This window comes from Pseudopipra pipra, chromosome 8 (genome assembly GCF_036250125.1).
Source record: "Pseudopipra pipra isolate bDixPip1 chromosome 8, bDixPip1.hap1, whole genome shotgun sequence".
Lineage (NCBI taxonomy): Eukaryota > Metazoa > Chordata > Aves > Passeriformes > Pipridae > Pseudopipra > Pseudopipra pipra.
Window position 1 is genome coordinate 21,414,932 of NC_087556.1, and position 63,656 is coordinate 21,478,587.

The 63,656-nt window shown below is 38.7% G+C and overlaps 1 protein-coding gene and 2 long non-coding RNA genes across 3 annotated transcripts; 1 reads left to right on the plus strand and 2 right to left on the minus strand.

Moving 5' to 3' along the window:
• Positions 1-291: 291 nt before the first annotated feature.
• On the minus strand, positions 292-12,310 carry LOC135418080 (uncharacterized). The gene is made up of 3 exons (XR_010432306.1): positions 11,812-12,310; positions 7,358-8,445; positions 292-4,735 (listed from the first exon to the last, which is right to left on the minus strand). It is a non-coding gene; the product is annotated as an uncharacterized LOC135418080 (long non-coding RNA).
• Positions 9,009-13,476, plus strand: LOC135418081 (uncharacterized). Its single transcript, XR_010432307.1, has 2 exons — positions 9,009-9,742; positions 9,838-13,476. It is a non-coding gene; the product is annotated as an uncharacterized LOC135418081 (long non-coding RNA).
• BTAF1 (B-TFIID TATA-box binding protein associated factor 1) lies at positions 12,850-56,004 on the minus strand. Its single transcript, XM_064662963.1, has 38 exons — positions 55,703-56,004; positions 47,237-47,360; positions 46,066-46,180; positions 43,111-43,257; positions 40,580-40,743; positions 40,166-40,302; positions 39,426-39,537; positions 38,090-38,158; positions 35,808-35,897; positions 33,638-33,733; positions 33,183-33,359; positions 32,511-32,651; positions 32,249-32,373; positions 31,284-31,404; positions 31,105-31,209; positions 30,721-30,870; positions 29,999-30,141; positions 29,652-29,826; positions 28,969-29,172; positions 27,662-28,088; positions 26,433-26,623; positions 25,373-25,526; positions 25,174-25,283; positions 23,096-23,297; positions 22,548-22,696; positions 20,553-20,705; positions 19,924-20,045; positions 19,561-19,728; positions 19,301-19,378; positions 19,090-19,219; positions 18,320-18,461; positions 18,026-18,156; positions 17,465-17,584; positions 16,544-16,696; positions 15,752-15,963; positions 15,442-15,601; positions 14,685-14,855; positions 12,850-14,445 (listed from the first exon to the last, which is right to left on the minus strand). The coding sequence occupies exons 1-38, from the start codon at positions 55,714-55,716 to the stop codon at positions 14,299-14,301; spliced, it is 5,529 nt and encodes a 1,842-aa protein (XP_064519033.1). The 5' UTR covers positions 55,717-56,004; the 3' UTR covers positions 12,850-14,298.
• Between the last annotated feature and the right edge of the window lie 7,652 nt (positions 56,005-63,656).

The window sequence follows — 63,656 nt, forward strand, 5'->3', positions numbered from 1 at the left end:
TCGTATAGGTTATGGTGCAGTAAAGTGAAGGATCCATTTTTTTAAAAAAATCAGGATAAAGAATAGCAGTTTTAAATACATTTCCCTTACCTACAAATGTCCCAAACACTCCTTCCTCTCCCTCAAGATGAATCTGCTATATCTTCTCCACACATCCCTGAACAATATTTATCTCATGTATAGCATGGAGCTGATGTAGCTTCATGTTCTAGTTCAAAGAAGCTTACACATTTCTTTCCCAAACCTGCTGCAAAAGCAATTCCATTTCTAATATATCTTTTGGTTCTTTTTAGGCTCTGCAAAACTTCTGAACTTCGTGGAACAAGCACCCAACTATGTAAAAGTTTGTGTAAAATTTTTGCCAGTTGGGTAGGTTGAGCTTTTATGCAACCAAGCTAACAAGTCCCAGCTGTAGGAATGCATATTACTTGGCCTCTCAGAGTAAACCATCGCGTGTTTATTCCCATCAAGTTATCTGTCCAATGCATAAATGATAGACCTTCTCAGGATGGTAGTTAAAGCAGATTTGCTGTCTGTGCTGACAGAGCAAAGCAGGCTACCACTTTTCTACCACAAGAGAGTAAAGCAGAAAGGTTAAATTTGGAGGAAGACTCCTGGGAGCCAACATCCGAACAGCTATAGGAGCCAGAAATTCCCCAGTCAGCAATGCACTTCTAAACACAAGCCTGACTGACTGGAATAACTTATGTGCTTAAAATTACATGCACACTGAAGTAATTGCCAAACTGGGGCCAGCAGCTATATCTGACATGGTGAGCCGAAACATTCCCGACCCCAGTATGTACCAGTGTTTCTGCTGATGAACCTGCACAAAGACCTGTGCCATTAATATGTAACTGAAGCCCTTGACTGAAAGGCTATGAAGGACCTACTGCTAAACATTAAACTAGACATTTGTTCACCTGGACAAAGATCATATGGGTGCATGTGCAGCACATCAAAGCCTGATGTAGCCGGTAAAGACAAATGAGCTGGCTGGCAGTCCTTTCAGATTTTCTGGACAGCTGTGTGTGTGCTTTCAGAACATACTCTCATGACACCCAGGACAAGCAGATTCCAAATTCAACTCCTGAATGAGGACATGAACCTCAGACTGAAGGGAATTCCTCTGGTTTGTTATCTGTTGAGCTTTTCATCTGCGTTTGCTTCCAGCTGATGTAACGACACCTCATCAAAATGATTTCTAAGAATATCATAGCATTGCTCAGAGTGCCTGCCACATAATTCAGGGCTAAGCACCACAGCAAGGGGATTAGCCCTTCGTTTCCATTCATGGCCCTTGGAAGAAAGAGTTCATTTCAGAATAAAATCTAATATCTGCCCCTTTTCAAATCCAGTGGGTAGCTGAAAATTCAGGGCTGGCAAATCAAGCAGACAGACTGCAGGCAGAGAGATTGCACACAGAGTCAGGATGTTCCCTGGCATGATCCTATTTATGAACAGCAAACATGAATTCCTCCTTCTGTCAGCAGAGGAGAAATACATGAAACAGGGACAATGTCCGAGGTCACAGCTGCAAATGCCTTTGAAGGTGAAATTGTTGGTGTGGAAAACCTTTACTACTGCCTTAATCAAATTTCACTGTAGGGCCAAACTAAAAAAATAAAAAAGGATGCAATTAAAAATTAAAGTCCAAAACTGTTCCTGAAAACTCCTACTCAGCTGCTCCATAACCTTGAAGCTGTCTGAACTATCTGGCTCACTAAGTTGCCTAAAGCTGCCTTTGCACAGACTCAGAACTGCCTGTCCTGGCAAAGCAGAGCAGGTCACTGAAATAGTGTCTGCCTGAACAGCACCAAAATCCAAAGAGCAAGTGCCCTTGTAGGCCTGTGTTGCACACTTTCATTTCACACCAGCAAGCCTCCATCTTTTCTCATGGTTCATAAGAACTTCAGTTACACTGACATGTTAATAAAGAAAGAAAAAAATAGTTAGATGACTGCAAGGACACACAGGTGTGAATTTCAAGTGACATTCCCACATGCTAAAGAAGGACAAGATCTCAGGACTGCTGCTGTCCACGCCATTTCCTCTGAGCTACTCCTGGTGAAGTTGCATTGCCAAGTATGAAAGCATTAACTGCACTTAACACTGAGCAGGTTCAGAATTCCCCAGTCACCTAACAGGTATCCAGGAGCCTATAAAGATGCACCTGATTACTGGATTTATGAGATATTACCTGCACTTATATGCACTGTAGGCACGTGAATGATGAGCTGGCCTGGAGGATGAGGAGGTCTAGTGACCTCGTGCTTTTTCTCAAAAAATTGCCGTTACTGGGAATGCGTTTTAGTGAACTAGAAGGTGAATTAGAATCATCCACCTTGATGATATCAACAGACTATCTAAACCTGGACCACTACCATGAGAGAAATATTTTCTTTGGTTCTGAAAGACAGTCACAAATCTTCTGAGGGCAAACACACAGACCACAACTTCTGTGTTTCGTTTGTGGAATAATTAGTGATACCACCTCTGTTAAAAGCTCCTTGTAAAGGAGAAGTGGGGTGAAGCAAACTGTATATACTACTGCAATACTTAAATGTGCCCTTCTATGATTACATCAGTCAGTCTATTTGTTAAAATAATTTTATTGGGACTTTCTTTAGCTTTTAAAACAAAAAAAAATTAAAGGCCAGAGTAACTGCAACAGTGACTGTCTTTCCAGGTGCTCCTCATCACAGCCTGGCACCAAATCAGCCAGAAGAAGTTTCTTACTGCACTTATTTTCCATGCCTGTGCCATCAGGGCTGACTTAATCTAATCAGTGCAAGTTCACTTGCTGTGTCTTCTGCTGCTGATCATGGTTGAGAGGTTTTTACTCTCCGGACACTTAATCCTATGTCTCTGTCAGAGTTCCACCTATCTCAGCTCTTCATCTATCTAATTATTACAGAATGCAGTCTGACTGTGTAAAAGAGCCAAGTTGGAAAAAAAAAAATTAATGAAGTAGATCAACTGGTAGAACTGACATGACAAGAACTTCTGGAGAAAAAAAGGTTATAAAATGTAGTTAGACCAAGCATCTCTTAAGCAACTTAATTTAGCCCCTCTCACTGTGCCCCAAGACCAACTGCTCTTTGGAGGAACAACAGCCTTTTTGTGGCAGGGTTTGTATGTTGCCTGGCCCTTTATGCTGACAGGAGTCTCAGGTGATAAAAAATAATTTTAAAAAAAATGAAAGAAGGTATGCAAAATCTTCATAATTCTTCAAAGCCTATTTTCATTTGTTTGTTTTACAGCCTGAATATTACCACACTGTCAAGCTCGTCTCCCTCAAGACACTTGATGGTGAAATTTTGCAACTAATCATGAGTGTCTACTTAGGAAAAGGAGTTTTTTTAATTTTTACTAAACCTCTCCTGGGCTTTAGGTGCTATTGAGGCATACAGGTATCAATAAAGCTAATTTGATTTTCAGCCAAATGCAATTTAACCACTCATAATCCAGTTCTTTCAGAGTCCGCCACAACAGTGTAAGCATCTATAATGTTTGCAAAAATTTCCAGTCTTCTTTTTTCCAAGAGAATACTGATCAGCAGATAGGAAAGAACAGTAAAAATTGCCCCTTCTCAGGCCATGCTATGACTTCCCATTCAAAGCCAGTGTCACTTATTGTCTTTGAAAGTATTTATATTTCATCACTCTCTAAAGCCTCAAAGCAAAGCAGAGCTTTGTTAGGCCTGGCATTACATAAGGCAGAGGGAGAGAGAGCTTTTGTCCTGAAGTGTTTTCAGTCTAAGTAGGAAAAACAAAAAGAGCATGTAAAAGGAACAGAAGGAAATAAATGACTTGTCTGAGATCATACAGCCAGTCAGGAATGCAGTGGTCTTGCCTGTAATACTCAATAAAGTCAGTCCTTTTTTCAAAAGAAAAATATAATTAATGTGATAACCTGTTTCTGTCCCATCTCCACTGTAGAAAACCTATATTGCTGTCATATAATTTCAGCGCTTGACAACTACAAGGATTTAAGGAGCTTTAATTGCTGGTTCTTTCCCACTGTGCAAAAACTGAAGTTGAAAGTCTGATCCCTGTTTGGGGGGATACCCTGTTGGGTAGAGAGGCTATGATCATTTTACATTTAACTGGCTCCCTACCCCCAGCACTGGATTTTATTAGGTCAGTGTTTCAAAGACATGGCTATGATGTCCAGTAGGGATATGGCAGCGTTCAAACAAACCTTGTACTCAGAAGAGCACAATACAAGAGGCTTCTTCTCAGAAATATCCCATTACATACACTCATTTTCAACTGAGACTGAATTAGTCAAAGCCTATTCAATGTACTTACATTAACGCTACAAACTCCTTTGGATTGCAAATCAGATTGGCAGAAGCAGGAAGAAAAGGTTTGTTCAGACATTAGGAACAATTCAAGCATCCAAGCTCACAACAGTTATGACTCAATCAGGCTTGATTTCTGGCAGATTAAAATGTGTTGTTTGTACCTAATAAAGCATTAATAATAGCATTGCCTTTGTCTGCCTCTTGCACCCCACCGCTGCTGAAGCTGTAGGAGACAATCCCCCCCACCCCTGACACTCACAGAGACTTCACCTTCAGCTTGCTGCTCATGGGAGATTTTCTGGAGGGGCAAGGCTGGGCTCAGTGATGCAGAAGACTCTTCAGGGAGCTCCCAGCTTGCCAAGTCCCAGGGTCAGCATGGTGAGACAGTTTCTATTCTTCAAGTTGTTCTGATCCAACCACTCTTCTCTAGAAATGATAACAAAATGGTGTTCTCATTAATGCATTTGATGAATCACATTATAAAGGGTGCAACTCTGACCCTTGCATTAACCTTTTTGTTTTGCTTTATTCTTGGAAGAAGAGCTAACAAGGCTGATTTCCTCACACTGTAAGAATGCATTATCATTCCTTTGGCCCACTGAGTAGGATGCTGTCATCTTTTTGAAACAACAGTGAAAAGAAGCGTAATGGAAGTTTGTGTGATGTGATGTAATTTGGGGGAAACAAACTCCCTTCTCTTTGTTTTGTTTCTGCATCCACTACACAGTCAAGAGAATGTTTTTCAAGCAACTGTAGGTAAGTAGCAATTACAGTACCGTGACTTTTTATGCACTTTAGCCAAAGGAAGTTTTGCTTTAACATGCATAAAATGAGTGATGCAGAGACACAATTATAGTCCCTTCCATTGAGAAGCACACAAAATGCCAGACTACAGTGAGTAGCCTGATATCCTTGCACACTCTCCCACTCTTTGCTCCCTATGATACTTCAATTTGTGTTGCTTTGTGGCAACTGGTGTTCTCACCACTGGAGAGACCTGCCCTCCATTCCCCAGCAATACAGGGAGCTGACTTTTGTACCATCTATCACTGCATAAAACTACATCACCTTACCACAACTCCTCCTGGGACATAAAGCATTAGACTTTGTAGCTTCTAAAGTTTTACTTTAACAGTATCCACCTACTTCATCTTTTTTCCCCCTACTTACAATTCAGAAACTCAGGCGGCCAGAACGCCCCATTTACGCAATGCAGAATGTCTCCAGCAGTAACACAGCACAAATGGACTCCTTTGGAAAACATAATTGCTGGGTTGGAGTTTTCAATACATTTCTGAAAACATAATCTCTTATAATTTGAGTCCTGACTATGCTACCACCTACTAACACATAGAAAGACTCGCTGTAGTGGAACTGCTCTTTAGTCTCACCGTGATTAACACCTGACACAGGAGATGTAAATTCCCTAGCAGCTGTGAGCTAGGATTAGAACAACGTTGAGGTTTTTGTGAGTTTGAGTTGGATTTTTTCTTCCAGTGATGAGGAAAACCAAAAAGCCATAAGAAACATGGGAGGCAATATTTTTTCCTGTTTTCTCTTTCTCTCTTCCCATTTCTCAAACACAAGAGATTTTTTTTTTTTTCCTTTCAGAATTTCCTTTGGAAATTTTAAATGCTGATGGGGAAATTTGTGCAATGAGTTTCGGAGAAATCTCCTTTCCCGTGCTTCGTGTACTCTGCCAAATTTATACTTCCTTAACTACCTACATCACTAGGTATTTCCTAAAATACAAGTCACAGATCATGAAACATTGGCTGTAGGTCTGGCTGATTATGTGATCCTGAAACCTTTTTGCAACTTAGTAACTAACCTGGATAAATATGTGAAAATACCTTCTTTCTTGACATTATATTTCCAAGCAGGCAATGGCAATTCCACAAGAGTTTTTATCAATCGTATGTGGGAAGCAAGGAGGTAGGACTCAGCATTACCAGCTCCCAAATATTTAGGAGAATGTTTCTTGCTCCTCTCTCCTTGTCCCCAGTAGAATCAACAAGTTTACATGAGATCATTGAATTTCCTGCTATAATTCTAGCCCTCATATGGCCATATAAAAGTTGGAAATCATTATACCTACATTTCTGTTATTTTGTGAACTGCTTTAGTTTAAAACTAATGTCTGATTCTGGTGGAGGTATGGGATGAGGTACCTGGAAATAGCAAAACATTTTGTCTGTGCTGTAAAAAACCTTGTATAGACTACAAAACATTATTCTAGGGGAAATCCTAAGGTATTGAGTTGTTCTAGACACAGACAGATCTTGATGATTCAGATGCTTTGAATTTCTATGAGTGCTGATATACAAAAGTTAATGAAATACAAATCAAGTATGCATCTGAAGTCTTTCAGTATGCAGGAGGTTTGCCATTCTGTCCTCAGCTTCAAAAACTCCTTATTAGCAGCTGGTCCAATCTTTTAATGAGTCTGTAACATCATTTAACTCTGAAGCCACATGCTGTTCAGATTGCTTTTCCTATTTTAATGTGAATTAAATTAGGGTTTAACTTTTACTCATCTCCCAACTTTCTCAGCTGTGAATAATCCTCACAGCTCAGTGACTTGCCTGGTATTTGTTACCTGGGACATGCTGCTAAATTGCTACTACCTGTCCTAACAAGCCCTCTGACTGGGCCAGCTGACAAATGTCTAAAAACAAAATGAAAGGGGAAACAAATTCTCCTAAGCTTAATTGGGTGGTGTGAAAAACGGGTTACCTCATCAGCCTTTGTAATTTTCAGGGATTAATTAAAGGATAATGTTTGCTGCAGAGGAGTTTATGAGGCAATAAATAGCTTTTGCGGCTGATTAAATGCCAAAGCAAAGCTGATAAAGGCATCTAATAATTGCAAAAGTCATTTAGTACTTTGAATACATCTCTGCCACGGGTGCAAGCCTTACTCTGTGACAGATCAGCAGCAGACTGACGAAATGCAGAGGAACCCCCCTTGCCTCTGGACACCCTGAATGGGTAAACAGATAAATCTGCAAAGTGTGCAACTCAGCCCCAAATCCAGGCTGATCCTCACCTGGCAGGAATCCAACAAGATGCAGATGACTCTGGTGATTTTGCTGCTCTGCAAACACTCCAGCAGCACAAAGCTGCCTCCCCGGGCCCGGCATCCCCGTCTCGGCTCCACAGCCCTCAGGCCTCGCCCGCCTTGTGCTGGGCTCTGAGGTGTGGGGCAGTTTTGGGGCTGGCAAACCCGGGTGGGGGGTGAAAAGGGGAGAGGGAAGTTTCGAGGCTGGGTCACACAGGGTGCTGGTGACCATCGGGGGGACCTCAGAGGCGGTGGGGACTGTGATGGATCCCACACCATGGCCACCCCTGGGAGCTGGCGCGGTTGCTGGTACAGCCTCACAGGCACTGAGGGTCTGTCCGTCCGTCCCTGCCCCCTGTGTGAGTGAAGTGGGGACAGAGTGAGTGTGAACCCCCAGTCCTGAGGAGCAGGGAGGGACTCGTGGCTCTGAGGCCTTTTCTTCTATTAATTTTAATTTTTTTTTATTATGAGTGTGAGGGATGGCGAGGGCATGAAGGCAGGGAAGGGTTATGCTGGATATTTGGAAGAGGTTCTTTGCACAGAGGGTGGTTGGGCACTGGAACAGGCTCCCCAGGGAAGCAGTCAAACCTGACAGAGTTCCTTCTTGAACTCTGTTTGGACAATGCTCTCAGGCACATGTTGGGATTCTTGGGCTGTCCTGTGCAGGCCAGGAGTTGGACTTCAATGATCCATATCGGTCCCTTCCAACTCAGGATATTCCATGGTTTTATGGTTCTATGAAGGCAGCACTGGCTGCTGCATCCTCACAGCCAGAGTTGGGCCTTGGAGCTCTTGTGTAAGGGTTGTAGTTTCTCTCTAGGTTTCTGTGCAGGTGCAACAAGCTGTTCGTAGGGTGTTTGTAGCCATCTGCCACTTCAGCTTATTTGGACCTCGATACCGGCTGGCTTGTTTTCTCCTTCGGGGTGGCACAGCAGGCTCCTGTGTTGGTGGTTGGAGCTACTTTACCTGCTCGAGTGGGAAGAGGAGCAGCACACAAGAGGCTCCCAGGGGTCAGGCTTTCTAATCTCTTCCACAGCAGTACTGTGGTGGCTTCGGCAGCTGCGACCACATCTATACTGGAGGCAAAAATACTGCACAGTGGGAAACCAGGAGAAATAAACCAAACTGAGCCAGGGAAAATGGGCTGATGGCAAGTGCATTCCATGTCCCTCCCTCCTCCTTCATTTTCCCTGGCCCTACACAGCCCATGTAAACTATCATGGGGTTTTGTGTTTTTTCACTCTTCTTGCTTTGTTTGCTGCCTTGCTCTTCAGCTGATAAATAATAGGCACAGCCAACGGGTGATGCAACTTGTAACTGCGAGAACACACAGTTCTGCATTTTATAAACAATAATTAACTACTGCTGACTGCGCCGGCCGTGAGAAGCCTGAAATGCTGATCACATCTTGCAGCTCTCACCAGGGCAGCAAAGAAAGCAGAAGTGTCAACTTTGAATTCTGCCAGGTTGTCCTTTCCAGCTTGCAAATGAACTGATAATTTAACTGATACGATGCCTAAGTGAGTGAGCATTAAATTAGTTGTAAACAAAGACAAACTCTGGTGGGCCAGCACTGACTGTTGGTTTTGTTAGTGAGCATGATTCCTTCCTCTGCCACCTCTTGAAAACACATTCTCTTGAATATGAGTATGGGCTATATTTTGACTTTATGCCCAGAAATTAACTTTGCCCATGTTTATATAGGTATCCAAAGCATCCAAATGAACAGGAAATAGCACCTCAGTACTTTTAGTTTAGTTGATGATACTGTTGTGGTTTGTGAGTGATGATATTTGCAAAATAGAAGCATGAAGATTGAACAGTTGCAAATGTCCCAGAAGTGTTTTATAATTGGGACTGTGTGGACACGTGGGCAGCGTGGAGAAATGGATCAGCATACAGTGCAGCATTTTCCTAAAGCCACACTTGTGTTGGTAGCGCAGAGTCAAAAGTCAATTTTGCTCCTAAGTGAGGTGGCTCTGATTCAGAAGAAAGGCAGGAATCAGCGTGTCATCTTCTGGTAGTAGATGTCTTTTTAATGTCTTCCTTCTCTGGCTACAGCAGAGATCGTGACAAATTGAACTGACTTTTTTCAAGTCCTGTTCTTGCAAAGCAATTAGATTTTAACATCTGCATTAGCTCTTCCCTTGGCTTACCGTTCCAGATTTCTACTTGAAGTCTTTATTTCTCAGATACTAGGCTGTGATTGATAATTAAATCGTTGCGAGTGCAGTATGAGTCATGTGAAACAGGGTCAGAATACATAAATTGTATCTGGAGAGCACAACATTTACTCAAAGAGAACTAACACAGAAACAGCAGCAAAAAGCCCATTGCAGTTAACCACACAATTCACTTGCTCCCAGTATACTGGTAAGTATTCCTGGTTTCTCAATGGAGTACCTCAGCATCCAGCCTGCATAAACTGTGAAATGTAATTACCCTGACATATGGGAAATCTCCGGCAGGCACAGACTTGGCATGGACAGCACAGCATCACCCCGCAAAGGCCCCTGGAACTGGAGTGTATTGGAGACACGGCCAGCATTGTTCCAAAAGCTCAGCTATTTCTGAGCCTCTGACTGAACAGCAGAGTAGTTCAATTTGCTGTGTCCCTGGAACAGCCTTTTGGCAGGATGCAGTGTATCCTTCCTTTCTCCCCATTCCTGCAGCTTTTGCACCTGAGTCAGAATTTATGGGTTTGAAGTTTCTGCTCTCTGGACTGACTCCTTTTCCTCATCTGAAAAGGGAAATTGAGCAGTAAATGTTTTCCTTTAGTTTGTGGAATTTTCCTCTTATAACCTGGCAAATCCTGGTTTGAATTTTATGTTAAAGGAAAATACTGCAGGTCATCATCTGTAACTGTTTCTTGATTACTTGGTAAATTAATAACAGACACGCAACTCCAAGTTAGCTTACCCACATGACTGAGCTAAGAAAATAGAACAAGTGTTGAATGTGTGACTTTAAGATTTGGGGGAGGGATAGATAACCTAAGAAATTTCCTAAATTCATGTGTGCTGATTTGTGCAAATGCAGTGCCAGCTGGATACAACTTGAGATGTACAGTTGCAAGTTTGGATCCCAGCGTTTACAAGAAGTTCATAAAAACGTCTTAACCTTAGCAAAGGACAGCTATTAAAGAGCTCTTCTCTTGTCTTCTTGCATATTTACTGCAGCACTTCTCTGCCTGGATTAAAGAAAAAACTGCAGCTTCCAAGCTTTTGATTACAAAGTAACTTAGCACAAGTCAGTTATTGCTGTGGTCCTCAAAAGCTTTAAAGCTTGCCATGTACCAAAGCTCTATTTAACACTGCACACCTAATGAGAGTTAACACTGTATTATTATTCATCATTTGTAAGCAAGTTAATAAAATCTTTGATATGTGAATATGTTTTCATCTTAGAAGTTTTCCACAGTTCCTAACATGGCTTAAGTTGCCCTATTTTCACTTGAATTAAGGCTTAATCAGAAAGATGTGCTCTTTGCCTTACAACCTTACCCTGCCTTACTGTGAGATGGTGGTAAAGTTGGGGATACCGCTAATGGTAAAAATAAGCATTTGCCTTTAAGTCTGGCAATTTTAAGGTAAAATTTAAGCTTTGTAGAGACAGTACAAAGGACTAAAGCAAAATATTCAACTTGAACTAATTAGAGTTACTAAATCACTGTCTATGTATACCTTGGATATTAAGTGTAATTTTGGTTTCTCTAAGCTTGGAAAAAACCTCCAAAAGCATTAGGAAGCAGGATTTAAAAAACAAACAAAACAAAAACACATGAACCTAGAAACCTGCAATAGCCATAACATTTGCAGAAAGCAAGGCAGTTTCCTGCTTAAATGAATTCCGAAGATAACATACATGGAGACAGACTTGCCAGACTGAATTCTTAGTTAAGCTAAGTACAACGGGCATTGCAGAAGTTGTGTTTATGCTGGCTTGGTGCATGTTTGCAGAAGGCAGCTCTTCGTTTAGCTTTAAGCAGAATTTCAAGCAGTCCTAAAACTTGGTTGGAAAGCACCATTATGTGTACAGTTGTTTCAAAGTAGTTCTTCCAGCCCAGCATGTGCTCATCAGTAAGAGGTACTTAGTTTTCTCAGGTTAGCAAGCTTTGACTTGGGAACTACATTAATTTGAAGGTCTGGCTTTGGTGACTATTGGTGCTTGTTTGATGCTAAATTATGAGATAGACTAGTTTAATTCTGTACAAATTACACACACTGCATCAAGCCTTGGGTATGAGGCACTGGAAAAGGTTGCCCAGAGATGTTGTGGATGCCCCGTCCCTCGGAGTGTTCAAGGCCAGGTTAGGTGGGGCTCTGAGCAACCTGGTCTGACAGAAAGTGTCCCTGCCCATGGCAGGGGAGTTGGAACAAGATGGCCTTTAAAATTCCTTCCAACCCAAAGCATTCTATAACTCTATGTGCAGTTCTACTCACAGTTCATGGGCTTTTTCAGGCCTCCAGCCGGTCAAGACTTAGGCTATGTCTTCATTATATCTGCATTCTATGTCTGCAGTAGGGGCAGAGCTGGAGAGCAATATGGTTGGTGCTGAGACCTTGACACCTCTGAAGTTTTTATTTCAGCCTAGAAATAAAAAAACACCTTTTCTATTCCAGCCCAGACCCTGGTCTGGTCCAGTTGAATACCCAATAAACAGGATGACTGCAGCTAGAGGCATTCCAAGAGCTATTTCTTGCTTGAGTTTTGCTGTAAATGAATCCAGTTTTGTGCACTGAGAACACTGCATAAACAAGCCAATCATGACAAATGGTCTGCTGGCTTGGAAAGCATAGAAGAGCTCTTCGTTAAATATTAAAGTAACTAAAAACAATGTTTTATATCCTCAGTGCAGTGTTCCTGCTGGTTTCCATTTTCAAAGTGTTAATTCACAGAACCCTTAAGGTCAGTCAGTACATATAATAATCTTGAAACAGTTATTCTACGTTCTGCTCCCCCCTTTCTCCAGGTGCACAAGTCTTTTTGATGTCATATCCAAGAGAGCCATCACTAAAATTATTATGGTTGCATAGCAACCTCAATGTGATAAATAACTGGTTTAAGACAGTCTTTACCTGTGTATTTCTTTTCCAGCAGGAGCCGAACAGTTTCCTACCACTGAACTCTTATGAACAAAACTCTTGAAGAAAAACATATGCAGTGTTTTATGACTAAAGAGGTTTCTTTATTCAAATATCTTGTTATTTCTAGGCACTGTCACCAAATTACTGCACCAAGTTATCTTCAAGTATGCAGTATTCCAGCATTGTAACTTCTCTGCAAACAGAACACCAAGCCCTATCTTGTCTTCCCTGCTTGGATCATCAGTTAAAAGCACAACAGAAATATTCTAAGTATGAAGGTAGAAATGAACTAATACTAGTAATCCAGCTGTAATTTCCAAAAGCATTATTTTTTTTAATATAGCCAGCTAAGTCTTCTCTACAGAAACAAAACTAAACATGGACAAAACCAAGTTATATATTCCCAGTTTATTTTATTTTTGTGGAATGCTAATTTAGTTACAATCTGGCAGTTCATAACTACTGAAATGTGACATTAATTCATATCCAATGTTGCAGAACTGTCTTGATTTATATAGTTTTAAAACAATCTTATTTTACAATAGTTGAGGTCTCTGGTGGTTTTTAAGCTCTGATGCTTAAGCACACAGCAAGCTACAAACCTTAGGTTTTATATTTATACATATATTCTATGTATTCAGACAACTGCTGTAAGTTATCTATAATTTAATATTTATAAAAAGTGCATATACTGGTACATATGCACATCTAGAAACACACTTTTACTACTGCCTCCCTTTTATAAAAAGCTGCACATCATACAGCCATATTTATCTCACTTACTGCTATTAAAGTCCTTTACTATCTTTGTTACACAATTTCAACTATCCATTACCTCAAACTGAATGTAGGTATTTCTATATATATTTTTTCTCCTAAAGAAAAAAGTCCTCCCTATTCCTTTAAGAAGCTTTAAATCATGCATCAGTTTAGTAAACAGTCACTTTAGCATGGATTTTAGAATCCTAGACAGTGTAAAATCTACTTCTGGAAAACGTCTGTCTGTATATTTAATTTCTTCTTTTACTTACAAAAAATATATAGGATTGAAACATACTGAATACATGCATCTCTCAAAGTGGCTATATTCTAGCCTTATAGATAAATTAAAAAAGTACACCCTTGCTAACAGGATGCAAACATGGCCTCAAATAGGCCACTACCTGTATTTAATAGAGCTCATTACATTAAAAAGTTCAAGTGAGCTGTTCTCTCAAGATGGTGTCAAAAGACTGAATAGCATGATATATTTATATTCAATGTACAAAAGGTGAGTGCACAGGCCTAGTGCCATTTAATTATTCAATACTTCCAAGGCTTCTAGGCTTTGCCTCTGGTGATACAAGTCCTGAAATGATCCAAATGTAAGTTAAAGTTGCAAATTGCTTTAATACACCATAAAAGCAAGTTGCGTTTAAAAGAAAAATGTACACTGAAAAACCTGAAGTACTCAATGAAACAACTGTACAAAACTATTATAGATACAGAAAGAAATAATGGACTTAACTTCAAAACACAAGTAACACTTGTTAACAAATGTAAAAACCTGCTTTGTTTTAATTCTTCTACCAAGTAAGAATTTGCAGCTGTTCAGAACAAGTAAAATTCAAACCACCTCACAATGTGTACATTTAAAGTTCTTTTATACAGTGCAAACGTTTAAGACAGAATAACTTCCCAGTGAAACAGGTGACACTACTTGGTGCCACTCTTCTAAAGATTCCTCTTTCAATAAGTCTATTTACACATTAAGCTAAAGGTTCACTCTATATGCTTTGAAGTTTGCTGAATATCAGCAGAAAAATGTGAACTAGCAGCAGTTGTATTACAAATATGTGATGGTTACTTTAACGAATGCATAAAGTTTTCAAGACTGTATTCAGTGTCATACTGCTCTTGATCCCAAAGTTCTCCAAGGTTTTCGAGTACTGATTTCATTGATGCTTTCCCAGAAGAGGTAGAGGTATCTGCTTTTTCAGTTTTCCCATCCTTTGCAAAAGAAAAAAAAAATACAGTTAATATACAGAATAAGGTTTTCAGGACTAAAAAATTCTTCAAGTCTGTGATTCTTTTGGGGAAATATCACTTCCTCCTGTTTTTCAGAGAGCTGTCTACTGTTCATCAGTCCAACTTAAAGCATTCATGTGATTAAATTTTACATTTCAAAGCAAAGCTTTTCCTTAAGCTTACTCTATTTTTGGTAGGTATTTGTAAAAATGTTTCTTTACCTTGTCAAGAGTGAACAGATCAAGAAGCTGCTCTGTTCCCATGCTCTGTAAGCTTGCATTTTCTTGGCTGATCACTGTATTTGCAATATTCATTTTGAACTTTTGAAGACCCATGATCTTCTCCTCCAGAGTTCCCCGGGTTATCAGGCGATACACATTAACAACACGTTTCTGAAAGAAAAGCACACACTTAGCTATAAAGTATCATCTTAGGTATTTAGGAGAGCATAAGCGTTCAGTGTTCATCATGGACAGTCTAGAAGCAGTTTGGCTTGGAGTTACCCTTCAGCAACTGTACTCAGTAAGTCTGACAAATGCTAGATGAAAACAATATGCCAGTGTATAGCAGAGGCATTTTCAACTGCATCTGTACTTTGGAAGACTTCACTGCTTTTTACAGCTGTACAGGAAGATTAACAGCAGTCATTCTTTCTCTGTTCAAGCATCAGAGAAGGACAACCCTGTGGGGCTTCCCTTCAGTTCCTTGCCTCAGTCATATCTCTTCCTCTACTCAAGGGTGATTCTTTCCTGGCCTCTCCTCAGCAGCTCAGGAAGTATAGAGAAGGTACCATACCAATTTGGAGACGGAATAAGAAAGTACACACTTCAGCATCTGGCATATTTGCAAGAAATCAGCATGAACGGAAGCTTGGTGGAAACCCACAGATGTCACTTTTTATACGCTACAATCTATCGTACCCAAATTCAAGTTCAGCAAGAAAAAACCCACACTTATGGGAAATGAAGAGGTTTTCACCTGCCCAATGCGATGTGCCCGATCCATGGCTTGCAGGTCTCTCATTGGGTTCCAGTCATGTTCCACAAATACTACTGTATCAGCCCCTGTTAAGTTAAGTCCCAAGCCACCAACATGAGTGGTGAGCAAAAGAACATCTATAGATGGGTCATTATTAAACCTGCATACAAGAAAAAGTTAAGTATGGTTAAGTTTCATTTAAATAAAGGATGTATGAGCTTTAACTGCTTTGAGGTAGACAAAAGAACAATTAAGCACCATACAGTTCATTGCAGTTGGCCCCATATGGTTATGAGGGGATAACACGTACCGTGAAACAATGGAATGCCTCTGACCAGCAGGTATGCTGCCATCTAGTCGTAAGTAAGTGACTGAAGGTAACTGAGGTCTGAGAAGGTCATGCTCCACTATATCCAGCATACTTTTAAGTTGGCAGAAGATAAGTACTCTGTGCTGGGCCACAACAGCTTCTGTACCGCTTTCTGAAGATCCACCATTCCCCAAACCACAATCTAGCAGCAGCTTAAAATAACAGAGCATTGAAGTGTATCATCAGAATGGCAGTAGATCTCATGTAAGTATTGACATTCATGGACTATCAAAAGTAAAAATGAGAGAAACTACAGAAGGAAGCCTGTGACAGTCACTTAAATGACAAAAGGCAAAGTCTGGTTTCAGTGTCAAACTATGAAAAAAATTAAGCACTGCCAGAAAAGTAATTTTCTTCATTTAGCTTTACTTACAGTAGAATTTAAGTAATACAATTTAACTTTATCAAGGTAATAGTGTCCTGTATAATACACGAGTATATATGACAAATTTTTCAGCAACCAAAAAGACAGAAATAAAACAAAATAAAAGGTTTCCAATACGGCAGCAAAAATTACATAAACATTATCACCTTGAAGTAAGATTGTGCTCCCCCTTCCTCCTTGAATTATCAGGAAAAATATACCTGGAATATCCTTGTACTCTTTTCCATTTGCTACTTAATTTTATTAAGAAGAGTTTTCATACCGATAAAATCCTAAATAAAACCTTCTAAGTTATAACATCAGCAGACATTTAGAAAATTTAAAGGCACAACCACATGTCTACTTACTTGTTTTAAAGCAGATAGTTTAGGTGCATGTTGGATATCTCGAAGGGATGAATTCTGAGCTGCAAGTTGCTCTGTAATTCTTTTATATTCCGGATGTTGGGTTGTTAGCACTAAGGCTGGATGGTTGCATAGCTTCCGTAAGTATTGCAATGCCTTTAATTGTTTAGGAAGTGAAGGTCAAAGAAATGGTTAGCAAGAATGCAGATTCAGAAAAAGGATGAACAAAATTGACTATAAGTACAGAGGCCACTCAGCCACATTTCACAATGTAGATCTTATGGTGTATTTTCATGAAAATAAAGTTGGACATTTACATTAATAAAACCTGTATTTCCAATTGTATCCAATAACTGTTACATGCATAGTAATCTTGGTCCCTGTTGCAGGAGAAGTGCAAAGACTAATATCTCCCACACTTTCATCTGAGTGTGCAATAGAGGAGGCGGGTCTGGGAGCAGTGCAGAGCCTTTGAGAATTGTTGTTTCCAGTTAGCCAAGACTTAATCTGCAATTCTGTAAGATCACAAACCTTCATAAATTCAGATCTAATCTTAAGGAAATTTTTTGTCCGTGTTTTAGAATCTTAACATTATAGTATACCAGTTGATGAAGTCCAAAGTACTTCTCCTTTGTTTTGAGGTTTTGCTCTTTCAGTAATCAGTTTTTACAAGATCCACAAAACAGCTGAACACCAGTTGAGCAGATCACATTAAAAATACAAGACAGGGTTATGCTTCTTAAAACAAACCCATAATTTAAAACAACAGCTATTCATCACAATCCAGGCATAAATATTCTACTTAGATCATATAGCCATAAATGTTTCAGTTCAGTATTTTCATTTTAATTTATTAAACCCATAAAAATACAGTTATCAAGAGTGTATGTGATAGGAAATAAAAATTACTAAAGCAATCTGTACCTGAAATACATGACCTGTAGCTTTAAGCTTTGGTTTTTCAGTCTCTTCATTCAGTGAAGAAACGGTTTCATCAATATCACATTTGGCACGAGACTTGGCAAAATCTTCATAAAGCTGAACCTGCAGATGAGGCCCCAGACAAGAAAATGAATGTGTTTTCCCCCAACAGAAAATGAACAGTCCTATTCAGAGTTTAGTTCCAAGTTAAAATTCTGAATTATCATACATTAAGAAAGCTATTTCATACGCAACACAACATAACCATTAATAATGGAATCTCCTGTCGTTTGTTTTCTTTCAGCCTGGAAAGTATTATTTAAAGACAGCCTGCATATGCCTAGATGTTGTTCCTGAACAAATGCCAGAAATTAAACTGAAGAAATACTCTATTACATCTAGGCTAAAATTAGTTTTTAAGCACATACCAGAAAACCCTTTTAGTGCTGTGGTCCTAGAGAATGTCAGAGCTGACATCAGACTGATACAAGAATATAGAAGTGGTTCCTTTGTGGTCTTAACTGTATTGAAAAAACTAAACTTTCAGCCACTTTTTAAGCATACCTGTAGAGGACTGAGAATACAGTAATAATCTTGAATAATTTTGGGTGGGAGGTCTTGCAGCACATCCTCTTTCATTCTCCTTAGCAGGAATGGCAGAACTTGGCGGTGCAGTGCTTCCATTGCAAGAACCCCTAGTGAGGGCAACAGAAGCTGTATTTTTGAAGAAAAAAGATTTTCAAAACATTCAGCTCCCCCCCAGTCTCTGATGTTGGAACTGACCACACTTTCTTTTCAGTAACAGTTCTCATTTAAAAGGCTAAACAAAATACCAAAGATTGAACATATGGTCCTTACCAGCCTCTTGTTCTCGACTGGAGCTTCGGGCATCCCTACTTGCCAGTATTGGTTTGCCATAACGAGCTGCAAACTGGCGTTCAGTGCCCAAAAATCCTGGCATAAGGAAGTCAAACAATGACCACAACTCTAAGACGTTGTTCTGGACATAAAAAGAAATATTTGATAAATTATTTTCAAAAGAAACAAAGTTATCAGAAAAACTTCCATACATATTTAACGCCGCCTACAAAACCCTACAAATCTAACACTTCAACACACTTCCAAGCTGCAGGAGCTTGGTAGCTCTTGCATCCAACTGAGTGACAGGAATACATCTACATGCACTCTAACATATAAATGGACTTTCTACTGTGTTGGCTGTCTTAAGCCACACCTTGAGTTCTTCTGGACAACAAAACCTGGGAAACACCAGTTATCTTAGTCCTGGATGAGACACGTACTGCACAGAAGTCATCAGCACAAAGCCCCAAATCTGGAGTTCTCAGAATTGTGTTTCCTGCTAATTTCACTATCCCTGCCTGATACTTAAAGAACAAATGGTAGAGAAAGTCTAGCTGACAACTTTTGAACATCATTAGTACCACAAAACCTGCACCCATTCCCCTATATGTGGGTAAACCAGGAAAGGAGAAAGATGTCATTTAAAGCATTTAGCAGCAAAAGGCTGTTTTACAATGTATACTTTGAACAAGGTGATGGACTGATAGATCTGTCTTGCTTGTTTTCTGCTATTCATCCAAAAAAAAAAAAAAAAAAGAGGCAGTTACCTGGATTGGTGTCCCAGAAAGAATTATCCTGTAATTAGCAGTCAGCTGTTTTACTGCTTTTGACAGCTTTGTTTTTCCATTTTTTATTACGTGTCCTTCATCAAGAATGCAGTAATTAAACTTAATATTTCTAGAAAAGAAGAACACAGACTTAAGTAGTATTTAAAATTCTAAGCTATTAAAAAATCTCTGAAAACAAGCCAATTCTTACCTGAAGAAGTCGATGTCATTTCTTACAACATCATATGAAGCCACTATGAGATTGTGTCTTTTCACCTGGTGTTGCAATCTTAAGGACAAAAAAAAAAAAAGGAGTTAAAGTGTTCCTTACATAGGTTATTATTTCAGCCTTTAAAGGTACCATCACAAGCTTTCCCATGCCCACGAACTATGCTTCAGTAGTAAAGTGAATTGCAAAATTCCACGTGTGATATTTTACTCTATCCCAGTCATAAGTGCAAGCTAGATTACCTTGCTCTCTCAGTAGGAGGTCCTGTGTAGTGCAGTGGATTAAGATATTCTTTCGAGCAAAATTTGCCTACTTCATCCACCCAGTGTCCTGTGAGTGTAGGAGGGCACACCACCAGCGAGGGAAGAGGAACACTGTCCACTAGTTTAGTTCTTGCGTATTCCTGAGCCCTTTAAGAACACAAGAAAGGAGTTTTTCACAGAAGATGTGGGGTTGGAAGGGACCTCTGGAGGCCATCTGGTCCAACCCCCCCCCGTTCAAGCACAGCCACTTAAAGCCAGTTGCCCAGGACTATGTCCAGAGTCATTAACACAGACAAAACCTATCATTAAAACCTAACATTAAAGAATGTTGTTTAAGCTTACCTGAGGCAATGATCACCTGCAAGAATGCAAATGGATTGTAAAGTTTTTCCTAGGCCCATGTCATCACAAAGAATTCCATGAAGTTTGTATTTATTGAGAAATGCCAGCCAGTTCACTCCATCCTGAAAATCAGAAAAAGAAGAGTGCCTCAGAAGTAAGAACTGGCTTTAGGTAGTTATGCTTCAGTTCAAACATCCATATGTTCTATCATCCATCAGTGCCAAACTACGAGCTGGTTCCCACCATAAATGCATCCACTACAGCCCGTTCCATCAAAGCAGGGGGGATAAAGGGAAAAATGTAAATGTCCAAACAGTCCTGCAAGGCCTGGCTTTAGAGAGGTGAGCTGCCACAGTCAGCCTAAACAAGGCACAGCCCATTGGCCATTCCCTGAGAAAACTAGCAGAATCTAGACAGGGGATAAATATCATTTTGCCAGTATAAGAAGTGTGCATTACTTCATTTTTTCTTCCTTATTCAGGAGTCCAAGATACACACTGCACAACTAAAAAAACAACCTTCAAAAAACCCACAAGCAAGAAGCCAATACTGAACAACTCCTACCAGTCCATGAAATTGTATTGGACTACAACTTACTGCTCTTTTAAAATCAAAGTATAAGCTGTTACCTGCTGATATTTTCTGAGCTCTGCTTTGATTGGTACTGGAATTTCATAGTTTTCCAGTTTTTTTCCATCCAGTAATTGTTCCAGAAAGTGACGTTCTTTAGCTTTCATCCTGATTAATTCTTCGGACATGTTTGGTGGATCTGGTATACCAGCCTAGGATAACATTTTTAAAGCAGTAACGTAAGGCCTACAGGGCTTAGTTGTCACACAGAGAAGAAAAAATAAAACCTCATACTAGCTTAGACATTTTAAACAGACAGTAAAGATCTGCAATCTTCTCAACTGCATGAATCCAAACTCAGGATTTATATACTGTATTTGTGCTATACTTGTTTGACTACTTGTGGGTCAACACATCCAGGATGTGACAAATTCTGCCCTAAAGGACACACTGAAAAACTTGATACAAGAAGGAAAATTCTTGTCAAGCTTCTATGACTGAGTTATTCTACCTCTAATCAGAGAGTTTATCTGGCTAGCTAGAGAAGCCTTTGACACTCTTTTCTCTTAAACCACAAGCTACTATCCAAAGTTTGATGGATTTTTCTCCTATTTAGTGGAATTATATCTTAAGTGATACTGAAATTCATAGGATGAATTCAAGCAGTTGGAAACTGTTGAGAGAAGGAAAAACCTAAACCTCCTTCAAGGTTTGTAGCAGCAGATCTTGGCTTCCTAGGTACTTCCCACATCAGGCCAGAAGCCCAAAGAATCCATCTGGGGGCCAAACATGCTCAGACATTCTTGTTTGCTAGTAATATACACTAGAAGAGGAAACAGTTTTCCAATCATCACATCTGTCACCCCAATTTTCTGGGCCACCTCCACCTTTAGTTAGCTTTACTTCAAAACCCATATATATATTTAATATAGTTCAGTATCTGATATTGAACTTCCTTAACCAGAAAGGGGAATTCTAAGGCACTTCCCTAGTAACTATGAAAAAGAAATATGACGTGATTGTGCATATGCATGCAATTACTAGAACAAGGATGCTATGTTTTTAAGAGATGGTCACTACATTCTATTAAAATAGCTTTTAAAACCCCCAAAACCTAAGCTATATGTATTCCACAGGACTGTGTTTAAGATACATCCAAAGAAGGACACTGGTGCCAATGGCATCAGTATGAACATGCCAGAAATTAATTCATTCTTTGCTAACTTTCAACTTCAACATTTCAGTGTAAGCATGCAGAAAAAGTAAGTGCTCCTGTTAAGGTAGATTGCTAGTTATCAGATGCTAAGGTTTTATTATGTTAAAAATATAATAAACCCATTAAATTGACGATTGGTTTTCATTATTACCATGGAAATGTATTCTAAACTGTCTTCTATTACCATCTGGTGGTCAAGTTACTTAGAAGCATTGTAGTCCTTGATACACAACATTAGAAAGTGTCTGAGGTGTGAACATTGTAGCAGAAGTGAAAAACTGCAGCAAGTCTGTACTGATTAAACTCTACTGCATCATAATACACAATATTTGGCCCAAATATGCAGGACAGAGTTTTTTGATTTTAAGAACTAGAAATAAGTGACTCTACTTATATCCACATTATCCCTATTGTTATTTTGCTTTTTCCTTTAAAAGCAGTACTGCTTTTATGCATTTCTCTTGACCACATACACAGCAACACACATACCTAGGGAGAGTGTACATGTAACTCCTAAAACTTTTGAGCCCGAACTAACAGAACAAGCACTGCACACAAAATTAATAAATATACCCTTTAACTTTGTGTACACAGTTAAAATGAGCTTCTTATAAGGAGAATTTTTATTTTAACATTAATTTAGGCAATTGCTAACACAGGGTCCCATTTTGCTCATTTTACTTACAAAGGACACTTCCATTATCTGATAGGGACTCAACATCTATAAAACCATTTACTTATTCAGCATTTAATAAGCCAGAAGCCTGAACTTTGCAGCTGGTGAAAAAGTGGATACAGGGTAGTTCATACACTCAATATACTTAGAGTTTGAGCTTACCTCAAGAGGCATTAGTCTAATTAATGTTGCAAAGCACTGAGTAGCCATAAAACGTACGCTGTTTGTCTGATCACTCATTCTACCCAGAACTGGAACCACCAGAAGAACAATGTATGGAACAATACCAACATCCAGCTGCTCCATTACACCTGAATTGGTTATTAAGGAAATAGTTTGTAACAGTTCAGGACTGTCTGACAAATATATACCCAGCAGACTTCACACTCAATATGGAAAAGTCATTAATACGTTACATTCAGATGAATAAGATTTCTAGTAACAAAGCAATGCAGAAGCAGGGAAATCTGATCTACCCAATTAACATTTAGCCCAGTGAACTGCATGGTTTGAGAAACCAAACCTTCATCTGATGGATAAAATAAGGGCAATGGAAATGAAAGTTTATTCTGTTTCATTCCACAGAAGGAAAACAGCTTAATATTTTATTTCGTTCCTCCTCCCTTTTTTTTCTGGCAACAGTTTTTGTTCACCTAAATTAAGCAATAGCAAAGAAGTTTCTGCATTTCTGAATACTCAAGCAAGGATACATGCCAGTGCTTCAATTGCACCTTCTTGTTTGGTGTTGTCATCTATTGCTCCCAGCCATGGTAGAACTTTCTCTAGAAAGATATTCATTGTTTCCATGGTAGCTATTTTACTCATAACACCCACACAACGGGAAGCCATGTGTCTCACGGCAGTGCTGGGATGTTGAAGGCACATGTAAAGGTGAGGCAAATGCTGTATTAACTGAACAGAGAAAATGGTGGGGGAGAAAGGTTAATACGAATTATAAAACAAATTAGTGATTTTTTTTTAACTAAACAGTCTTTTTAAGTCATTTAAGAATGCTTGCAGTGGCTCCTTTACAAGACCTAACTGCTTAAAACTAAAAAATAGTTTCAGAAGAAGCAGGCAATTGAACTTTGAACAAGTATTACTCCCCAATGCAGTTAAAATTCACAGTAAAAAAAGAGCTAGGAGTTTAGTCCAAATGAAAATTTAAGAAGCCCTTAGTTGGCAAGGATGTGTTTCACACTGAAAATACAGTACTAAGTACTCAGAACTTTTTATTAAAAAAAAAAAATTATCACTTAAATACAGACACAGATTTAAGAATTCTTTCCAGCTAGCAGATTTGTCCTAGACTCATCCCATTTGTGTTTAGGCTGATCAATTATTCATGTTAGGAATCTCATTAATTCTGTGTGACAAGAAAGACACTCAGAAGGAATCTGCATCTTCCCAGTGGGGTATGTGTGTATCTATGTCTTCTTTTTCATCAGTATAAATATACTTTTATATCAGGTATCTTAAACCGATGCTCAGGTTTTTCCTAATGTGAAGATCCCTATATATTAGCTTTGGTGAACCAATTCCACCCTCCTTCACTTTCTGTGATTTTTCAAACCTGCATAAAGAATTAACACCCTCAAAACTAATCTACACAATAGCTACACACCACACATATGCATACATATAAAATACACTTAAAGGAAGTCTTCCCATGTCATATGCAAAATGCACTCAAAACCATTTTAGCAGTTTATTAAGATAGGTAAGAAAATTCCACATGAATCTTCTCCATCTGCTCAGAATTCTACAGCCATTCATTTTACCCATCTTTTCCAGAATTCTGGCCTACTTATTCCTTGCATGGGAGCCTTGTCAAGTATTTTTACCATCCTGTTGCCCTTCTCTATGCCTCTCCAGAGCTACTATACTTATTCTGAAATACAGTACTGCAGATAGGCTAGTACTGAAAACTGTGTTCAGATGCAGGCATAAGAATTCCTCCATTTCTTTAACTTTTTTTTTTACCAGTACTTTAGATTCAGTTGATACTTTCACAGAACCATTCCAACTCCAGGATCTCTCTCCTGAGTAGAAATAGTCAGTTCAAAGAAGGAAATTATTTTTTAAATAATCAAATCCGGTCTAATTGGGGGTAAACTGAAGTTTCCCACAATTTTTGCATTCCCTGCACAGGCAGCCTTTCTGACAACCTTCAGCCTGTTACACAGTAGTCAGGCAGTAAACTCTCTTTATCACTACCATTTTGCTCCCACTCCAGCCACAGAAACTACATGTCAGACTATTGTAAGACAAATAATTTCAGTCAACCACATAGTGCAGCATAACCACATTTTTATCTATACTTTCATTACAAAGAGAAAGCATTGCATTATCAGTCCGTTCTCCAGTTTTAGGAAATACAGGATTAAAATAAAGCAGAGCCAAGATGCTGATGTCAATGCAACAGAATAGCATAAATATTATCATAACTCAAACTTCAGAAACAATCTTATCCAAAAAAGAATAGGCCAAGGCTAAATTGTAGGTAGCCGTTTGCTTTTGTGGTTTATTCTACAACCTGCATGAACAAATACTGAATTTAATATTCTACAGAACACGGGGTAAAAAAAGCTTTACAACTGCACAGCTTAACTGCTGAAGGCTATGTCTTGAGTTTATCAAGAGTAGGATACAGGACTTGGAGAACAGGCAGACTAATGAGGGACTATTTGAGCAAAATAGAACAAGATCTAAAAAGAAGCCTTACAAAACAATAATTTAAAGCAGTAGCAATGAACAGACTGAAGTGTTTCATACAAAAGCTAATTACCAGAGGATGTAGCTGAGTATCCATTGAAGCTGCTGTTGTTTCAAAAACCTGCAAGGAATTTACCAGCTCCTGGGCAGGAGCATCTCCTTTTTCCAGTAATGACTTCCGGTCTGGTAAAAACAAAAAGGTGTTCAGTTTAAGTCTGATATATTGCCCCCAGCCTACCAGCCCTCCCAGCTTAAATCAGAAGGGTAGTTACCAAAATTATTTATGTGAATGTTGTTCCGTAATGAACCAACCATAGCATCCCAGAGATGTGGCAATCCTGTTGCCATTTCAGCACCAAAGTGTTTAGCTATAGTAGATAAGGCAAATTCAGCTCCTCTTCTCTGTACAACATAAGGTTTCTGAGCCTAGAATTAAGCAATTTATCAAAGTAGTGAGGACAGACACATTTAAAAATAACAATTATTTTCAAGAAAGCTCCCATTATATAGGCATTCAATTTGGTTTATACCTATGACACTACATTCTGATTTTTTTCCCCCAAGTTAGTTACTTTATTCTTTATAGAGGTAAAAAAAAAAAATTATAACAGATGATTTGAAGTCTATGAATTTGAGATTTGGCTTTTGCTGACACAGGTCCATTTCAGCATGATATTTTCCAACTGGTTCCAGTTCCAGAACCTTAGATATTGCCAATACAGTGACACCAAGAACAGTAGCAAAACTTATGAAAAACAATACTTGTTTTGTTATTAAACCCCTGCTCTTTGTTCCACTCTCTTTGGAAAGCAGAATTGATAAAAAACAGTAACAAATCAAGAACAAAATCCACAACACTGTTTAGGAATCAGTCTTGACTAGGATCTTATTAAAACATACAGATTTTAAATTAATAAAACAGTAGCAAAAAAGTTTAGAATAATAAGTGTGGAAGTTGCACACACATTCTAAAGCCAGTCACATTTCAATTACTGGTTTAAATTCTTCAGAGGCATCCAGCACACATCAAGATGACCGGCATGTGTAACAGGACACAATCACAGCAGTTCGTGGAAATCTATTTGTATGAATTTATATTGATATTTCTAATCTGCAGTAAAGTAAGTTTCAGGAGTTATTAGTTTTCTTAATGACACACTGAAGACTTAAAATACAAACATGCTGCTTGTATCACAAAACTTCATATCAGCTCGGTTCTCTCACGAAGAGATCCTGGGCATCCCTATTATAGTGATATCAATTCCAGTGAATTCAAAGTAACAGAAGGGAGGGGTGGCTGTGAAGTTCCAAATTCAAACTTCTGAAGTGTACCTCATCGAGCTCTGTAGGAATGCTTCCACTGCTGCCTGTGGGGAGATCTGCAATAGGGGCTTTTGGAGCTTTTGGAGTAGGACCTCGCCGACTTGTGATGGCAAAAGCAGCTTTCTGATGTCTGTAGAGTGTAATTATTCCCCTGTGCTTAGTAACTGTATGCTGCATCCCATCTTTATCAGAGTTGGGCCCTAAAGGAAGAGAGAACAGCTGTCAACAATTTAAGCTGCAGTTTAACACCTCGGCAGAAGTGACAGCTACCTGTAAGTCACCTGCTGATTGCACTTCAAAAAAAGCCCAACTTTTTCCATCCTTGAGGACAATGGCACTTCAGTACAGAACAGTTACTCTGTTCAGAGCACATTACAGACTTGGAATGAAAAATCAAAGCATGCAAACCACCACACAAATTCTTATTCAGCAAGAAGCACAGGTAACAAACTTCAATCAAATATAAGAAGTTTGCATAATTTTATTTCATATAAAAATGAATTGCGTTCTAAAGTTTAAACAAACTTACGTTCTGTGTCCCTTACAAACAGTTCAATACTTCTGTCATGATACAGTAACAGATGTCATCAGTATCTTTGGATTTGTTCATGTTTCTACTTATACTAAAGAACTTCTTTTTTAATCATATAATGTTATTCTACTCTGAGATGAAGGACATTCATAAGGAATATGTAAAATGTACAACGGTCAAGCCTTAAAGCAGGTGAGAATCTTAGACTATTAAGATCTTAATTTGTGATGTTCATTCAATGTACACATTTGCAGTGTGGGACAGACATTTAATGAATCCATGACCATTGCATATACAGGATTATTTGTTCATTTTGACCACTATCCTCATCTTTTTTTATCTTACTGTTAGCCTATTGAATGTAACACAAGTCACTTTTTTTAACAGGCTACTCTAATTCCCATACTTACTCAATTCCAGAGAAAAGCTTTGTAGTACATATAAGTGAAATATGATCATAAGAGGACAATGTCAATAACTGAAAATTGGAACTGAAGTCTTTTATACATGTATGTTCTGAAAACAATACACATTAGTTGCACACGAATTTAGTTTAAAATACCTAAATAAAACCATTACTAATAAAAAAATCAGTTGCTGGCATTTTAAAATCACTGAAAACAAGACTCACTCAAATACTCATTTTAACAGTTCAGAAATAAGCACAGGCATATTTTAAGAATGTTGGCACTCTTAGATGTTGTACCTTTTGAGTTTTCATGGCCACTCTGAGGCTGTGCAGGACATGCTGCTAGTGGGGTAAGATGTGGATCCACACAGAGGGAGTTGCAGAGGTTTTTTATAATCTTTGAGTTGGGACAGGGAGATCTTGTTGTACACTGCTGAAGCAACTTTGCTATACATGAAGCCACATAGTTTTGTACAAGTGTATTCTCTTCTTTTTTGATAGCTTCCATTAAGGGTTTTATAACAGGATTTAGTTTTTCTGGAAGTTGCTGCAAGTTCACAACTGCACATGCAGCAAATGTGTGCACTCGCAGATGCAGCACTTGCCATTCTTGATTTGTTTCTGTAACAGTCATTTGGACCTGCTGTCGCTTACTGTCCAACTGCTGTAGAACTTTAGGATTCAAAGGAAAGGATGACGTCACTTCATTGAAAACGGAAGTAACCTAAGAAAAGGGAAAAAAATAATGGCAAATCTGTTTCATTTACTGTAAAACGGGATATCCTCTCATGGCAGAATATGAGTCACTTGACCAAATATCTCCATTTTTTCAGCAAGTAACAGGAAATGCTCCAAGATGTAGTTTCTGGAATCTTGAACTGCAGTTCAAAGGGAAAAATCAGGCATCTTATAAGAATTTCAAGTCTAAATTTCCAAAGAGCAGTTTATGCACTCCAAGTTTAGATTGTCCCATATCTACCAGTTCTATCCAGGTATTCTGGAAATATATAAGCAGGTGACAGGTAAGCAAAGGAGAATGTGAATACAAGAATCTAAAAAGCATGTGCAAGGCCTCATGCATGAACAAGTTGTTTCTAAGCTGTTTCTCTTTTGAGGAAAGAGACTGGGATAAAAATCTAAGGAAAAAAAAAATCAGCACAACATAGTTGCAGGGCTTTCCATATCCTTCCCCACTCAGTTGACTACTGTTTCCTGTGAAAGATTTGGCATTAAAAGGAGATTAAAAGGTCAGAGGCAGGGGGCTAGCTCATCTAGAATTTATTTCCTAGTCTTCTGACAGTGGTTTTGAAGGGGTTCCAGCCTGCTTTAGTTTCTTCTGTGTGGATTTCAATAGTGAATCCACACCTGGAATCGTAACACTCACTTTTTTCTCCTCTTAAGTATGTATCTTGCACTGCTCTTGATTTTTGTCAGACTGTAAACACTGCAGGGGAAACAGTAAGTTTCTATACACATCCTTTGACATGAGATATGTAAAGTCACCACATTATTTCTGAAAGTTATTGTCTATGTAATAATTACGTGGAAGATGTATTTCAAGACAAGAATAGGTCTGAAGGAAGGGCAGGCATGCCTCTACTTACCAGCTCATTAGCTTGATCTATTGTAAACACACTACAGTTTACTCTGTTTCCAATGTCAATGTGTGCATCAGCTAATAATGAGATGAGTTGTTTACATTCATTTTGCATTCTGGTAAAAGGAACAGCAATTTCATCGTAATAGAGATGTTCAGAAAGGACCCCAAGTAAACGAGGCTGCACACAAATAGCCACAGTTGTACACTCCTGTAACAGGAAAAGACAGTTTGCAATTCTGAGTAATCACAATTTCTTTTGTTCAGTTTTGGGTGCTAAACAGCTCAATCTAGCTACAAAAATCCAGTTTTCAGAGGGACCATTAACATTCATAACCCAGAATATAAATGATTAGGAGCAAAACTTTCAGTCTGCCACTAGAAATGATACTGAATAGAGGAAAGACAGTCACCTTAAAAGGAAGGCTGACCTTGGATAACAAGCATCTTGAGAACAGACTTATTTGTAGAAAAAATGTGAACATATTTACTGATTCATAATTCTGACAGTTGGCATTTAGCTACTGAGCACTGTATTCCTCCATTGTCTAAGAATCATGATTTTAGTATTTAGATGTATAAATACCATTTTAGCTTATCAACCGAAATCTTATTTCAGCTAAGTAGCTCATGACAAGCAGTGGATTGAGATAGTAAGTAAAATTTATTTCTGCTGCAGAAACACCCTACCTTTTGCAAGGCTGCCCACTCACAGATTACTAACGCAACACTAATCCTCTGCAAGGCAGATTTAGAATTCAAGTGGAAGAGCAGGAGCTGAGCTAATGATTCAGCTGGCTTTATTTCTTGAGTAACAGTATTTACACCTGGGTCACAAATGCAGCAACAAAGTGCTCCCAGCAACCTGACAAGAGGGAAAAGAACAGTCACTTCAGTGTTACAATTACTCTGCAATTAATGATTAAAAATTAAGATGCCAAAATAGTCTACATAATTAGATTTTGGAAAAGCTGCTATATATAATGAAAAAAATACATTGCTTTTAATTATCTTTTTCATATTTTCAGTAAACTGACTTTGCTGCCATCATCCGAGCACGCATGACAACATAATCCCTTGTTGCTGGATCTTCTGCAATGCTGTCTGCCCCAGCAATATATTCCTGAATCACTTCCTTATTCTGGGTTTGACCTTGACGCAGTTTAGCACCTGCCTTTTCCTGTGGAAAAAAGGAGAGGTTGCAAGTAAGTATGTTTGTAATGAAAACATGAATTCATATTCCATAACACTTCCAACAGAAGTTGGACTAAGACAAAATATTTCTTTGATAAGAGGTTTCTTAAAGTAGTTAATACTTGCAAATCACCTCTCCACTACTAGCCTGCTATGGTCCTATTAAATGTATGCTATATTCCTTGACTATAACATTAAGACTAAACTCAACATACTCTGGTAAATACACAGAGGAAAAAAGAAACATCTTTCAGCATGTTTTCAGAAAAAACACAATGCTTTCAGATTTAGCTCAGTCCTGCAAACAGATGGCTTTGGAACCATGTAAATAAAGATTTTATGAAATATTCACATAGAGCATACTGCATGGCAGAACTTTATTCTCATGGATAACCTGACAAGAACTCTTTTGCTCTACAAAATTGATGTTTATAAGACAGTTGACATTTAGAGTTCTAGAAAGGCAGCATCACTCCCCTCTAACATCCTTAGAATGTGTTTTCATATACAGCTAAGCAATTTCATACTTTCCTCAGAACAGTTAGTGAGGTCACATTTCACTTACTTTTGATCTAGTTTTTACTTCTAGCAACATGTTTAAGTCAATGGGCAAATGAGATGGCTGCATCATTAAGCAGAGCCAAGCTCCCATCCATGGACAAGCAGCTGCAACCACATACTGTACAGATGCCTTGTTTAACAGTTCCAGCCATACCTTGGGAAAGAAAGAACCATGGTGAAAATCATGACAAATTTCTACAGGATCTACATAAAATCATACCATGCTGATAAACTGTAGGAACCATCTCTCATTCACTCTCTAGTAAAGCATCACATAGGCCAATTACAAAATAATTAACAGGAACACACTATTTTTTATCTGCACAGAGGATATGAAAGAGCAGGATACACAAACACTATATACCTATGTGGTAAGGCATGCAAATACCTTGTGAATAAGATCCAGAATTTCTTGGTTGCTTTCCAAGATACAAAACTGAAATATGTGCCTCAACATGTCTTGCAGAATTGGAGTCAACCATGTTGAAGAACTCTGAAACAAGGATATCATATGACTAAGCATATTCCAACAGGTATCACATTAAAACACTAATAACTAATTCTTACCTGATCTTGGGTAGACAAGAGCGTGAATAACGTTTCCAGAGCTGCTTTTCTCACAGAAGATATAGTGTGGTGCAAGAATGGCCACACACGTGGGACCAGAACTGTGAGTGACTGCTGAATACTAGAGGAAGGGGAGATGGAAAGACAGTTACAGGAGAAAAAAACCCCACTGACTAGAAAACTAGTCAATTCAAGCATGTATTTTTACCATGTTTTTACCACTACCCATTATACTTTGGCCTTTGTTCAACTGTTAGAAAAACAAGGAGGGGCTGTTTCTGTTTTGAACTTACTATTAGGCCTGAAGTTGTACCTAAAAAGTTATGACTTTACAAATAATGAAACCAGCTTTAGCAATGCCAGTCATATAAGATGAGAGAGAAAATGCACAAAGCATCTACCTTACGTGCAGATGTGGTAAGTTTACCATGTGTATTATGAAAAATTTAACATATTAAGATGCAATTTCTTTAATTTGCCAGAGTCCCAAACAGAGAGGAACTAGTCACAGAATTACTGGGTGTCCTACTAATGTGAATTTCCATGTTTGTAGCTTTCTCCAGAACTGTTCCAAGAGCAAAGTTCTACAGGTATGTGCATGTGTTTTAATGTACACAATTTGGTCTCTTGTTTGGAGTTTGTCTGCTCCTTGTGGGCAGGACCACCATATGAGTGGAGCCAATATCCTTTACTAAAATAGCCAAGACGAATGGAGAGAGAAGGTCAAGAAGTCACATATAAACAATGTCTAATTGTTTCATTCTTCTGTTGCATTTCACAAACATAATGAAAATAGAAGCACTGCCCTAACCTTCACTTTAAGGAAAAACAAGAGTAAAATTAAAATATTGATTTAAATTAGGCATCTCCTTGGCACATGATTTGAAAGACACGCATTATTACAACTTGCAAATAAGTGGACACTCAAGTACGTAATACTGAAGCAATGCTAATTAAAAAGTTACCTGCATTTGCGGACCTGAGGGTAAGTCAGAAGGGATGAAAGAAGGATCATGATACTGTTTGTGGAAGCTGTCAAGTCATCCAACTCCAGAAGTGCATCCCACAAGGTATTAAGAATAAAAGGCACCTACACAAATAAGAACAAGAGATTACTATATATAAAAAAAAAAGAAAAAAATCCAGTGCTGCCTCTAAGCATTATTTTCTTCATTTTGACCAAAAGTGAACTTTTCAATCAGAACTTATGGAAAACAGTTTAGTCACCTTCTGAGACTGAAGCTGGACCAGGCTTTCCACTACTGGTACTAAAGATGCTGCAGCAACAGCTCGGACATCATCATCCAGATCTTGCAGACCTTCAATTATTGCAGGCAATACTTTAGGCAATAAAGTATTGATCATGTCCTGTCAAAAAAAAATCAAAAGCATTTTTAAACTTAAAAAGCATGTAATGATCCAAACAATTGAGATGTACTCTGTGTTAATTAACCTGTTTGTTTTAAAGAAAAGCTACCCATTCAAGACTATAAGTATTGTAAGTTACCATTTATGAAGTTAAAAACCTAGGTTATAAATTTGAATGAACTCAAATGTCAGCTCAAAGCTCAGTGTTTGCAGAATACAAACGGCAAATAGACTAAACTTCTCGTAGCATTCAGCTCTGCTGCTTCACACATGAAAGTATCATCAAAATTAGGCAAGCACAGCCTCTATTTATAATGTTCTGTGCAAGTAACTTATCAAGTTACAACAGTACAGCTTCACTATATAATTGCAGCCTGGATATAAAAGTGCAGTCACACATCTCATAACCCACGAGACTGCAATGCAAGCAAACTTGTTTCATCATATCTCTCTACTGTTCAGCCACATCCTCTACCTGGAGCAGAGGTTTTTAATCCAAAGGTCTCTACAATGTGTCATGAGGGTTATTACCTGACGTACTGCCAAAGCATACTTTATTCCTAGGAGACCACCATGTCTCACTTCCCACTGTTCCTGCGTAAGCAGCTTCAGGAGAACATCCACAGTTTTATGAACTCCAGTCTCATTCATGTGTTTCAATACTACTCCCAAAGTCTGAGCACAAGTCTCACGTACTGGTGCTACCACCTAGGAAAAAGGAAATGATAAAACAGATACTTCTGTATGAAATTTGACTTAAGAGAGAAATCAATCTGAGTAGAGTCAGATGACCAAACTGCTACACAAACAAGGTATTTATATATCAGCTACTTTTTAATAAGCATCTGTGAGTAGTTACAACAGGCACATGCAGCAGAACTGTAACAAGGCACAGTGTTATCTGTGCTGTACTACTGTCAGTGTTCTATTGCTGCAGTGTTGTCTCCTGCAGAAGACTGCTGATCTGCCTCTCAAACTTAACTTACTTCATCTGAAACAAAGTCTCCAAATCGGTCTAATGCAAACACACAAAGAAGTCTAATAACCAAGTCTTCTAGCCACTCCTGATGCTGCTGAATCATCTGTAAAAAAGAGAAAAAAATCAAACACCTTGACTATGTTCATAAAACATTTTCTGATATGCTTGTTTTAGCTAAAATTTGTAAGAGATACAACAAATGTTCAAACTGACTCAATACAGTCACCTTGCACAGTCAGTCAAGGCAAAGTACTCAGCACTAATCCAGCTGGGTTACTGCAAACATCATAACCTGGTTGGTTTCGGTTATTTTTTTTAAAAAACATAATACCTTTACTGAAAGGCTGGTGTCCTGATTTTGACTCAGATAGAGTTAGGTTTTTCTCAGTAGCTGGTACAGTGCTATGCTTTGGATTAAGTACTAGAATAATGTTGATAACACACTGATGCTTTGGTTGTTGCCAAGTCATGCTCACACTAAGTCAAGGACTTCTCAGAGTCTCATGCTTTGCCAGTGAGGAGATCCACAAAAAGTAGGGAGCAACCATAGCCAGGACAGCTGATCTGAACAGCGATATTCCACACCACAGAATGTCATGGCCAGAATATAAATTGGGGGAGTTACCCAGAAGGGGCTGATCAGTGCTTTGGGCCAGGCTGGGCATCAATCAGTGGGTGGTGAGCAATTGTATTGTGCAGAACTTGTTTTTCTGGGGTTTTAATTCACCTTTCCATTTAATTCTCCTTTCCATTATTATTATTACTGTTATTATCATTAGTACTATTGTAAGATTTTACTTGATTTCAATTAAGTTGTTTTTCTCTCAACCCATGAGTTTCCTCTTTTCCTGATTGTCCACCCCATCCCAGCAGAGGGGCCCATGGGGGGGAGTGAGCAAACAGCTGTGGGGTGCTTAGTTGCCAGCTGGGGTTAAAACACAACAGCTAGAGAGCACCTCGTTAGGGTGGACAGACAATTTTATTCCTATACAGCGTACAAAGGTAAAGTCATCCAGCTAACCTATACCAACCCATGTCAACTCATCCTAGGCAAGTCAATTAATATGTCTGAAGCATATTTATAAATAAACTATAAAGCAGTGGGAGACCCAGTGAAAGGAACTTGCTTTTCAGCACCAGATTTAACAAAGCAATTTAAAACAAACTTGTCTTGAAGCTCTGGCCTCTGTGAGAGACCAATAACTCCGTAGTTTTCAATCTCAGAGTAAAAGCCTCATAAAAGCAACTGCTCAGGCACCATCTTTCTCATCTCCACTGTCTGCCTACTAGATCACCACTGCCCTTGAAAACTGTCATTTTAGTGTACATATCAGAGATTTCATATTCCCATACATGTCAAAGAATTACACCCAGCATACAGCATGCACAACAGCTGGAGCACACACACCCTTTCCATAAATAGTTAAGAAATGGTTTAAAAAGTATCTTATAATTGCAGCCTGCATTATTATTACCCAGCAATCTCCATGGAACAAATACTACCCCACGTGGAAGCAAGAAGAGACAGAAGCTTTTGCTTTCCCTAAGTACAAAGTATGCTGAAATATATTGATTTACATCTCCTCAATCTTCCACTCTAAACCACAAGCCCTCCCAGCTGCTTTTACAGCCAAGTCAGTATTAATCTGGATGAGATTCACTATTAGTAAATAAGCTGTAACCGTCAGGTTATTTTATAAAAACTGTTTTCCTTTTAAAAACATTAAACTTTTTCTCATAACAAAGCAAGCAGATTCACAGAGTCACCTTACTGTTCAAGCAAGTAGAATGAGACACTCTAAGATTTCACTAGAGTTATATAATCAGCTTGGCAATTTAGTTTCAGCACAGCTTTACCATGACTTGAAAACAGTATTTTCCAGTATGGAAGCTAGTGTTTAACAACTTTATACACAATCAACATATTAATGGTTACTTATACAGTAGTATAGTAGTACTAATACTAGTACAGTAGTATTGGTTTCTGCACAGGTCTTTTAAAAAGAATGTTTCATCAGTGCATATTGTGATGTCAACCAGATAATTTTGAGCAGACAAGTCTCATGGTTTACATTCCCCCAGGTCACCCACTTGCTGCAATGTTTAAGTATTTTAAGAAGTCTGTTTTCTAAACTTCGTTTAAGCAACGTATGGAGTCTACATGACTGGAAACTTACCTCCTCTAGAGAGCTATCTCCCATTTTACCACCACTTTTACCATGAGCTTTAAGTATCTCTCTCAGTCCAGTACCTGCACCATGTCGAACCTAGAAAAGCAAAATGAAAAGCCAATTTTAAAATACCAGGGAACAGGAGATAGCCGTGTTGGATAACTGAAACAACAGTATTGTATTCTTAATAGAGACATTTCAACTACAGCTGAATTAGTACTAGACTTGTAGGCAGTTATATCAAATCATATACTTAAACGTTCATCTGTCCAAAATCAACCAATTAAGAATTGCTTCTATTTCCTAACATTATCATATTTGCAGTAATATAACCAACATTCATCTACTTTTACCTCACTACAAGACACTAGTTTTCAGAAAAGAAAAACTAGAAGGTATTACTGGGGGTTTTTTTAAGTTTATAAGTTAAAGTAAATCAATATAAATATTTCTCTACAACTCTTTATATTTTTTAAACAGAGTTTGGATCCTCACTGAATATTCTGGAGTTCACAGAACAAATTTCTGACTATTATTATTCTTCAGAGCTTACAAACCTGCCTTGCTTGACTCAATACTAGAAAGTAAGTGAACAAGTGATAGCAATTGTAAGCACTTGCATGTTCTCACCAAACATGAACAGCTGAACAAACTAGGAAGAGTTCTGGAAATAACATAAGACCAGTAGAACTACTATTGTTTCTGGTATTTTTGACACTTAACTGGACTAGGAATTGGCTTCTCAAGAAAAGCCCACTCAATGGATAATGAAGGCTTAAAAGCAGAGTTTTGAACCAGGTTTTCATTGAGAGACCTTTACACAGATTAGAGCAGAACTTACTCTATTTAAGGACACTTCATATACATGCTTGTTGCTAGCAGAAAATTATTGTATTTCATTTCATGACAGTAACAACTAGAACTCTGTATTTGGTAGCATACATATTCCCTATGTACAGCTCAGTGGTTGCTGGTTAAAAGTATAAGCAAGCCAATAAAAACCAGCCAGAGTCTAGTCTTAAAATGCTAATTGTTCATGCACCAATAATTTATTTGGTCTGAGATAGCTTATGAGCTAGGTTTTACAAGTCAAAAGAAGTAGACTTTGCTAGTTAAGTTCTCAGCTTCTGCAAACACAAAAGAGACAAATGTATAAAGGCAATACGAGTAGTAGGATTCATCTTGCCTGACTTCATCTGTCAAGCTAGGCAAGCAGCCTGGACTAATCACTCAGGCTGCCTCTAGACACTGCAAGATGCTGCCAGAGACATTTTAAACATGAAGTGAGGTACATTAACCTATTTTTCACCCAGAACATAAAGTAATAACAATTCTGTACTGATCTACTTCCCTAATTAAGAAGTATGTGCCCTATATCAAATGTACTAAGGAAGCCACGGGAATGTCTGCATTCCAGATGACAACTGGATGTGGCTTTCAACTGCAAACAGCCTGCTTTCAAATGAGGTGAGGCTTATTAGCTCAGATGCAGCAATATGCCACACAAATAGAATTATCCTTTTTCTGGGACTAAAATAATTGTGCTGGCTGCATATGATCTATCTGTTTTCAAGTCTGAGAGCAAGTTGACTCTGTCCATATTGACATCACTGACACTGTGCTACAGATATACATAAGGATGTTAGAGTTGCTGTTAACATTTACCTTTTCAGAATATCAACTTCAGAAAATTAAGTTAGGTGAGAACAGTTATTTCTGTCTTCTGCTCAAGGAAGTAAGATTGTTATCAGCTACTTCACACTTTTGCCTGAAATTTCTAACAAAGTGGAAAAATGTATAAAGACTGAATAAAAGGGTGAGCAGAAGAGTTTTGAATCTTGAATATAGGTGGTCTAAGCAACAAAATATATAGTTTTTGTAGTTACCAAAGGATTGATATCTCTCCCTTTTGTACTAGCTTAGCATTAGACAAACATGACGCTGTTCTTTTGTTGAATCCAAGTCTCTTTTAATTGCTTAATCTTTGTGACCATAGATTTATGTGCTTTTATTTTGCTTGAATTTCAGTACTCCCATAATTCTCACTTACAGTGACTACTTTACATCTTTGCCACTTCCCCCAAGTATACGTTATACATCTGTTCTCAATTCCCCTTTTAAGTTCACTAAAAGTCAATTTGTCCTGGCTATATAATCTGTATTTACAGTTGATGTAGTTTTTGATATCTAGCAAAATACTCAGGTTCCACACATACAATTTTTGCGCTTCTCTTGAAGCTTTTTTTTTCATCTATAGTTACACCTTAGATACTGCACGTATGTCTTACCTCCCAAGAAGGGTTGAAGAGGTCATTGCACACCTCTTCACAAAAGCTTTCCAGAGGCCACTCATTTGCCTAAATGCATAAAAAAATTCTTAAGTACGAAATTAAAAGAGAAAGGAACCAGATGAACACTTATGATCTTCGTGTATTTAAATGGCATATATAAACCTCCAAAAGCTTAAGTATTTTTCTTTATTACTGGACAGAATTGAAAAAACAATCTTCTTTCACAGCTCAGACTTTGCTAAGTGCACTGGATCTCTTAAAAAGCTTATGCAGTTTCTGTTAGTAGTGTAAACTCTTCTCTATGGTAATTGATTTTAATGTTCTGGAACTCATTCTCCCTTTAGGAACCATGCTAAGGCAGAAAATTAAGCAAAGTTTCTTATCCTCCCCAGTGATCCTTTAAATTTACAAACTTTGCCTTTAAAGAACATAATAGGCAAATCGCATTTTGCAAATACACCTTATAATGAAGTTGGGTCAATTAATTTGGTAATAAACAGTATGCTATTCAAAACACATTCCACATTTTTGGAAACCAGAAGCATATCCACTATCCCAAAATTTCCTACAAGGAAACTGACGTGGCTGTGGAAAGGAAATTATATTACCATTAGTCAGTTCACATCATCACATACACAAAGCGACTGAAAGGCAGCCAGCAATCAGCAGCTGTTCAGCCTGCAGTTATCATTCATCTTTCAAATTAATTTTCCAATCATTTTTTCCCAAATAAAAATGTAATTACAAAACTATGTCTGGAAATTTCTTATTTTTGGAGAATACGGACTAATCTAGATAAAGTCTGAAATAAAATTCTGTGAACCATTTGTATTCTGGTTTAGCATTTCTTAAATTGTCAGCTTTTTAGTCTATTGAAGCAAATCCAGGTTTTTCATCATCAACTGTTAAAGATAGAACTTAATTCTAAATTAAGTTAAAGTAATTAAAGTAAGGCAAAGATTAAATAAAGTGTACATGAACATTTAGATCAAATTATTTGTGGCTAACTGTAATCCTACCATCTAAGTGTTTAGCACAGTTTTACAGTTTAATACCCAGGTCTGACACCTGTAGCCACCCTACTCACATTCATTTGGGTCACAAACTGCTACCAATGGATTAAATGTGTTTTCTTCCTCAGTGCTGTAAACACAGTTTGAAGCTGTCTTGCTTCATTATCTAAAAAAGTAAGCTGGCAATGACATTCTTCATTCCATTTCTCTTAATGCTAAAATGCCTAAAGGATTTGGGACTATAAAGGAATTTTGCTTTAAATTACTTTGCTAAAAACCTGAATGGTTATTCCTGCTAACAGCAGAACAATACATCATACCTCTTCTTGAACATTTTCTACCAATGTTTTTGAGTCTGTAGCAGGCTGGTTGATGACAACATTTGCAACTTTTTTTCTCTTTTCTTCTGGTTCCCCGTCGGTGCTATCATTGCTGAGAAGGAATAAGTATAAGTTTATGAACTGGAAGTATGCTTTAGGGGAAGTAATTACTTCTACAATTGAAGTCTTCAGATCCAATAAGGTGTGGCAAGAATACAAAACAGAGAGGTTTAACACTGAAACATGCAAGATAGATAAGTTTACATGAAAAAAAAAAATTCAGTGAGGAGATAGAACGCTGTCCCAAACTCACAATCCTTCTCAGATTTTTCCAAGAAACACAGCAATTCCTAAATAAGATCATTAATTTTGTTCACTGCTTACAAACACAGTAGATACAATAATATGCCACTATAAACTAGTGAGGAACACAGCATACATCAGAAAGTTGAACAATAACAAAGTTAAAGATACATCTTAAACCCCCACTTTCATGCATTATTCTTAAGCCATATTTAATAACAGGGACAAAGCACAAATTTCAACTGTAGCATCCCATTATTTCAAGATGCCTCTGAAGCTCCTTAAAGTATATGGAACAAATACTGCACACAAGCTTTTCACCATCAGCCCAATTTGCACATAAAAGATTAAGATGCAAAGACTGTAGGAAGTTTCTCAACAGATAAATCACAATCCCAGCTTAACTGAAATAAAAGCAAACCAGTTCACTATTATACCTCTTCTCATTAGCTTCCACTGCATCTCTGGATCTTTGCTTTGCAAATAGCTTAGCCATTCTTTTGGCTTTATTCTTTTGTCTACTGCTCATACCAGCTCGAAATTCTGAGTCAATTAACTCAGCAGCCTGAAGAGTCTGAAAGAAAAGTCATTCATTGTCAATTCTTTCAATGAAGGTCCTGAAAAATTCTCAAACCCACACTGGTCTCAACTTCCCCAACCCTCCATTTCAAACCCTGAGAGGCAGTTTGACATCAAATAATACTAACAGGTAACTATGGGACATAAGAATTCAGAAGGGCAAAGCATACCATATTGGATGTCAACCATATTTAAAATACAAATATTGTAACCACAGAAGTTCAACCCACTGTATTATTCCTTGCAGTCAAAGAGCCCAAGGTTTTACCTACAGGTTGTTTGTTTACTAGTAAAACTGAAGAGGGGGAATAGTCCAGATCTTCATCATTGAAGAGATCCTCAGTATTCATCCCAATCGCAGCACCCATATCCAAGCCAAGTTTCTTTTGCAGCAGTTTCCTCTGGCGCGCTATCCTCTCCTTAGGATCAACTTCACCTGGGAAAAAGGTTTTATGAGAAAGATATGTTGGGTTTCCAAACAGATGTATTACTGAAAACTTGCTCAATGTATACAACAGAAGCCAAAATTTACAGAATTAAATTGTACTTGGCTAATACTGCCTCTTAAAACACATCACACTGATACCCAGAAGACCTTTCCTGCTACTCTAACTATACTGCTACTTAAACTGATCCATTTTCAAGCAGAAAATATTGTCCCTGAAATTCATTAATTTATAATTGGTCCACAGAAAAACCAAACAAAAAAAACCAAACAAAAAAACCCACCAAAAACTAAAAAATAACCAAGTTTTGACTTGGACAAAAAATTGCACTTTGAAAGGAAGAAGTTAACACACTAAAAAATAAAAGTAAAGCCTGATTCAAGAACTATCACTTTTTATTGAGCACATGCATCCTTGTGGGATCTGTTACTTTTGGCAGTCTGTGTTTTCGGGGTTGGTGATTAGTTTGGTTTTGGTTTATTTTAAAGGTTTCTTTTCCTCTTAAACTTTTATCTTCTGTTGGAAAATACAGACCTAAGAAATAACCACCTATAAAACCCCTCAAATAATATTTAATCCAATACCCTGTATGAGCTGAATATTGAGGTTGAATATGAACTCATTTTCTGCAGAAACATTCTTCCCTGTAAAATACACTAGACACAGGTGTCTCCTTCTGCCCAAGCTAACTTCTGCTGGCAATGTAGATTGAGGATAAGACTGTAAACAGGCTTCAGCATCCTATGAAAATCATGCTTATGCTCCCATCTTCTTCTGTGTTAAGCAAGTTTCATTTTGGAAGCTAACAGAAGCTACCTCAAGAATGTTGTGAAGCTTCAACACTAGTTACCAAACACCTAGACTTCAGGACCACCTGTATCTGTCTACATAAAAAAATAGAAGATTTTCGCAGTTGAGTAGAATTAACCCTCCAAGTAAACCAAAACTTGTAACTTGTAGGGCTGTCAGACTTCACTCTTCACATGCACAGTATAGGAACCAGTCAGGAGACTAGCCTGTGGGGTTTTTTGGTCAAATATTAGCACATAAACTTGCAAGTAGACGACCAATATTGGCACAATTTTGGGGTATACACCAAGTTGAGCAGTAATTAATAGTTAATTATGTCTACACCAATAGGTTTGTTACATTGAATTTAGCTGACAGGCAATTACAAACAGCTTCCATTCTCTACAAAATATTTTTCCTTTCATAAAATCAGCTTAAGAAAAATTGCCAGACTGCTAATTCTAAAGATTATTTAAGTTACTTTACATCCATTCCTATCGTCTTACTTGAAAAGGGAAGCTGCTACAAAACAAAGAAGAGAAAGCATTTTCTCACAAGTTAAAAAGTAGCAACTAAAGTTTGTTTCATTTTCTTATTTTTGTTATATTATATTTTTATTTATTTTCATTCCTAAAGTTATTTATGTGCAATCATATGACACTGGGATAAATATCAGATTTCTATGGACTAAAGTATTGGGTTTCATTAGAAGAGAGGAACCTTGTATAACACCTTATTAATCTAGCAAAAAAGATGGCAAGCAATAAATCAGCAGCCAGGCTTAAGAGAGAGGACACTGCTCAAGTTTCAGCAGCCATAGGTTCTGTTCCTTGCTGAGCTACTGATCTTCAGTGTACACTGCACAGAACCCTTCAATACACAGAGAAGAAGGGAATCAGGGCTATGCAGTCAGATCCTTATCTATAGCATCACTGAACTGGAATTAGAGTAGGGAAGTACAGTAATAGCAAAGAAGTAGCTTAGATTAAAATAATTCAATGTCATTACACTGATACAAACCAAGTCTCAACTAAAAAGTTACATAAAAATTAGACAAGTCACTTGAAACAAAAGACATGACACAGGCACTGGTATTTGACCTTCCAACTTCAACAGTCTTATCACAGTATTTTTCATGCAATCTTTCTATACTTGAAACCTTCAAGCTTTTAAATAAGCTGCATTCTACTTCTCTATTTTGGAACACTGTTTAAATGAAGAAAAAGTGGTGATAATTCCTGCCCTTCTTAATGAAATCTACAGTAACTATAAAGCAGCCTTAATACTGTTTTTTCTGCTCTCTTTCAAGTTTCCACTTTCTTCACCCTGTACACATCATAATTCTGTTAAGGGAGAAAACAAACAGACAATACACACCCCACACCCCCCAAAAAAAAACCTGTTTAACTTGAAAAAGGTAATGCAAACCACTTATGTTGGGGAATATTTTCTTTTGTTATTTCCTAGCATTCTGAGAATCCATGGATGGTTAGACTCATAAAACTGCCACAACAAACTTTTGCAAATTAGTAAGTTCTCTTGTCTGCAAGTAAAAGATAAAGATATACCTGATTTATCATCTTGGACTTCAAATTCTGCACCAGCAGATCCAAGAAGAGATGCACCATGTTTTAACAACCGACAGATATCAAATCTGTCGAAACGCAACCGATCTGTTGAAGGGGAATCTTCCATAGGACTTTCTGAGCCTGGTTCTAGGTAGAAAATAAAAATATTAAGGACAATATGATGAAATTTTTGTTCAAAATTCTGGCAGAAGATTAAGCAAGAGCAAGAAATAATTTCTCTCCTCCAAAAGAATGAGACATACAGCATTTTGATTCATGAAGGGCAAAGGCTCGCTTCTCACAGAGACAGACTTTGTCTTAGGTCACTCGATGTGCCTAACTGAGTAGAAAAAAAATTTAAAAGTTTTTCCTTTGATAAATTTAGCTTTTTTAAATCTTTGATATTAACACTAGTCCTTCTCTATACACATACAGTCAATTTACAGTTTGAACTCACATAGTTCTATCAAGTACCTCACCTATAGCATATTCCTGACAGCCAAGCATCCCTGGTAGGGAAGCTGGAGAGCAGTCTTAACAGGTATGGGAAAAAGTCAGCTAACAAAGGCTGCTGAAGGCTATGAGCTCTTCTCAAATCCAACTTCAAGTACAATGCAGTTCAACACTGATACAGAACATATTTGTTCCTCACAAGGAGTTCTTATTTCCTGGTTATGAATTCACTTTCAAAATATTCCCTCTCCTCAACACGCAAACATTAGCATGTTTTGTGGCTCCTAGTCACATGTAGCTTAGTATCCAAATAGATTTGGCTATTCCCACTTAAACCAGCACACTCACATCCTGAATTACAACTGAGAGCACAAATACAGTTGTTGCCTACAAGAATTACAGCATTTAGCTTGCTGTGTTTCATCTCATTTATGAAAGTTTGTTCATTTACAGCAGGAGTCAAAGTGCACAAAATATCACACAAAACAAACATCGCCTACACTTCATTACACATATACAAAGAGAGAAGTGATTGTTGCAAGCTGAAGAACCTAAATGCAACCAGACACTGTGAAACATGTGTCTACCAACAGTTTAACTGAAATAAAAGAAACAAATGCCTGCATAGCCTGTCAGCCCTGTTAAATGGTACCTTTTTCTCAAACCCACATTATTACCTTTTCAGTTTCAGTCATGTGATAGGCAGATATGCAAGAATTGGACAACACATTTGAAAGAGGTGCTGTACCCTAAGACTCACAGGTTGCCCAATATCCACGTACAAAACACATGCTAGAAGTAATTCTTGGAACTAGACAAGTGAAGTCAACTTCTATCTTTGGTTGATAGTGAAGTCCCTGTCTGTGGTAAAGGGAGTGGAACTAGATGATCTTTAAGATCCTTTCCAATCCAAACTATTCTACGTTTCTATAACTAAATTATTAAGTATATGGAAAAAGTATGATTTACTGGGAGTCAGAATGGCTCCTGAAAAAATTCAAACACCTTTTATTAACTTGATTATCAATGTCCTTAAAGAGCTCCAGCAAGTAGATAGAGGGCATCCAGTGGACACTTAAAAGCTTTTGGGGAGGTTTCACAGAAGAAAAATAAATCAAAGGAACCAAGTTAGCACAGAACTGGGGAAAACATCCTTTTACAAACTGAAAGGGGGTTAAAGATCTAAGTCAGCTTTGGAGTCCTTTGGGGATCAGTTTTAGAACCAATTCTATCACTCTTTAGCAATGGGAAAGAATTCACTACAAACTCTTCTCCAAGCACAGAGATGACAATAAGCTCTTGGGTAGCCCAAAGTCACAACAGCATTAGGAAATCCAAGGAAAACTCTCAAAACAGACTAATGGACAAAGAACTAGATAAGGTGCAAAATGAATAACCTAAACCATGCCTACACAACAGTGAATTCTGAATTGGCAGTTAACAGGCAATACAAATTTTGTAGGGACTTCTGACAGTTTTCTGTATTCACCAGTTCATTGAGGAGTCAAAGCCAGACCAGCCAACTAAGTACTGGGCATCACCAGGAAGGACACTGAAGACATGACAAAGCACACAATTTTGTCACTGTGTGTAAGTATCAGTATTCTAGAGATGTAGGTAGACTGTGTGCAGTTCTGTGCATTTCAAGGAAGACAAGAAAGAAACAGCACAAAGACAAATGAAGATATTTAAAAGACAAAGCAGCTGTCTGGTGAGGCAAGACTGAAGAGACCGCGACTCTTCAATATGAAGAGAAGTTGCTGGAGGAGAGCAAATATGCTTTACAAAAATCACAAAGACAGTGGATTAAGGCAAATGCAGAACCTGCTTGTCAAATTCTGTATCAGCAGAACCAGGAGGCACTAAATCAAACAAATACAAGATCACCTCAAAACAGATAAGAGTTCTGTTGTTGTTGCTTTGGGGGTATGTGTGTGTTTGCCTGTCTTTAATTTAAACAGTCAGTGAATTTCTGGAACCTGTGCCACAAAGCTGTGAACATAGCCAGTACCAATAGGTTTAGACAAAATCACTGACAGTAAGTCCATAACTTGACAATAAAAGAAACTAACATCCCTAACGTGACAATTTCAGACGCAAAGCGAGTACAAACAGAACAAGACTGAGCAAGCTGTCATTTCATCTCCCTCAGAAAGGTGCTCTGAGCAAGGGCACAGCGAAGAAAAGAGTTCCTGCAAAATATCGTGACAAAGTTGATTGGTTAAACATTTCATCATTTTACTAGTTATTCCTTTTGTTTATAAAAGCTTTATGAGGGTACAGAGCACAAGTATAAGAATCTTGGAAGAAACAAAGGTCAGGCACAACTGGAAGTGAACATCTAAAGCCAAAGAGGTTTACTAACAGTCCCACTTACATGCATATAAAAGTCTATGCTCATAAAAACCCAGAATGATACAGTTCCATTGAAAAGTCTCATATTGCAGTCAGTTTGCATAAGATAAACAACGAGTTATACATAATTAGTTTAATAAGGAGCACCTTGTTTTGATCTTGGAGTTGGATTCCACTCAGGTACATTTTTCACTATTGCTTCAACAGCCTGGCCAGCTGCAATACGAGTATCCCAGTTCGTACTTCTTAAATACACTAACACCTTTAAGGAGAGATTAATAGGTATATTAATAGGTATATTTGCTTAAAATGTACTTTCATAAAATCCATTGGCTGTTACACCCTATTAAAACACACTTACTTTTAATGCTATGGATTAAGACAGCAGTCAAAACAACTACAATAAAGGACAGGAAAACAAACCAAGAAATGCCAGCAGCCTTCTCTATAGTGCTCATTTCCTGGCAGAACTCCTGGCAGAGCCAGACATTAAGAATTTAAAATATATTTACTCCCATCAGTCAAACTCAAGCTTGATTTCCTCCAGCTAGTGAAAAAGGCTCTATATATTTTCTGGTTTTAATTTGTTTTATTGTTTTCTAAAAGGAAACGTTCAAAAGAGATTAACAGACCTTAAAACTCTGAAGTCATTTAAGCCAAGAAGAGAGACAACATGGGTCACTTGAAGCAATATACACTCTTCCAAACTAATTTATCACTATGTCACAAATCTGGAAAAACTATTTCTTTCTCTGAAAGTAGTTTGATATTCTCAGTTACTTGGCCACTCTGATACCATCAATTGTGGTGAGAGCACCTGTTCAATAAGAACAGAACTGAGATCACTGAGCCTTATCCAGTAGTCAGATACAGACTGTTTTTAGTGATTTTACTGAATTCGGCCAGATTGAAGTTTCAAACTAATGGAAATCTCTTTCCACTTTCCAGCCCTTTCAAAGACATGCAGCCTTCTATATTTTTAATGCTTTATCACACAAGTAATAATCTGTAAAGGCAAGAGCAGAAATCTTTTAAGGCAGAAGAGCTTTCCTTTATAGAGGAAAATCTGAATTTACAGATTACAGATATACAGAATTATATCATTACAGAATGCAAAGTGAAACCTCACTTTGTAATAATTTCAAAAGCTGATAAAACAGCAGGTTTAACAGAAGCAGACCCCTAGTTTTCTTCAGTCTCCTACTTTTGGAGAACACAAGACTACCATGCTTTTTCTTCTTCCCACAGAACCCACACTCCTTTAAACTAGTTTTATTCTCACCATTAAATACTAGGGAAAAAAAAAAAAGATGCTTACTTTAGATAAGAGATTATTCAGTTCATGAGGATGCAGTTTCACTACTTCCCCAAGTTGCTGTGCAGCTGCTTTTCTTGTTACTGGTGTTGTACCGGTGTCCAGTAAAATAAAGAGACGATCAAGCCTAAACATGATTGACAAAAACTGAAAATGTTACACTATTCATAGTTCAGTACCCATTTCTATTAATATTCCCCCACATTTTTCAGTTTATATAACTCAAACAGAAGAGAAGTTTGCCTGAAGACTTTCAGTTGGCAGGGTGAATAATGTACTATTTTTCTAATAGTAAGCATAGTTGCTTTAAAAGCACATTTAATTTGGCAAGCAAAAAAATTAATAGAAACTGTCAGAAATGTTAGTTTAAAACCCCTGCAATTATAAGAAAAAAAATTAGTTATTCCTGTCTTCATTCTGTGACAAAACATTTTCAATCTTGAAACATAAATGCTGTTAGGTTGTAAGTGATCAACATCAAATTCTGTCTGATAGAAAAGAGGGTTCAACTGCTGCTATTGTTCATTATCACTTTTTTTGACATCATAACTTGTGATCTATAGCATCAGACTCTGCTTTTCCACAATAACAAATTTTATTTTTCACATATTTTCTCCCTAATTACCTGGAATATATAAAACTGACCTTATTGTATTAACAGCTTTGAAATAATCTGATGCTTCTGGCCTTCCCATGAAATACAGGGATTTAACCAGTAGATCTGTTTTCACAGTAACTCTGTATTTAGTGAAAGACCCCAATCATCTATTTTTAGAACAGTTTGCTTATTTCTTGTTTAGAGTTACTGAATGAGAAATAAAAGTCTCTGTTTTGACATAGTTACCATGTAAAAAACTATCTAGATATTCAAATCTATGACTGAAGTTACAAATGTTCATTATTTCCTCCATGACCACTGGGTCAGTTAGAGGTCTAAGGAGTGCTGAGTTTATTCCCTGGGCAATAACAAGTTATTACTGAGTATGGATCTAGAATCTGTCCACAGAGTGCGATCAGAATTGCTCCTTAATAATAGAAATACTCCTCCAAACATTGCAACAATATGAAATTGGACTTCACACAGCACTGACGCTTACCTAGATGAGTTTCATCTGGTACCCCAAACAACCCTTCTTCATACTCTCACAACTAGAGGTATTAGGTTAAATATTTGTTAGATTTAAAAAAATTCTAAATCAAAAGCATTTCAAATAATTTTAATTTTTTAGACACATTTCTGATATTTGTCAGCTTAGAAATAATTATCTTCCTGCTACTAGGTGAGCTCATTTCAATTTCTGCAGATTAATAGGTTCAATTGCTATGATTTACTAGTTAGTAAATTGTTTCAAAGTCACAAAAATCAAACCCCAAATATATCTAACCCAGCAGTTTTATGTGATTAGACAGTTAAGGAGGAAAGAGCTTCACACTCTTCCAAATTGCTGACATGTGGACTAGTCATGAGAAACATCTGGTATCTAGTTATTTTTCAGTATTTTTTCTTTAGTATTTCTGACAGTAATAGCCCAACCTGATTTGCAGCAGTCAGTATTATTCAACAGAAAATATGGTAGCTTTCAGAGGCATCACTGCTTACTCTAACTTGCTTGTTCTCACCTCTTTCATTCTTCATCTCTCCCTGAAACTTCAGTGTTCCATATTCATGTTTGCCATTTAGCACCACCCACTCCTTTAACTATTAAATTATCTTTTTTCATCTCAAAGTCAAGCCGAATGTGCAACTTTGACCACTTCCTCAGCAAGAATTCGTCATGTGTCAAAACAGGAGGAAACCACTAAGTTGGCCTACCCTCAAAAACTCAAATTCCAAACCTAGTTACAACATTACATCTTCACTCCTAAAACCCACAACTTTTTGAAGCTCTGTTATCTACAAAATATAGTTTGTTGTTTTGGGTTTTTTTTCAACCTGCAGTATGCTTGGTTTGTAATTTGTGATTTTAAATTGCAATACGCTTAACTTACACACAAATGCAAATTAAATCAAAAAAATCTTTCAGTTGTCTCACACACACACACATATATATTCACAAACAGGAAGGCTTCAGCATGCAACCCAGCAAGATAAATGGAAAGAGAATTAGCTAACAACATCTGACTAACAGTACTCCTAGTCGTGCTAATCATTCTTTCTTTCTCTCCCCCAGACTCCCCTGATGTAGACTTCCCAAACTGTTGATAATTTAAAAATCTTAATAGCTCCAAATAAGTGTTGGTGTTGCTGCAGCAGAGTATGGCAGAGCCTGAATTCTGCTTGAGTTGGAAGGGTAGCTCTGCAAAAGTTGCCACTGATCAGTAGTGCTAGTTTTTGGGTTTTTTTAAATTAAAGCTTTCATTCTGAGTTTCATTAAGAATGAAAAAAAACCAAAACCCTTAAAGATCCTAAACAAATTATTTTTTAGTATCTGCAGTTTGGAAAGAAGTTTTGTAAGTTCTGACAAGGCCATCATTCTCAGGACAAACTAACAGTCTCTAAACTAGTTACTAAAGCCAAAAAGAACTAAGTTCTCTCATGGCATGTGGTTCCTGCCTCTCATTACAAACAGTGCTGTAAGCAGGCACCATCACATCATTCACAAATGTAACATAGAACTGTGAAGCAGTGTGGTAAGAGTGTGATGCTCTAAAATACAGATAACATTTTTAATTACTTCATGAAATATTTCAATGCAGTCTGTCAGAAAAATTGTTCTAAGCCTATGGAAGACAAAAGCAAACAACAGAAATACAGAGAGTACTTTGAGGAAAAAAAGATTAAAAAGAAAGTTATATGAATTGTTACAAAAAATCTCAATACCAACAAATGCTAAAAATTAAATACATCTCTAGAACTACTTTTCCTGGACTTTAACTGCTGTGATCAGTCCTTCACTTTTTTAAAAAGTCCTTCACTTTTAATTCATAAGCAATGATTTAGATAATCCTTGTCATCTGCTAATCCCTCATCAACTACATCTCACCTAAAGGACAGCAACCATACACAACCCCTATGAGTTCATTACCAAGCACTACCTTACTCAAAGGCATAAATAAACTCTTCCTCTCACTTCAGAAATTTGAGATTTTCTAGTCCCTGATGAAGTGTATCATCAAGACACAACTGGAAGCATCAATTAAAGTTCTTACGATCAGCATTACACTCAAATTAAGTATTTTTCTTCTAAGAAACACCTTATGAGCTGTTACACTGACATTTGATTGGAAATGTTTCTGACACAAAGACATCAATGTAGGTGCTTAAGAACAGGCATCGAGTAGCATTTGAGCCACTTCACTTACAAAAGAGCCACTAAAACTAACTTGGTGGCACTCTCCAGGTACCATGGTGATTCCATCTTCTAGTCACCAGTTTCACATGTTCAGCATTAAACCAAGCTAGACATGACCCAAACCCAGGCACAGTTGGCAAGTGCTGCAACAAGTGACTTGTTCTGTTCTTCAAGCTTATCTGCAGTTCTTTGCTGCCAAAAGTATCACCCCAAACAGAGGCTGATCTCCACCTGAAGGGACAGTTGTCATACTATTTAAAGTGAACCTTATGTCATTCCTGTGGAAACTGGATGATATGGATTTGAAAGCCCTTCAGCAATAGAGGCATTAGAAAGCTAGTAGCTGGATAATCAGTGACCAGGTCAAGCTACAGTTATGAACAGTTGTCTTCAAAATGGTGGCAAAAGAAGATGTGTGCAGCTGAATTGTATAAAGATCCCCACCGGCCCAGAGTAAGTATTCTGACTGGACTGGGTCCCCACAGGGCTCCAAATGACCAAAATTCTAATGTGTTGCTTTCAATCAGTTGAGGCTTAAAAGGGACAGCAAACTGATCACTGCTGCCAACGAAGTGATCTGTTTGGACTTCACATCTGTGTGCACCACCATGTGTAACTGTCCAGAGAGCAATCTCTGGCAGTAAAGGCCAACTGGTACAGAATACTGTGTAACTACCCCAGTGTATCCTCCAACCCATTAAAATGTGTGACTGTACAAGAAATCCTCAGTGGTGTCATCCCTGGAACACTCTGCCTAGAGCTCTTTGAAAAACTGCTAGCTAGTACCCATCAGAAGGCAAGGGAATACTCCAAGGAGTTTGTTGTTGAAATCGTATTTCAACACCCAGAAGCCTCCTCACAGGCACTATTTCTTAGTACAAAAATAGAAAACATCCCTAAATTAAGATTTAGATTTGTCCAGGGTTGACAGTGAAATTCAACCTTAGTTCTAATGGAGATGCCTGAGCTTTTCTTGTTGACCTGACACTCCTGTGCTGTCACTTCATCATTTGGCCAAATCCCAGCTTGGTCAGCATCACAGCCCTAAACACTCAAGCCCCTACTAAAGTACACATGAACTGTTGATAATCAACTTTCAAATACACAATCAGCCAGCAAGAGAAAAAACACTGAACAGAATTCAGAACAAAAACCAGAAGTGCAATGATACACATAAAGGATGGATTGTGATTTTACTTCTTATAGGTAAATTATAGCCATGAAGGCGGGATTGAGGACAATGGAGAAACCTTGTTTCCTACACAGCAGCTGAAGGAACATCCAGAATAAAACAAGAGCTCCATGACCACACTGGGTCACACTATTATATGTTGCATATGGAAGCCAACCAAATGCTAAAATTAGTATAATTAATTCCATATGGATTGTATATTCCATATATGATCTACAGCATTAGGCTGTACCAGTTTTACTTGTAAACTACTACATATGTATCTACAACTAACAATGCACCCCAACACATATGGCCAATTACATTACAAACACTACGAGAAAGAACAGGAAATTGAAACAGCTGTCAAGACATACTAATAGAAGAAGTGTATTGATAAGTTCCTCAGTGAGAATAAAGTTCCATCTGCTGGAGCAGGTTGGCATTCTTAATGTGCAATCCTGACTTTCAACTCTCACTTCAGTTTGTTAGAAAAGAGTGTCTGAGAAACTTCAGGCTCTATCTCGTCTGGGCAGCACTGCACATGCTACTTCTGCTTCCTCCCTTCCCATGACTGTCAGCGCTCCCTCCCACAAACAGCAACACACTCAAAGGCACTCGACTGTTCTGGTCCTCAAGTTAATCTCTACCAACAACAGAAAAATTACACTATTTTCCCCCTCTTTTGATTCTGAACTCCTGTAACCACATTGGTTATACAGCATCTGTCTGATGCTTTAGGCACAGGCCTCTAAGTAGCACTGAATACGTACTTGCTCAGTTTAACTCTTGCTTTTCAAGCAAGAACAGCCTCAAGTAATAGCTTCCAAAGAAGCTAAAAACTGAATTAGTTATAGAGAAAGCTTGTGATAACACTAGAAAAGCATTTCTAAAAGATACACAGGGCACATAAAAGATATTTCTGATGCAGTATTTAATTTGAAATATTACATAAGTAATGATGGTAGCCCGTGCAGCCATTTGTTCTTGTGAAGTCACAGCCCTACACCTCAAAAGCTGAGAGCAATACACGAGGCCTGCTTAGTTCCAGGAGCTTTAGTCTCACAGCCTTCTGACATTACTATTTATTTAAAACTAGGTTCCTAATCTACATATTACCATTTATACACAAATTCACACAAATGAAAACACTGAAATCTCTAGAAAGCAGTAGTAAATTTACACAGACCAAATCATCCTGAGTAGTCTGTGAGAGCTGTTGTTTTCTTGGCAGTATTACTTTTTCAACTGAAGTATCTTAAAAAGATCACTAGTGAGCCACTACAATTGTTCGTTTGGACCATGCACTTTGTAGGAATGAAGCTGAAGCAAAACTTTTCACTTCCTCTGTTCCACTATCAAGATATTTTTTTTATTAGCTATGCAAACATTAATACTACTTCATCTATACTTTTAAGACTGGAAACAGAAGCTAAGGCCTACCAAATTAGCTTCCACCTTCACAGAAGGAACATCAACCTTCCTACCCCACCTATCCCTACTCCTGAAGGATGGCATTCATTAGTCTTTTCAGGATAAAATTACCAAAAAGATAAACATATACAATGTATTCTGCAACATCTTGTAGCATGAAGTATCTATGGTTCTGCTTTCGGGTCTATTTTGAACAGAAGCAGATCTTCAGTCCGTGTAACAGCAGAATCTGATCAAACAAGCATGTATACATATAATGCAGAATGAAATATGAGACTTTTCTGTCAACAGGTTACAACTAATTACACAATTGATTCTCAATCTAATTTTGAGCCATTTTAAATCATTCCCTATGTTTGCTTAGATCTCCTTGAACAGACTTGGGTTTTGAGAAAAGTTTTCAATTGGCCAAAGAGCAGAAACTAAACTTTTCTGGGAAAACAACCACTTGATAATTTACTGTTTTGTCAATGTAAAACTATCCTGACCCCCACCTCCAAAAAAAACTTATTTTTAAAATATGGCTCCAAAATAGAACTACCCCTAATCAAATTGAATCAGCTTCTTCCTCACTCTCCAAACTTGCACAGTTAGTCATCAACAATGAAGTATTATGCTGGTCCATCAAAAAAAAGGAACTAACTACCTAGAGCAAAAGTGCAGATCTCTACAAGTAAATGGAATTGGTAAAGAAGCTGGACCACCTACACCCTTTACAGAAGTATAGTTACATTGCTATATACACATAAGTACACAATTATGTGTAGCCTGAAAGGAAGGGATCTTTGAAGTTCAATGTTCTGTAGTAAAAGGTGAAGACAATTTCTTTTATTTACAAAAGCAGCAGTGATACTGTATCAGTGTTCCCATGGTCCCTGCAGAAAGGTCCATTTATCAGGAGTTGCTGTGTGGCTTCAAAGGGACACAGACGGGCTTTGCTGTATCTATTAAAACCACACACAAAGGCAAATCTACACATTATCCCTTCTTACAATTACAGAAACAGTGGTGTTCACCAGGAATCATCAAGATGTTACAGTACTCCAAAATGTGTACTTCTGTGAAAGTGAAACAATTCTATACCAACTCACCAGTATTACAGCACCTTTACTGAAGTTCTATACTTTATGTTCAACTTGTGTAATATTTGGATTTTAAAACTGTACTCTGAAGCAATATCACACTATTATTAACACCAACTTCTTTGGTACTCCACACTGAGCCAAATCTAAATCAGAATTGTCCTTTGAGTTCCCAAACAGGTGCTAACTACATCTCTGCACAGAGCACTGCTGCTTTCCACTAAAGCAACCTTTCGGTAACTGAAACAGAAATCAGCCTTTCCAACACACAGCCTCAGCATATACCTGAAAAGCTCCATTTGATATTCCATTTAGCCCCCATATCATATGTACATTAGCAAAGTTATTTAAGCAGACTGACCAGTCCCAATGTAATTGAAATACTACTCTATTTTACATGATGACTTTAACATACACAGTAGTCTTATAACAGCAGTCCTTATTACTTCCACGTTCTTATGGACAGATTTGGGGGGGTGGGAGGGAGGGAGAAAAAAAATCCCAACAAGTGTGTAACAAGTTCATTAAAAAATAAGAGTAGACTAAAACAAAGGGATACTTTCTAGAAACTATAATGCTCAAAATAAAACACCTGCCACTAGAAGTCTTAAAAGGTGTATTGCTGCCACAAATTTTGATGAAGAATGGATTTCCATTATAAATGTGCACACAGAATTGTAAACTTATTCACACGCAGCTTCAGAAACAGAATTTACTTTTGTGATAGCACTTTGGAAGTACAGAGATACTACCAACATGTGACTTGGAGCTAATCTATCACAAGCTTAATTTGGATTTATAGTTTCCTTTCAACTATCCTGTTAGGAAGCTTAACGCGCCCATTTCACATACACACACAAAAAAAAAAAAGAAAAAAGGCAGGAATTTGTGCTCAGCGTTTTTTATAGAACAGCTCTGTTAAGACATACCTCTGTATCTGTGAATGCTTTAAACGCTGGCACACCCCAGAGCACACGTGTGTAAGCAGATACTGCCCAACATCTTGAGGCAGAGCCAGAACACACTAATCACTTTTCTCCATGAAAGTCTATTTTATTTTGGTTACTTTACAACTAAGGGCTCCGAAAGGCAAAACCGGTTTCTTGCCAGTTTTTGAGACTCAATATCGTAATCGCCTATTTCCTAGCAGTTTAACCACCCTAGAAAGGACTGGCCAAAAAAAAAGGTGTCCAATGCAGGAGGAAGCCCGGGACGCCCCAGGCAGAGCCCCTGCAGCCCAGGGAAGGGAGGGGGGAAAAGGAGTCACCCCAGGCCAGGCAGCACATCCAGGCGCCGGAGCACGCAGCCACCCCCCGAGCCCAGCGGGGCGGCCCCGGCGAGGCCTCTGCGGGCTCCCGAGGCGAAAGAGGGTGGAAAGCGGCCCCCCCTCCTCCCGCCGCACCCCCGGCGCCAGGCCGCACCGAGGGCCGGGAGCTCCAGGCCGCCGCCGCCGGGCCTCCTCCCCCCATCCCTCCCTACTCCCACCGACCTGGAAACGGCCATGGCCGCCCGGGGCCGGGCCTGGCTGGCGGCGGGCGGCGGGACGGCGGGCACGGGGGCCGGGGCGCTGCCGGGGCGGAGGGCGCAAGGCCTCGCTGGGGCCTCTGGGGCGCCGCACCCGGCCTCGGCCCCGCCGGCGATCCGCGGGCAGCGGCTGAGCGCGGCAGTGGCCGGCGGCGACTGAAGTGTCGCTCCCCCCGGCGGGGCGGCGGCAGGGCGGGCGGGAGCGACGCGGGACCCTCGGAGCGCCGGTTAAAGCCTCGATTCCCCCATCGCCGGGGCGAAGCCCAATGCCTGGTTTTATATGAGCAGCCATCTTGTATTTATTCCCTTCCTCCATGAGAGCCGCTTCCTGATTGGCAAGGGCGCCCGGCCGCAGCCAATGGCGGGGGCGCTTCTAAGGGCGAGGAGGGCGGGCGCGCGCAGCGCCCGCACTGAGCAGGACCGGCCATGGAGCCGCCGGGCCGGCTGGGGGGGCGCCCGCCGCCGGCGGAGCGTGCCATCTGCGCGGCGGGGGGGCCTCAAAAGATAGTGCCCCAGTCCCCCACCCAGAGTGGAGAACAAAGGCACCAGAACGCGGAGTACGAGCGTTTCTTCCCAGTGCACCGGATCGTGGCACTTCTCCCCCGCCAGGCGGGGGAGGGCGGCCGGGTGCTCGGCGAGCTCGCGGAGCACCCCCGCCATTGCCGAGGTCCGCCGCCCCTCGGCCATGCCCGGTGCTGCGGCGCGAACGCTTGGCCCACGGGAACTACAACTCCCGGCGTGCCCCGCGCCGCTCCCGGGTCGAGTCGGGCGGACTCGCAAGGCTTGTGGGCGGGCGCTATCCCGGAGCCCCCACAGTGCGGGGCTGGTGAATGCCCACGGGTGTGTTAACCAGCACCAGCCACCCCGGGCACCGAGGGGGCACATGGCCCGGCCCAGCTACGGCGCCTCTGCGAACGGCCGCGTTTCTTTCCGCTTCCTGCCGTGTCCCTGCCGGGACAGCTGCCTATCCTCCCGGTCCAGCGGGCTCCAGGCGGTGCTGAGGGATCCCCGGGATCCCGCCCAGCAGTGCCCCTGAGCTCCGGGAAAAACCAGGCTTTCCAAGTGCGTGCTATCAGCTTCCATCAGATCCAGTTTAAGAAATTAGACTTCGATTAATCAGTTGAATTAATGGTCCCAGACGGGGACATCAAGTTGGCTGACGTATGTAACCTTTCATGTGATAAGCTGGAAACACAATAATAGGTTTTTCTTTCCTGTAAGTGGTGGCATAAACTTGAATAAACATGTGAACTTCCATAATGCTGTGTGATAAAAGTTTTCTTCTGAAGCCCATTGAGGTGTGTGTTTCATGCCCAGCCTTTCTATCGGGATTTCTGCTGCCCCAGCCTTTCTGGATGATCTCCCTTTCACTGGGGTAGTTAACTCTTCATGTATGGGTTGGCTCATTCCTTCCCCACTAACACAGAATTCCCAACAGACATACTAATGCCATCTGCGTGATCACTGTCTTTTTACAGTTCTATAAACAAGACACTGGTACAGTGTCACTTCAATCTGTTTTTATCCATGCAGGTGCACACCATACTTCAGTCCTACATAAAGTTTGTCCCAGGTGACTTTCCAGGTGACTGTCCCCTCTCCTGTCGTTGAGTGGGAGCTCTGTGGTGACTGGGAGCTGGCATTACAGTGGCCCCAAACACCGGCAATGTGAGTCAGCCCGAGGCCTCTGCAGCACAGAGCATGGCCAGAGCAAACCACAGATTCATTTTTCAGTGGTAGACATAGTTTTTGTCACAGTGCTAGACCCAATGACCCAGATAACGCCCTTTCCCTGTCACGGCTCTGATGCAGTAACTACCTTTAGACAGCCCAATGTGCCTCCTGTAGCAGAATACACATGAAAAACCAGTGGGCTTAGCTGGAGGCCAAGAACCTCTTACCGAAGTACTCCAAAAACTGTGCACACCTTCCTTTCTGCCATCCTGTGCCCTCATGGGTTGCAGGTGTCTCTGCCTAGGTCCCTGGCCATGATCCGAGGCATATGCCTACTCCTGTCCCATGTGCCTACATGTTTTCACAGGATGGGGTGCCTGCTATTTCGCCATGTGATGGTGAGGAACAACAGGGAATTGGGGTAGGGAGCAGGCTGAGAGTGGAGATATTTTTCTTGCCTACTCAGTGCTGTTGACATGGATGTATAGCAAACATCCCTGATAATATTTCCATGTTTGTTTAGCCAGGTATCAGCAGCAATCCTGTCATGCTGTGGGCATTATTGAAATGATCCTCGGGTGTTATTTCCAGTTCTAATACTCTATTTCCTCTTAGGTTCCTTAAAAATATTTTGTGCATTGCTTTAATGGCAGTCAAGGCAGAGGGCACATCAAACATGCAATAAAATTTGTTTTGAACAACTCCATAGAGGTTATCCTACCTGATAAAAATAAGTGCGGGGAAAATATTGGTGGTGGGTCTTAGGCACTGAGTACTTGCAGGAATTATGATAAACTGCAGTTCCAGCAAAACAATCTGCAAAAGATAGAAAGAATGATCTGTTATTTACATAATAGTAGGCATTCTGGACTGAAACACAATTCATTCAAGTTTCACACCACATATTTTTGGATTTTGATGTGACATTTATGTAAAGCGTGTTGTTACTTAACTATTCACCCATATCTTCTGCTCAATCCTTTTCCTACACCTTATGAAAACCAATTCTTTGCCCATGCATCTGTTCACCTGCTCTATAAGTCATATCAATTCTTTTTGCATATTTGGTTTTTGCCCCATTTTTCAAGGAGAAGCCATGTATTTTCTTCTTTTTTCTTCTTCTGTTAAAAGAATCCCCCCTGCAGATCTGTTCTGTGCCAGCGTACTCTCTCAGACCCGTTCCTATATTAGATAAATAATTTCAGTTGGTATGTTATGATCAGTACTTCCTGCATTCATCTCAAATGTCTTTGTTTTCCTCCTCCTACCAACTGTGTTCACCTGTGAACTCTTGTTGCTTAGTCTGCAGATTCATAGTGACTGCAGCTTTCGTATGTGCTCTTTCTGCTGCTGGAGCCCAGGGAAAAAAATGGTGCAGTCCCCAAGTGCTACAGCTGTGCAAATAGCAGATGACAGAAGCATAGTTTTTCAGGTGGAATCCCTTGTGATTAGACCTGACATAACATAATCTTCTACATGTTCTAGTCTTCAATTTTTATTTTTCCAGTTAGTTTTTTTTGTTCTGAAGGTTTTTAGATTTGTTTTGCTCAGGATCCCAGCAGCCTCTCTGTAGTGGTAGGTATAACATCCGATGCCTTCTAGTCTGGTAAAGATTATTTTCATAATAATTTGCACACATTTTAGCGGCTATCTTATTTGATTTCTGAATTCCCTTGGAAGTCTTGTCTGAAGACAAGCTAGTCTTAGAACTTGTCCCTGCTTAGCAGTTTGTTCAGACATCTTCTCTGCTGGTGTCTTAATCACTATCATTATTTTGATAATCTGGGGGAAAACTTCTCTGAGATACATTTATGTAATATGATTTTACGCAGGTAAATTGTGCAGGTTCTTTGCAACATGTGTTTCTTAATGGTGCTTTGTGTTTTAAGATCTGCAAATTAACCAGCTACCTTGTAGACTATTTCTAACATACTTTAAAATTCTTATTTATTTTTATATATTTAACTGTTTCTTCTTCAAGTATTATTTAATCTTTCTTGTTTTTATTTGAGATTTTATCTCTGTAGGTTAGACCGCTCTTTAGTGGTGTCACTAAAAGCAGATTTCTGATTGCTGAAGGATTTATTTCTTTCTTGAATAATCTCTTGTTTCTTGTTAATTGATACTTTTTGTTGCTATTCAGCTTAATTTTTATTTAAAGGTGTATTTATTTTCTTATCATCTAAGCTTCACTAGTTTCCATGCCAACTCTCAGAATTTGATGGTCTTATTTTTACTCCAAGGAGATTTTTTACTAGCTGCATAACCTTCTTGAAAGCCAATTAAAAAATGGCAACTTGTACATGGCCTTCCTTTTGAGTTCTTCACAGTAAGTGATGGTGGCTGGAGGCTGGATTCTGACTGACAGCTCTTGTGGTCCGAAAACACCACAGAGATACCAATGAAATGCTGAATTCTGAGAGCCAAATCAGGGCAAAGCCACTTCCAATCACAACACGAATCAGCAACATTTGTGAAAAAAATTTGATGGGCTCCCATTTCTCAACATCAAACAGGATTGTAATAACCATCAGTTAGTGAAAATCGCCAACATCTAAAAGGTTCCAAATGTCACCAGGACTGTGTAATTATCTCATTAGATTTCATTACCTCTGATCATATTTAACATTGTAAATTTGGGACAATTTTCCTGAATGAGAGGCTCCTGATGTGATAAGTAGAGAGAAAAAACCCTTGTGATTCCCTTTTGTGATTTTCTGTTCCCAGGGATTTTATCTCACGAGATGGCATGGACTTGTTCAGAAGTGTTGCTTCTTGCCCATTTCCATTTTAAACAGATATTCTGTACAACTGATCAACCTTGTTGTACAAGGTTGTACAACCACCTTGTTTTTGTTAGCCATGGTCTGTAATTTCTTCAGCATTTCGTTCCACAATCCGGAACTTCTCATTTTCTAACCTAGCTTTACTTTCCACCCTATCTTACAGCAGATGAAGACTTAAATTACTGATAGTCTTTGGGTACTCTCTATGTTTAAAAAACTGAAAGTTTCTTAGTTTTGTCTAGCTGTTATCCAGACTCCTAATTTAAATAAATATTTTGTAGTTTGAGTAGTTTATTGTTCCTGTGGCATGTTTTTTAGGAAATGGTATTATCTATCCACTTCATAGAGTTGTTCTTTTTTCCAAACAAACTTTTATGTTTACACTTAAATCCTCCCTCTTTTGACAACCCCCCCACATGATGTTAATTAGAAACTACACCACTTTCTATGTCAGGAAAGTAATTAAAGTAAATGTACATTCACTAAATCCATCTTAAAAACTCTGAAGTATTCAGAGATTAACAATAGTAACTCACATGGACAATTTCATCTTTATACCTCCTCTCTCACTGACATTTAGGAGAGCAGAGATCTCCATCTATATACAAAAATTTATATATATGTTTATAATGTGCATATACATACATTTATACACAGATATTCATACATATGTAAAAATGAATTTAGTATTTCAAATCCAGAAAGAAGACTGAAGGGGAGAAAAGCTCCTGTCAAGTATCTGAGTGGGCTTTTTTGGATTAAGGTAACAGGCAAAAATGAGCCACAGTTAGAGACAAAGAAAAATGGAAATAATGAGGTTCAAACTCTCCCTATAAATCTGCAGGTCTTTCTACATATGCCCCTGAAAAAATGTAACATGAAAATAACATGAAGAAAGAAATTATTAAGTTTTTCTATTATGTTAGCTTGTGTGGCCTTAAGGATTTTTTTTGTTTATTTAATTTCAGTAGCCTAATTGTCCTCTTTTTTTTTTTCATGAGCTAATGCAAGAGGGACATTAGCCTGTGCAGTTAAAAAAAAAAAAGTGCATATAATTCCAGTGTGCACAAACTGAATACAAAGAGCATAGATAGAAAAGCACCTCTGTCATCAGGGACATAAAGATTCAGAAACACACTATAATGCTGAATAAACAAGGCCAGAGGTTTCACATCTAGTCCAGCTCTTTCCAAAAGCTGTTGCTTTTCAAAGATAGAAAAGAAAGCTAATCTGTGGCCATCATCACAAGTTCTGCTGCAGTTAATGAGTTTAAATTAGATTTAAAAACAAGTCTGGTGGCCATACTCTTTGCTCTCGCTCTATTTTATTATAACTACTGTTTTTAAATGATAGAAAACAATTAATGTTTTTTTTTTTTAATTTGCAAACACTGTTTCTCAGAATATACTTTAGGCCTATTTTTCACATGTAAGGTGAAAATCAGAATTTACCATTCCCTGTATACCAGAATTGCTATAAAATAGCTACAATATGATGTGTTGGTCCTATTTTTCATTTGGGATGTGCAGACAAGGGTCAATCAGCTCTAGCAGTCAGATATAGCAAAGTTTATACTTTGTTTCTTCTATTTACTTTGTGCATCTTAAAGATGGACTGAGACGTGATTAACAGATATTAATAACCCCTTGTACTCTCTTATCTTCTCTTTAAAGGGTTAATTTTGCTGTATAGACTTTTGTTTGGTGGTATAACTGAAAGCCAAAACCTCTCTTTATGTTAGAAGAGGTCCTTTGAAGAACTATATGGGGAACATCTTTACCTGTGTCAAATTTACCAAGTTTATCTGTCTTGGGGGCTCTTTCACCTTCCTTTGTGGAACATTCAGTCCTGAGTGCTCCTCATAAAGGAATAAAATGTCTCCTGCTTTCTGTATTGGCTTGCTTGTTGTACTTATAGAGGCAATTACTTGAGATTTGTTTGTTACACTTTAACTAATTTATAACTGTAAGTTTTGTGTGATGGGTACAGTAATAGCAACCTTATAGTGTGTTTTGATGCTGTCCTGAAAGTGTGAGATAGGACAGGTATGTACCTGTAATAAACAAATTGGATTTTATTCTCGAATTCCTCAAATTATGGGATTCCTGATACCCAGTAAAAACCAAGCTTGTTTTCAATGTGTGAAACAGGTTTGTGGAGTAGTTTCTTACTTGCTTATCTGAAATTCTCTTTGGATTCTACAGGGAATATCTTCAGGATATTATACTACACATAGACTAGATTTAAAGCTTAGAGAGAAGCCTTAATTAGTTTTAAGCTCCCACATGACTTTATTGAAGGATTAGAGGTCTGAGTGCTCCTGTATTTTTTTGATAACTGTTATTTACATCAGTATGGTGCTCACACAGAGCCACAGGCACAGCTTAGAAGACCCAGATAAGAAGTTGCCAGGAACTCTTCCAGCATGTGGCCTCTTTATGCTCGGTAATCTTTCACCAGCTTTTTACACGTGCATCTTTTGCACATTTCTTCCCTCACACTGATAACCCTCTCCCCGACATTTTAATTTTCATTTTCCCTTCTCTTTCCTTTTTATTTCTAAAAATATTTCTTTTCCTGTTCTCCTTGCATTATTTTCTCATCTCAGGAGAACAAAGAAACAAGTTGCTTCCTCACCTGGTTCCTTTTTGTCATCTGTTTTTTCTGGGTCCCCATAAGAAGAAGAAAGGGATCTGCAGGTTTAGTAATTGCTGTCCACTGGAACTAGTAAAGCACGGTCTGCTGACAACTGGAGTAAGTAAGAGTCAGCCTGGAGAGGAAACAAGCTCTAATGGTTGATAACAGTGTGGAAGCTATTGCTTTCTGTTTGCACATTTTAAATAAACTGCTCTTCACTGTGGCCAGGGATTCATATCCCCTTGCTAAATTCCACATGGAGGATACATTCCTTCTTTCCAGAGCAGACTGTAAGCCAGAAATGATTTTTGGGTATCTGCATTTCTGGATGCTTCACACAAGATGTCTTAAGGCAAGAATTGATCTTCAGAAGCTATTGCTCAGGTCATTGAACTGCTGGTCCTGGCACACTGGTTGTAGTAGTGCATCCCAAATTTGAAGTGTTAACACATCTCTGATCATTTTTGCACATGAGAAAAAAAAGCCTGCAGCTTGCTAGCAGTGACTTCTGAGGCAAATAAACAGGGAAGGATCTTAATTGTACTTGTGGTTCCTTGTAGGTCATTTACCTTTTGCCCCTGCTGAGAGAAGAGTCACATGCCCTTTTCTAGCCCTTTTTTAGATAGCTGTTTATTCTGCACACAGAAAACTAAATTAGCTGTACATACAGTGCAGATTTCTACATATAAATTCAGTCATATCCTTGTGTTCTGGTTTTCTGTTGGAGCTGACCTCTCTTTTTCCCAAGCCATTCTTGGGATTCAGCCTCCTGCACAGAGCTCATCTGAACTTTTTGTTTTCCAGGAACCACCAGAACATTCC

Bases quoted from the DNA above. Each gene is read 5' to 3' on its own strand.
- BTAF1 (XM_064662963.1), bottom strand. The intron at 23,298-25,173 runs GTAATTAGCTTT...TTCTCTGTTCAG, and splicing joins ATACTCAGCTACATCCTCTG to TTAATACAGCATTTGCCTCA. The intron at 15,964-16,543 runs GTAAGTAGACAT...TGTTATTTTAAG, and splicing joins AACTATCTGCTTTAAAACAA to CTGCTGCTAGATTGTGGTTT.